General features: G+C 36.1%; 3 protein-coding genes across 5 annotated transcripts; all 3 read right to left on the bottom strand.

The window, feature by feature from the left end:
- Window positions 1–18,419: 18,419 nt before the first annotated feature.
- LOC121406894 (elongation of very long chain fatty acids protein 6-like) lies at window positions 18,420–19,331 on the bottom strand. Its single transcript, XM_041597765.1, has one exon. The coding sequence runs from the start codon at window positions 19,329–19,331 to the stop codon at window positions 18,420–18,422; it is 912 nt and encodes a 303-aa protein (XP_041453699.1).
- Window positions 19,332–29,457: 10,126 nt separating this feature from the next.
- On the bottom strand, window positions 29,458–51,756 carry LOC121408516 (TRAF-type zinc finger domain-containing protein 1-like). 3 transcript variants are annotated; one of them, XM_041600000.1, is made up of 15 exons: window positions 51,680–51,756; window positions 49,736–49,827; window positions 46,541–46,676; window positions 45,922–45,975; window positions 44,360–44,879; window positions 43,253–43,531; window positions 40,216–40,295; window positions 39,439–39,590; window positions 36,809–36,929; window positions 35,028–35,238; window positions 33,888–34,019; window positions 32,333–32,458; window positions 31,041–31,428; window positions 30,209–30,344; window positions 29,458–29,799 (listed from the first exon to the last, which is right to left on the bottom strand). In XM_041600000.1, exons 2-15 carry the CDS (start codon window positions 49,768–49,770, stop codon window positions 29,752–29,754), a joined length of 2,418 nt encoding a protein of 805 aa, XP_041455934.1. In that variant the 5' UTR covers window positions 49,771–49,827; window positions 51,680–51,756; the 3' UTR covers window positions 29,458–29,751. The 3 variants fall into 3 exon arrangements, with proteins under 3 accessions (XP_041455934.1, XP_041455933.1, XP_041455935.1); XM_041599999.1 differs by having other exon boundaries at window positions 49,736–49,826; window positions 51,674–51,741; XM_041600001.1 differs by having other exon boundaries at window positions 31,041–31,410; window positions 49,736–49,826; window positions 51,674–51,741.
- A 3,852-nt stretch (window positions 51,757–55,608) lies between these two features.
- On the bottom strand, window positions 55,609–62,051 carry LOC121409548 (glutathione S-transferase theta-1-like). The gene is made up of 5 exons (XM_041601462.1): window positions 61,722–62,051; window positions 59,660–59,747; window positions 58,633–58,789; window positions 56,847–57,020; window positions 55,609–55,925 (listed from the first exon to the last, which is right to left on the bottom strand). Exons 1-5 carry the CDS (start codon window positions 61,831–61,833, stop codon window positions 55,776–55,778), a joined length of 681 nt encoding a protein of 226 aa, XP_041457396.1. The 5' UTR covers window positions 61,834–62,051; the 3' UTR covers window positions 55,609–55,775.
- Between the last annotated feature and the right edge of the window lie 3,117 nt (window positions 62,052–65,168).

Below are 65,168 nucleotides of genomic sequence, written 5' to 3'. Positions count from 1 at the left end.
TATAATGTAAATTACTGAAAACGTATATTGAAATGGATTTTGATACAACCCTTGTAGGATTATGACATTGACATATGGTTTCATTCAGTGCAGTCATGCCTTAATTTTGGCGCAAACCAAAATTTACATCACTGCAAAGAATACCTCCTGGTCATCTTAGCATTAACACATACCACTTTAATATGGTATCAAATTATTCTGGAGAACATACTCTTTCGGGTCAAATATAACAATTATGTGTCCATGACATCATGGACCTATTTGTCAAGTTTTTTTTGGTAGTTGGCAACTTTTAACAATGCGTTTGCACATAGGTTATGTACGATTGTACGATTGTATAGGTTAGAATATGCGAGAGTATTACCTATTATGACTTCTTGACTTCGCCTTTTACATCTCGTCTTTCCACTTGATATTTGATTCCATTCTGCAATCCTAAGCTATCAGATTTATGGAGCTTTTTAAGAAACTTATGTACGTAATGAGTAGGCCTACTTGAGCAGAGGATTCAATTCGACAAAGGTTTCGTGTTTGTGTTTGCCTGGACAAAGGACTAGGGTATATGTATATATAATTAGTGAGCAGCAAAAAGTCTGTTTTACCAGTTTCTATTAAAATTGCATTCAGACCTCGACCATGAAGTGTTCTGGTCGTGTAGTAAATCTGAATGGTCCCAGTTTGTTTTCTACGAAGCCCCAAACCGGACATTTTTGACAACGAAAAAAAATAAATTTTTACGTACGTAGTATTATTACGTACGTACGTGATAATTATTACGTACGTACGTAGTATTATTACGTACGTACGTGATAATTATTACGTACGTACGTAGTATTATTACGTACGTACGCAGTATTATTACGTACGTACGTGATAATTATTACGTACGTACGTGATAATTATTACGTACGTACGTGATAATTATTACGTACGTACGTGATAATTATTACGTACGTACGTAGTATTATTACGTACGTACGTGATAATTATTACGTACGTACGTAGTATTATTACGTACGTACGCAGTATTATTACGTACGTACGTGATAATTATTACGTACGTACGTGATAATTATTACGTACGTACGTGATAATACTGCGTACGTAATAATACTGCGTACGTACGTAATAATTATCACGTACGTACGTAATAATACTACGTACGTACGTAATAATTTTTTTTTTCGTTGTCAAAAATGTCCGGTTTGGGGCTTCGTAGTTTTCACCAGTGGTGCATGAAACGCTGATATTTCAAATAAGGGGCAAAATGGGGGGGGGTGATATAATTTATGATTGCAATTTGTTTTTCCTACAATCTATGCGAGTGCGCTTCGTCACCATCAAGCAAGAAAGTTTTTCAAAGTTGGATATTGAAAGGTGGATTTTGGAGAACTTGCTTAACATATTAAATAAAATGCTTATGACAATATTTTGACCTACTTGTATGATTTAGGCCTTATTAATTTTTACTAAACATTATTTTTTTCAGTCTTCAAAAAAATTAGCGGGGGTCCCGTTTTCCTCTTGATTTTATCTTAATCACAAGCAGAATTAAGGATTAGGCCCTATTTTGATTTACATGTATATACTGAAATATCAAATTATCAAACTTAAACACCTTGTAGCATTATTACGAATTTGAACGTTGAAGAAAGGATGTAAGTGATAAGTAACGAAAAGTAGTACGAACGATTGATTAAAAAAAAAATTACAGATCATTACAGATCACAAAATTTAAAGGGCGAATATATGCTCACATTATGAATTGTTTAGGGAAATCTAGCTATTGTATCAAAATTATAAATACGAGAATAAGAAAGGAAAAGTAAAAAAATCCTGAATTTACTGCTTGAAATGTGAGGAACAAAAAACTGAATCAAATCAAATCACCCAACACCCCGTCCTTTCCTTTACCCCCCCCCCTCGCCTCTTATCTTTTATTCGATATGTTGGCTATCCTCTTTCCTCAGTTGTCAGTATTTTATCGAATGACTATCATAAATATGGAACCAAACCTATCATGATTGGTTTCTACGTTATTGAATGTATAAATTGATTAAATTCTGAACAGGAATATACCTATCCAGGATCAAAGTACTTTCGACATGATCATATGTTTCCATGATTTATATAAAATCATACAGTTTAGTTCACCAATACACACCTTCCTAAATGGGGACACAACAGTAATGCCCATTGCCCTCATACTGTATAATTTTCATAATTATATTTACTGTTTACCGTCAGCCGCATATTAATACGGCGTTGCCCTGTGTACCATAAATTAGAAAATTAGGCAAAATATTTTGTTTGAAGAGTGATTTGTGTGTGATAATGTCAAGTGCATGGGCGTTTTAAGCATTACTCGCTCTACACCCATTTTGTCTACACTCACAGGTCTGTACTTTCCTTTTGGTCTTTTTCGTCCACTCACCATTTTTGGTCTAATTATTTTGCCATTTAGCCTATTTTTTGCAATTGAGCGTATTCGCCATTCCCCCTATTTGGACCCCACAGGCCTATAACAATATGCCTATGTTAACCTTCTAAGGGGAACTACCTCGCGTTGAATTCCACGCGATCTCGAACAAATGTATTTATTAATACGCATACTCTTTTTCAGTACCATATCACTACAAAGCGCTTATTGTCAATGGTACAGGAAATCCATATTCATCATGATCGGGGGGAACTGGGACAACCTCTGAGCAAAAGAAATAAAGGAAAGGCAAATATTTACGAAAGGCTTCTCGACTCTAGCCCACGTACATAACAGAGGGCCGTTTTTTCATAAAAGAAGACCACTGTCAAATTAATGATAATTCAATTTTCTGTCTGTAGACATTATTTATTAATCATCTCTCCTTTTGTAACCATTTTGACTACTTTGCTTGAGCGGGTTCTGTTTTTTCGAAATCAAATCGAGGAGGGCGGCTCGGTGTACCCCCTTATTGTGGCGACACCGTGGTTAACATACCTGTTATTGGAGGTGTAATATACCGTAATCAAATACTGACCGCTCAATCGACCGGTGTGCGGTCACGTGCACCTGCAGCCATGCAGCGACGAGGAATGCTGATATTGGAGCGGTGTGTTTGTACCTTGCTTGTACATTTCCCGTGATCATTGTGATGTTGCCATCAGCAACCAATGTATAACAACTCAGGAGATAATAAGCCTTTTATTGATCATGGTTTTTTTTTAGAGATTTTTTACGATGGATTCATGTATAGGCCTATTTTATAGTTCTGAATACCCTTCCCCGCCGAAAAATGTCGAATGCAAATTGTGTCGCAGCACATTCCTTGTTATCATCATCATCATCGTAATCATCATAATCGTCCTCATCATCATCGTCATCATCATCATCGTCCTCATCGTCGTTCCTGTGGCGTCATCATCATCACCATTGCCCTTTCCATATTTAATCATCACTATCTTCATTATTATCATAATGAAAACTAATTTCATCGTTAATGCCACTGCCAACAGCAACCAACATAATTTATATGACCATCGATCACCATCAACGTCGCCATCATAACGTGATCGAAGTAATCATATCGTGATTGTTATCGCAACTTCCTCGTTCTCATTCTTGTGGCATTCAATTATTGATCGAACGTGGAACTAATAATATGATTCGCTCTTCAAAATCCCGGGTCAAAAGTGACCGTTATCGTCAGCTATCAAATATTAACGATTCTGACTTGAAAAAAAAATATGCATTTGGAATTAAAATGGTCCACTTACTTGTGTGTGTGTGCGTGAGTGTGATTATGTGTGGGTGTGTGTCTGCATTTGACTCTCGTGGTTTCATTGCTGTTTTACAAAACACTTTCGAATATATATATGAAGATAAATTGTTTCTTTTCGCACATTGATTTTGCTTTATCTCCTGTCTTCCCGGTCCACACCCTCCCCTCTCATACATCCCTCTCATACTCCGCACCTCCTCCTTCCATCTCCCCCTCTCTTAAAGGGATGCATGGGGCTGAGAATAATATGATTTAAACAGATAAGGAAAAATCAGACAAACAAAACACTGAAAATTTGATCAATATCGGACTAGGAATAACAAAGTTATGGCATTTTAAAGATTTTGCATTATGGCCGGTGGAAAACAGTTCTAGGCATGTCTTCATGAATATTGATTAGGTTGGCTGATGATGTCATATCCCACTCGTTCTTTTAAATTTCATTGTATGAAATTAGGTTTTTTCCAAAATTTTCTACCAAGAACTATAAAAATTGGATTGACAACTGATAGGGTGCATTAGTTATTCATATATTACCGCAGCTTATTTCATCATAATGGAGACACATCATTTACACATGAAAAAATGAAACATTTATGATTTATGCATGAAAAAAAATAACAAAAAGGAAAGTGGGGATGTGACATAATCAGTCCACCTAATGAATATTCATGATGATTTGCATATGACATTTTTCACAAATTATCGATTAATTTTAAAATTCAATAACTTCGTTATTTGTTATCCGATCTTGATGAAATTTTCAGCATTTTGCTATGTGAATTTTACTCCATTTATTTAGATATAAATATTTTCAGCCCGAACCATCCCTTGAAAGGGATGCTCCGGGATGAGAATAATATTATTTACACAGAAAAAGAAAAATCACACAAACAATCACACAAACAAAACACTGAAAATTTGATCAAAATCTGACTAGGAATAACAAAGTTATGGCATTTTAAAGATTTGCATTATGGACGGTGAAATAGTTCTAGGCATGTCTTCATGAATATTCAATGAGCAAATTGATCATGTCATATCTCCACTTGTTCTTTTGTATTTCATTATATGAAATTAGGTTTATTTAAATTTGTTCTACCAAGAACTAAAAAAGATTATTTAGTCCAATTAGATATTGATTACTGTAACTATTTGCTCATAAAGGAGACACATTCCCACATGTATGAAAAAAAGGAAAGGTTATGATTTCATGTAATGATGTAAGAAAAAAGGTGGGTATGTGACATCATCCCCCATAATGAATATTCATGATGACGTGCTTATAACAGTACACTCTAAAAATGAAGTGCTAATTTAGCTCTTAAAGAGCGTGTATAGTGACTGCACTTTGGAGTGCTGATTTATCTAGTTCAAATTTGAACTAAACAAATTAGCACTCTGAAGTGCAGTCACTATACACGCTCTTTAAGAGCTAAAATTAGCACTTCATTTTTTAGAGTGTATATTTTCACAAAATATTGCTAAGTTTCAAAATTCAATAACTTCATTATTTGTTATCCGATTTTGATGAAATTTTCAGGATTTTGCTTTGTGAATTTTATTCTATTTATTTAGATGTTAATATTTTCAGCCCGGAGAACCCCTTTAAAGCATGAATCACATGGAAAAATAAACACATCATCCACGAGCATTGCATGGAATGAATTGTATTGAAAGTTTGTTGACCCGATATCGTGTATATTTGAGCAATAAAACCATAAAAATAGTCGTGATGTTGACTTAATTAAAGCTCCGACTCACCACATGAACCTGCCTCACACTAATACCCTATATCATTCTCAGTGCATAACATTCAGGAGTGGTTTGGGGGCAAAAACCCCGGGCAAAAACTCATCAGTTAAAGGCCTATATGTTTATATAGGCCCTAAGACTAAAAATTACGTTGGCGGAATAGTCGATGATAAAAGAACATTACATAGGCCTATTTAAAAAGATGGCTGGAACTTAATAATCGCGGTTCATCCATTTTCAAAATTAAGTCATATGCCTACTCTTCCGATCAAAATAAGCCTACAGCAGCGGCCTCTTAAAAATACAAGTTATCAACATAAAGTTCAGGTTTACAAACATATATAATTTGGAATAAAGGCCATATCTTCAGCGTCACCGTCGCCAAGTGCTATATAATTACCCTGGCCATAAACCTCCGCCCACCGGCCCCACCCTTCCATGGCTCAGAACTTTTCCTTTCCTGTTGATATCCCTCGGTAATTTCCTTTCACGCACCCCCTCTTTTTTCTCTTTATGTTCTCTACTTCATAAAGAAAATCATCGGGAGGGGACGCCGACTGCCCCTTGTATTGCCACCCAGGCGTGCCCCTGCGTCTACAGCCATTTGATAAAATATCTAGTCCAATTCAAAGAAATTTTGACCATGACTGTCATTGGCAGTAAGACGTCGATGAGACCAAAGCAAGCACTCGGAGGCGAGTAGTCCCCTAACTGCAAAAAGGACAGTGAGCGATCGTGCAATGGAGTGCCGGGTGGCGTTAGTACCCTTTTTGCAGTAATTACAACAGCCATAGTTGTGAAGGGCAAAGAAATAAGTAAGTGTTCGTCAGGGCTGGAATGTCCTCGTCCAAACATCACCACCAGTCATTCCACTACCACCATAAGTTATCAACATCAGAGATCATCATTCATCGACGGAACAGCGTTCATCACTAATGAGTAACGAGCACCCAGTTGTTTATAACGCCCCCCCTCCCCATCAAAGGTTGGTAATATACGTTGTACCATGTCTGCAAATGGAACACCAAAACCAGAGGAGTGGATTTTGATAAAATGAATTACGTTTGATTGAAACTCCCTCAACAAAGGGACCCTTGGAAACTGTTTCACTAACATTTTTTTAAATTTTAAAATGCAAACACACACATGATCCCTACGTCTGACGCCAACTCCCTGCTCTGACCATGGATATTGTGTTACTCCATGGTCAGACAAGGGCTAGCAATGCAAATCACAATACAAACCACCATTAAGGCCTGGTCACACCGACTGAGTGTTGTTGGAGCGGTCGTGGAGCAATAAGGAGAGAGGGGGGTCGAATTTCGCTCACAAAATTGGGGAAAAAATCAAAAACGAAAATCGAAAAAAAACCAAAAAACAATCGAAATCGAAAATGGTGAACGGGAGCGAGCGGTGATGATTTTTTTCTCTCCGCTCCAACAACGCTCGGGTGGTGTGACCATGCCTTTACCACCACCATCATCATCATTGTCACCATCTTCATTAAAGTCAGCAACATAATTCCCTCTCCGTTATGCAAAATATACAGATACAGAACATGTACAACAGCACAGACACTTTTTCCCTTTACCATCTTTTTTTTATTGAGCATTTGATGAAAAACAAAAGGATGGTCGAGTCCTTTTCCCTAGAAAAAAATACAGTTTCACCAAGCTGCTTGACATATATTTTTTTTTATATATCATAGCAAATGTTTCTACCATGAATTCATAGTGTTCCATGCCAACTTCTGGAGAACATTATCACACTCATTTTTGGTAATTGCATGTACATTGCAAGTCATCTAAAACTGTAAAATAAGATCATATATATCATACCTTACATGTAAGTAAAGATCTATACATTCTTATCACAATCTTGATACAATAATATATTAGAAATGGTACACCAATGCAATTATAGGACACTGGAAATGATATTTAAAAAAACATTGCATATTATTTTCCAATGTCTCACCAAAGCAGAGGAGTGATTTCAAAAATTTAACGTCTCCTTCACAAACCAACTTCACAATGCATTGTATGGTACATGTACTTGGTTGATGTTAAACATGAGAACTGAAGTACATGTACTTTCTTAAAAATAATCTTCAAATTCTATAATCCATAAATTGCTTCTAACTAGTTATACACTTTAAAAACTGTGGTGTTAAAACTCACACCAATTGGTGTTAAAAGAGGACCACACCATGAGGTGTTAAAATTACACCATAAAGATTGAACATTACACCATAAAGATTGAACATAACACCAAAGAGTGTAAATGTAACAACCAAAGGTGTTGTAACAACACCTATAGGGGTAAAACTAACACCACCAATTTAACACCGGTGTAAAATAACTGGTGTGGTCCTCTATGTACACCGGTTATCACCACAGTTTTTGCTGTGTAGATGTCAATCTACATATACACAATAGTAAATTCATCAACAGTGTATCAATAATCCTGAGCTGAATCGTAGCATGATCTTCCATTCTTCATCATTGATATTTACACACAAATCTGTAAACAAAAATAAAACTAAAAAATATACTGAGATACATGATCATAAATCTAAAATCACAGAATTTTTTTCCATAAATATTAAAGAAAATGTAAAGAAAAGGACAAAAAAGAAGACTAGTAAATAACTTAACGCATTCACATGCCAGGTAAAGTAAAAATAACCACTGTTAAAAAGGTACATTCCTGGGAATGTTTCAGAAAGCCATTTTAAAAAATTAAGCAGATTGATCTGTGAATTTTACTTTATTTATTCATATATAAATATTTTCAGCCTGGAGCATCCCTTTAATGAAATGCTGACTTTGAGCCCACATGCATTCCCTTGGCCTGTGATACCAAAGCTATAGTGACGACTGATAATCATATAAATGTATTTTGTAAGCAACGATTGGTTGTACATCCTGGTCGGTGCAATTAATCGTAAGAAAATGGCAAAATAAATTTAATGATGAAACCCGATGTTTCAACTAAGTTATGACTATTCCTAATGATCTCATTGAAATTGTCAAATTAAGATTCGGCTATAAAAACTGTAATGGTTTAAATGTTGATGAATACAGTTATGCTTACATAATAGTCTTATTCCAGTTTGTAAGCTTGCTGAAAATGTCACCAAAACCTGATAACAAATAACAAAGTTATTAAATCTGAAAGTCTAGCAAAATATCGTGAAAACAGTGAAATAAATGTCTTCATGAATATTCATTAGATCATGGGCTGTCACATCTCCACTTTCCTTTGTATGTTGTTACATGTACATGAAATCATAATTGTTTTGTTTATCATACATGTGTAAATGATATGTCCCCCATATTATGAAATAAGTTCAGCAATGAATATCTATTGCACTTAATCAGTTGGGTTTTTTTTAAATATTTTTGGTTCTTGAAGGAAAAAAATTGAATAAACCTAATTTTATATAATAAAATACAAAAGAACAAGAAGGGGTATGACATCATCAGTTTGCTTATTGAATATTCATGCAGACATGCCTAGAACTGTTTCACCAGATAATGCAAATCATTAAAATGCCATAACTTTGTTATCCCTTGTCTGATTTCAATTATTTTTTTTTTTCTTGTTATGTTAAAATCATATTATTGTCAGCCTGGAGTACCCCTTTAATGTAGTATACTAGTATTACATAAATATTGTTTTAAGACAGACCATCATGTGTGCAGCAGAACACAAATGTTCACATGAAAACAGTTCTGACGGTTTTGAAGCAAATGCACATGTGACAATGATCTTGATTAGCGCTTGATTGACTGGACAATAAATGACTTGAAAGGCTATTCAATCAACCATTCAGGTAAAAGTAACTATAAAAATCATTCAATGAAATTATACAATCAATCATCTTCATTCTTGGAAAATCTTGCCCTTCGTATTCAAGTTAGTATGAAGTCATGCAAAACATCGTGGAAAGCTTTCTGAAACATCCCATTTCCATTCCTTTATTGACTCGATTTTGTAATGCCATATTCCAATTCAAACATACAAGTATCCATTTAAGTAAACTCAGTATAAAAATAATGAAACACAAATACAAAATAAATCTTGCTTTTGTCATAAATCTGCAACAGCTTTTGGAATGTATAATTCACAATCTCCTCATTATAAGCAGACTTCAAAGAGCAAGATCACATGCATTCAACAATACAAAGGAAAAATAAATATGAAAAAAAAAAATGATCTTAAAAGGCTACAATCTTACAGAATAAAGTAAGATGAGGAATCACTGTGAACTACAAAGTATTGAACATTTTCTTGCATAATCAATTCATTTGCACATTTTGTCAATATCAATAATAAATTTGCATGTACATAATAAATTCTGATTCACAATTTTTTTTAGGGTGAAAATACTGCCCCTGGCATCTTTTGGGGCAAGGCCAATCAAACTGCAAGATCAAACATTTAGTATAAAAATCTTTTAGAAAATCATTCAAAATAGCACAAATTTTGTAATATATTTTACATGTACATGAGAATCTAATTCTTGATTTTTTGTACATGTTTCACACTTGAATAGTACATGTAAGTATTTCATACTTAATCATTATGAATCAACACAGATATTTGTAGGAGAAAATGAAGTATAATACTTGTATATGAGGAAGAATGTGGTTTGACTTTGACACAGAAAACAATGCATACCTACATGTACTTACATTGTAACACACATATAAAGCAGTTACAGTGTACAATGAAACCGCCGATATAAAATATTTTGCACACTTCGATGCAGGCATTTCATTGGTTTATCCACATACATGTATTGTTACTGGATACAGAACAAGTAATACAAACCAGCTTTATTTGTCATTACGTATTTAATGACTCAACGCATGTTACCTTGGAATCCAAACATATTTTATCCCAATGTATCATGATTATCCAAACTTGGATAATCGTGATACATTCGGATGAAATACGCTTTCATGCCCACTAGACCACAATACGTGTAAATTATGATAACGTATTCAGGCCTTAAATACATGTACTTATTTCAATGATCACAACAGTACACCCACCTTAACCAGGTAAAAGTTCAGGACTGTACTGAGCAAACAAGACTCTCATGCATTCCTATATATATCACCATGCTCATTCTTTTTTGCTTCATATCATAACTTAGTTCTCAAAATCTGCCTTCACGATTCACGATGCCCCTGTACACGTATGTAAGCCCTATGTTAGCAGGAAATAGGAATGTTTATTAGGGGATTACAATAAATTTTCTTTCACATTGGTTTACCGGTATTAGTTTACAATCCAGGCACAAATTACCAATAAAAATACCAGGTAGCATTTCCGAACAAGAGTGAATGAAAGCATTGAAAGTGATTGGGGGGGGGGGGGGGGAGGAGGCCTTGGTGATCGGTTGGCCAGATTTGACTCCTCATTCCACTATATCATTCATAGATCCTACAAAATAACAATCATACCACTATAAAGGTCAGAATAACATCTATTACACATATTTTTTTGCAAGTCATGGTGATTAAAAGTTTATGAGGGAAATTGGCATATGGTGACCACTGATATCTTGGAGGTTATATGCTAGCAGTCAAGTCAAGGAAGTGTTGAAAAAAAAACAGGCCAAGTGATTTATGACCCACATCCTTGAGAAATGCGTAGCTTGCATTGCCTGGCGACACTGATAGAAATATTTATTTGTTGGAATATCCTAGCAAGCCACCCCTCAATGTTCATACCTCCTTTTTTATTTGTAACAGAATGTCTGCACCAAACCCTTCACTTTCAACCTTTAATTTGACAATGTACCAATTAAAAAAAAAAATCCACACATATTGTTGTTATGAGTAGTACAATTCATTATATAGTGAGCATGATCAACCATACTGTCAAAAGGATCTGATTTTATGCAAAAACAAAAAAAAATATTACCCTCGCCTATAAACCCCCAAAACATTGTGCTGATCTGGAGCATTACAGACTCCACCATTGTACATCACGAGTGTATGTCCTTAGTATGTCGCATCAGTTAGAGCAACGCGTGCAAATCTTTGGGGATTTTAATATGAAACAGTAAGCCCACTTGAATTATCATGAAATAATAATTTGTATTACAGTGTATATGCCGGCCAACTTGTATCTATAGACAAACCCTCTCACAAGTATCATTATCTTCAAATTATTGATAAACCAATGGCACTTGTGGCGTGATCTTCCATGAAGAGTTAATTTGCCAATCATATGATGCCCTTGGACTTGGTGGTATATTAACAGTGATGAGGTGATGTAGGATGAGTCTAGTAGTATTCAATTATTGATTTCTTTGCTGTGGATATATATGTATGCCCTTCATCTATCAACTCCTGCACAGCTTAACACCCAGTCAGGTTACATGTACAATATCAACTCAGTCTCATAACTTCATCTTCTTTTAGTCTAATACCGATCAATGTACTAACAAGGCACTGGGGCTATTGCAATTTACCCCAAATACATTACCCGAAATACATATCATAAGTTTCAAAGGCCCAATACATTGTGTCATTTGGTACATAATACTATATTAAGGAGCAGTGGGAAATTTGACCCCTTTTCTACACTGCAAGTACAGTGTTCAGTATATTTAACACATTAGGTGTTGAATTTAACACTTCCCATCATCATTTGTAGGACCACACTGATTGACACTACACCATGTTGTAGCACTCCTTGGTATTAAATGACACTGCAGCCGGTGATATTTCATCAGTGCTGGTTCTGTGAGCTCATGTATATTCATTTGATATAACTGGTGTTATTTTTATAGTTTCAACGGTTTGACAATGGCCTAGCACCTTGGTAAAAATGTGATCAAATTATTTCTCTCCATCATCGAGTCATATTAGTCTAATCAATAATTGAAATCAACAATAATTTGAACTAATTGACCCCCTAAATATCAAAGATTTAACATGATCCATAGCTTGCAATATAAAAGATTTGCACACCACTAAAGTATAGAACAAAATCACTGCCTTGACATGTAGATGGAACAACTAGACATAGGTTTGTTGAAAACCTTTTAAAAATCAATTGTTGTGTGACTTCGGAAGAAAAAAAATCTAAAGGCCTGGAGTGTATGCACAATATGCAGGCAGGTGTGGTTATTGTGATCAAACTCAATCTGTCCTGCTTCAAAATGAGTACATCCTGGAATATGAAAATTATCTTTTCCTTCTCTACCGGAATCTACCCCACATGCAATTATGAAATACAAAGTGAAACCATAGAGCTCCAACTCAAACGGACCATGAAAGGTATGCAAACACTCGGTTTCATGGAATTACATGTACAACACTTCTCTTCCTAAAAGTGTACATGTACTTGCCCTAAAGATATTATTTCAGATATAAAAAAACAGAAGCTCACAGATATTTGTGGAGTATGAGCTGCGCTTTGAAATTTTCGTATAAGATATCCTATCATAGTAATCTAGTGTGCATTTGAGACACACAGGTCTACACACATCGTGAAAAATAAAATGAAATGCATGCACATAACAAGAATGTTGGGGGACTAGTTACTGCGGCAGCCTGAAGACGTGTCGGGGTCCCCGGGGCAAGGGAACTAGGAGAAAACATTGGTTCCAGTGATTTATTCATTTTAAGACATACATAGGCCTACATGTACCACCCAAGGTACAACTAGGCCTACATAAATGCATCACTCAATTTATGAGTCAGTAGATAGATGATTTTATACAGTTTCAACATTTTTAATCACCAACAGAAAATAACTTTTGGAGTCTCTGATAAGAATTGCACTTTCTCGTACTATCATTGATCTGTTTGTCCAATTTTGTTCAACTGTGAACAAATCACAGCCAGTTTTGGAATCATCATCCAATGCACAGGCTACAGCATACAACCAATGGACCATGGAGCTATTCTGTTAATAGCTCTATGAATGGACAAGATCTCGAGTCTGAAGGTAATTTTCATCCCTGGTGCTGATCGCTACTGTGCATTCAACATGCCTAAATGTAGGCCCTACATAAATAAATGATCATGGATCCATGCAAAAAACCTCCACAGAAACCACAAGTGATTTTCCAGGATTGGGGAATCCCCCCAAGTCCCAATAGAGAATAAAGTCCTGTATGGATACAGGTCTTCATGTGTGCCTGCCATACTGCAGGGTCTATTGATCTATCAAGGATACCTGGTAGTGGTACATACAAAACGAAGATTATTCCAAATGTAACTTGCACTAGACATGGACTTTAAAACATCATAGACAAGACTACCACTACAAATCAACATGTCACTCAAAATGGGAAATTTGATCCTCACATAAAAGTTTCGGTATCTAAATATAGTCATGAGTAATGTAAAATCATGATACTGTACATCTATATCGTGGTTGTGCAGAATCACCTTTCCCAACGCATCTTTTCTGCCTTTCATGTTGAGCTTCGAATTTCAATAGACAAAATGAGCAAGTCAAAATTTGATCGAGGAAATTCATACCTCCTTGATTTGATTGAATGCAACCAGAGTTTGTTTACCGGTACTATGGTAAAGAACCAAGGAGTACCAGCACTTGGTATGTAGAACATATTTCTAGTGATTTTACTGCACTGACCCGACTCAACAGAAAAATAAGATCATTTTCCTCCTCTGCTATTCATACATACATCTGGTAATTCTACCCATACTTTTGCCAATAGTGTACACGTACATGTAGGTAAACGTCCTGGATTTACACAGTGAAATCAGTGAAGCGTTCAAGGGTTCCCTTTGACGGTGAATTAATGATAAATTGCGGAGCAGATTGCTTTATCCAGCCAAACATAACTGTGAGCAGGAATGGAATTCCGATCACTCAGCATTCTAAAGGAAAATAAACTGAATTACTTTACATACAGGCCTAGTCTGCAAGCACTGGCTCAAGTTTGACACTTTGACCATGGAGCTATACCATGTCTAGAGTAAAGACTAGATGCCTAGCTTTCCTTGGGAGAGCCAGCCACAGAATAGTGAAAGTAGTCTCACTATTTCAGACTCTGCATTATGCACTACTGTACAAAATGTGAATTGTGAAACCCAAGGGTCTGTGCCTGAAGACTAGTACATGTACATGTTCAAAGGCCTATGCGTGATACCATGTCCATAGCGATACAAACTGTATCTCTATGGTTCACGTAGGGAACAATCCTCTGGCCTATTTTGATAAGCTCAAAATTGTCCTAAAAAAGAAGAAAAAAACCTGAATACACACTATGTATTGCAGTCTGCAGGTGAGTTATAGGCTAATATGCTGCAGCCACTTTGAACAGTACCAGCTCAAGAGCCAAACTACACAAGTATAGTTCCAGCCAGGATCTTAAACCCATAGTTCCAGGATCATCTTAAACCCAGGTACTCAGGATGCAACATTTTGGTCACTTTGAATGGATCATTTATACAAACAAAGATACAATATTTGCCAAGAATTTATTAGAAATTGAATACATGTAATAACATCAACTGCAAGGTTCCAAAGTACACGCAGTCCTGTTCTTTAGAAAGAGATTTAATAGGGCGGGCATACCATCAGCGTTTTTAAAAATAATTTCACAATATATTTTGGATGGTTCAAGGTATTTATCGTAGAACATGTAGGGCCTCTGGCAGGATATTCACTAACTGATATACATCCTTGCAGTTCAGAAACCCTTGAAAGTGGAATTTTAAATTGGCAATGAAAAAATTGGAAGATATTTCTTTTAAAATTTCATTTGCCCTCTTTTTACAGCACAGAACTCATTTAACTTTGCACACAAGCCACACCACATGTCCATATGTACTGTTCGTAGATTGTGCTATCCAGTCATCAAGATATAATCTTAAGTGCTGTTTGGTTTTGTGCAAAGAATGACTCCCACCACCATACAGTTAACACATGGCCTAACTTAAAGGAAACCAAAACCCAAGAAGAGAAGCAATCACATTAGAAAGAGTAAAATGAGAGGAACAATTAAAACAAAGTTTTATCAAAATCGGTTACGAAATAAGTTATGGGAATTTGAAAACTCTTGTTGTACTTTCTATGGGCATCCTCAAATTGGCAAACATGCTTCAAAATGGCTGATATTTGTGGACAACTCTCCATTTGTTTTGTACACAAATTTTCAGATTTCCCTAATTATCTTTCAAATTGCATCTTGCCTCCTTCTAAGCACAACATATGTCATGGGAAAATATAATCCACACCATAGTATGTCAAGGTCAGGAGGAGATAATGTGAAATATGTAAAATAAAGCGGAAAATCTGAAAATATGTGTACAAAACAAATGGAGAGTTGTCCACAAGTCAGCCATTTTGAAGCACGTTTGCCAATTTGAGGATCCACATAGTAAGTACAACAAGACTTTTTAATCGTCCATAACTTGCTTATTTCATAACCGATTTTGATGAAACTTTTTTTAAATTCTTCCTCTCATTTTACTCTTTCCAATAAGATTGCTTCTCTTCTTGGGTTTTGGTTTCCTTTAACATACTACTTTACTTGCAGCATTGTCTATCCATATGGGTGCAGTTGACTCGTGCCATGTCAAATACTTGTGTAGATACGCACAAAAGGCAATTATGATGAGATAATGCTATCATAAAACCTACAATGGCGACGTAAGTAAGCAATGATTAATTTTGATAAGACAACACAGGATGTACAAGCCACAGTATTGAAGCCTTTGTCTCCTTTCCAGTTCTTTACCTAATGCTGGCTGGTTTCAGTACATGTATAGAATAATATGTAAGGTCACTATGGGTGTCTGTGAGGTTTTTTCTTGCAAATATTAGTTCAAGGTGTTATTCTTTCACTTGCTCTTTTGAAATCTTGAGACAAGAATTCAAAATACATATTCAGGCACAAGGTTGGGGAAAGGCCAATCTTTATAAATGTAACCCCCCCCACAAAAAAACCAATGAAATCTATATTTAGTAGAACTATGTGCAATTGTGCACATGTATAGACTCTGCATAACATGATTGTATAAAAATAATTTAGTATAACATTTTTTGCACATAATTTGATATTAAAATATGCTTGATTGGACATGGTTCAAGGTATGACATTGCTAGATTAAATTTGTCAAGAAAATATAAAACATATTCTTTATCTCATAGTAAGCCCTATTATGCTACACATCTAACTTAAAATCAAGCCAAGCAATGTTACAGATTATGACTGAGCTGTTTTTGTTTTGTTTTTTGCATTGAAAATAAAGAACAATGATCAAACTATGCAAAGACTCAGTCTGGCTTTTTGAAAATGGTTTACAAGTTGTAAACAGATCACATCATGAATTACATACATGATTGTACACTTTGTGTTTACGAATAAGGCTTGAGATGAACCATATGCAGCTGTAGCAGCTGTTACAACACATAAATGATTATAAAATATGGTTGGCCTGAATAAGCCTCATAAGTAGATCCCAACTTGCCTAGATGCAACAACTAAAATGATAATAATAATAAAAATGATGATGATGATAATTTTAAAAATAATAACATTTACTACATCTTAATAGAGTAGACACATGTTAACATGGCATAAATACATCAAATTGTCGATCCATCCAAAACATGTACATGTACATGGATCTCTGGAAGAAAAGTTCTTTTGGTTAATACCCCGGTACTGGGTACTTGAAGAATAAAGGTATGCATTTATATGGTTTTGTGTTTCGAGTGATATGGATATCTGCAGGCTCCTATACTCAAACATAATAGTAGATATCATTAAAATGTATTTCAATTTACTGCCAGAGAAAAGAGAAGTGCCAAGAGAAGCCAGCCCCACACAACCCTCCCAGTCTCCCACCCTCTATCATGTCTGAGACACTCATCCTATAAAAGTACAAGGAACTCAGGAACTGAAAGCATTTTGTCAGGAACATAATAAACACATGGCCCTTGCATGTGATCACAATCATCGCAAATCTTTTGTAAACATTCCCACTACCATAATGTTATTACTTAATGGTATATCAAGCTTTTCTCCAGAAAGGGGCTAATCAAAAATAAGTGTCCATAGAAAAGGACCATTTAGTGGCAACTTTGCACGTAACAGGAAGCCTTTAAGTTTAAGTGGTCTGGCAATTTTTCTCAACTTGACCCCCTTTGACAGGGATTATTTCCATACTCAATTGGCCTTCTTTGGTGTTGAGATTATAGGGTGGGTGTGTGCTATGGGATCTTCTCAATCTGAGTCAGCAAACTGCACATTCTTCCATCTACAGAACAGATTAATACTCATGTACTCCCATTTCATTGCTAATAGTGCATTCTCGGAGCTTCATCAAACCCTATATCAATAGGTTGGATTTTCAAAGAGCTTAAAACTATGTTTTTCATAGCTCAAGAAAGGTCCTGTCTAGCACAAATTCAGTATCCAACAGAACCCTCGCTTCTACGTGTACCTAAGGTGAGTCATTTGAGGCAATCATCACTGTTCTGAAAATCTAAAGATTCAACCAAAAGTACAAAATACCAGCTTCATTCTTTCAGATGGCTAAAATCTCTAAAATTTTAAGGCAAAGTGGAAACCTTTTACTCTCCCTACATGTACATTCACTACCATGTACATAGGTAGTCATATATTCAATAGTTGTGAACAGGTGTAAAAATTGTTTACATGCATACACTGTACACCTACATGTATACTCTCTACTGGTTTCTTTTCAAATTTGAGAACATTTTATTACCAGGCATCCTTAAAAATATTTTACATTTCAACTAGAAGCCATATATATGGTAATCAATAATCTCATAATATACTACGTAGTCTACACATGTATTATGGCACTAACATACATTTTGAAAGATCTCTGCAACAGTACATAGGAAGTCAACCAGTGGGTTGCATTTACTTTAATCCGTCTTGAGCGATGCTTTTCCATTGCTATAATGAGATTTGCCATTTTGATGTGCACCATTGATATGAACACCGTTTTGATGAACACCGTTCTGCACCTCCTTTTGCTTTCGGGGGGCCTTCTTCACAAAGTAGGTTTTATAGAAGTAATGAGCAAAGAGGATGAAATACGAAAAGTACATGAGTAACGACACCCTGATATTGTTGTCTGTCGTCGAGCAAAACTCCCCTTGCGATCTAAACTTCCACGCCAGGGTGTTGATGACGCATCCGACGACCATCTGGGAGGTTTGGATTAAAGTAAGGCAGACGTTGATTTGACGAGGTATACGAACAAGGCGAGATGCTTTGAGGGCATAGTAGGTATACATGAAGGCATGTACAAGGGCATTGAGATCAACGAAGTAGCGTCCGGGGGCCAACATGAGAGGATAGCTGTACCATGCATACACGAAAACGGTGATGTGGTGATACCAGTGGAGGAAAATGAGAGGTTGTTTGCGAAGAACGATAAAGAGCGTGTCACCAAGTTCCGGAAGCTTACTCCAAACGAATAACATAGACCAAAAGCCATTGACCCCATCCATGCCATATCGGTCATCACACATGGTTGCTTTCCATCCATAGTCCCGTGCATACATGACAAACTCCTGAGCGAGTCGGAAGGCACAGACGATGCTGAAGACGGAGAGGCTAGCGGACCATAGTATCAGGGGTCTGCGGAGATCGAAGGGAGGCCTGTCTCGCATGAAGCGCTGCAGCCCGAAGATGATCACCACATAGGCGATGCTGATGTACATTGACCAGTGCCAGTATTTTGCCATCCATGACGAGTACGGGCCGTGCTCAAAATCTTCTTCGAACCAGAAATAAGTCTGCTGAAACTTGGCTGGCAATCTGTCTAACATGACGGTATGGAAGAATAAAAAACGGAGCCAGATATTCAACGAAGTACAAAAATCGTTTGGTGGTAGTAGTGGTAGGCCGACTCCCCTCGAACTTGATACGCCCAACAACAGCGCTGCCCGCCTCTCTCACTTGTCTGGCTATGAGTATGAGTATGAAGAATGTCTATGAAGACACAATTTAACTACAAATTATTTAAGGATTGGCAGATGTAAGCGTTTATGTATCTTGATTGTAGTATCTTCTACCGGGTTGAATATAAAGCATTAGTTGCTACCGGATAAACACTGGTAAAATAATGTTCAACACGTTAGCCTATCGCGTACCAATTAGGCCCCCTAACTGAGAATATCCGCAGAAGTATCCGCATGCGATATATGCGGGAACTTGCAAAGGATCGAAAGCAAGCATGCCCCACCCATTCGTGTAAAATGTGTAGGAGTCCTGCCTGCCGTATATGGTATCGTTGAGGTTCGTCCATTCTTTAATAGGTAAATAAAAAAAAAATCAGCAAAAATATATATAAAATATCAAGCAAATACTATCATGGAAAATAATTGTAAGAAGTATTAGAGAGATATTATGAAAAAAATATTCATCAAAGTTTTATCATGCCTATTTTTTTATTTTTCAAAAGTACATAAAATTAAATTCCCCCTAAAATGTAAATGTAGGCGTCGGTTACTAATTGACCACAAAAACTCAAAACGGATACTTAGTAGAAGTGAGTTGGGAGAATATATCCACATGCATGAAAAGGTGGTCACATTAAAAGGCACCAATATTAAAATCTATTTTATTATAAATGACATGGTAATCAAGCTACATACTATTGTGGAACTTTTTATGGGGGAATAATTGCGTAAACATACACATATATCTTTATTAGCTGAAAATATTAATATACTGGCATGCCAAAAGTACACGTTTGCCCCGCCGTTTGCAATGATCGACTCTTGATTAGATTAATAAGTATATTTCTCGCCAATATTTCTCGCCAATAAAAATACAGTGAGTGTGAAGCTCGGGCTGAAAATTTCTTCTGCCATTTTTTTTCCTGCCATTTCTCGACCCGAAACTAGATACTCTGAGCACATTTACTTGTTGATGCGAAGCGCAAGCTGAAATTTTGATTTTTCGACCTGAAACCTGGACATTCGATCTAAGCACATCATGAACAATATGCGCATCTCACTAAAAAATCATGCAAGCCTTCTGAGGATGGAATTTTGTTAGTCTCTATAACAGGTTAATCACCTGATTTTTATCTCTCTGTTATTTAAATTCTTGTCTTTACTATGATATTAGTCTACAAATGTAGACCCACATCTGCAGTGCGTGTACCTCAGCTGATTCAACGAGTCTGCATAGCAGACTAGGTCTACTGAGGCTGCAGAAAAAGCAGACTCTGAAATGGCTCGCTTCGCTCGCAAACCAATCCCACCATACGAGCTATTCAGAGTCTGCATAGCAGACTACGTCGAGACTGTCTGTCCGGATTACATAATTATGTTTGCAACTACGAAATGCATCAGTGATTTCCTTTTAACGCCGGTGTATTGATGAAACAAGATGAAACAAACAAATCAATCGATAATAATGGTAGTCTGTTGAATGACCATAGTATGACCTCTCATCTCGTCCATCCAATCGCGAAAATTCAGTGCATGACGGGATGAAAGCGGAAGAAAAAATATAAGGAATACAAAGTCCATAAAATTTGTAACCCCTTTCATAAACCCAATTATGCGGCTAATAGCAGCATAATTTGGTCGTAAAATTGGAGGAGGACAAGAGTAATCCGCATTATTTTGATGCTGCTATTATCCGCATAATAGCAGCATCGGGACAAGATTTTGAGTTTATGAACGCATTTCCAAATAATGCGGATAATTGCCATGGTGCGGTCACAAGGTCACCCTTTTCCAACACAACCGCATCGGAGGGGCGTGTCCAGTTGTCATGACGATTATCCGCCTTTTTCAGGACGAGCGCTCGTAAAAATAATGCGGCTTATTTTCGGAGTTTGTGAACGCAATTTTTATTGAATTAGATAGGTTTATAAAAAGATTTCACAGGAAACCCCACTTTTGGTGTCCTGACCAAAAGCACAGGCCCTATAGATTTGGGGCTTGGGAGCCATGATCCCCAAGATTTTCAAAACCCCCCCCCCAAAAAAAAGGGGGATGCAAAAAGAATGAAAAGGGGATGATGTATGATCACACACTTTGATTTTTTTTATTGAAAATTAAGATCAACAATTTCATTCGTTCGCTGTGCTCGCACAGCTTTTAAGCAAATTTGCCCCTAAGCCATGCCTGGCCCCTCGATTTTTTTTTGCTCATTATGCTAGTGGTCTTGACAATGTACCACCACTACCACCTAATATCCAAAACCTAGTTTATTACTGAAAATTTTCACAACAAATCTTCTGCAGCTGACTCTACCTAAAACTGAAACTTCAATGTCCCGCCTGGCTGTACATAAGGTTTGGGCTCTTGTCCCATAATGAATTTAGCATTACTTCTGCTATCCTTTAAACCCTGTTGATATGTTTCTCACATTCCTACTTTTATAACTGAATGTTGCTACTTTAGTGAGTACTTCACGTCAGAGTAAGCTCTCCTTTTAACTTTTTTGTGACAAATTATTTCCAGACACTTCACAGCATGGATGACTTGTTCAAGTTCACAGAGTCAGCTTTGATATTGGAGCCTTATGGAGGTTGCCGCCCATGGGTTGACAAAACTGATACCACCATTGATACAGGACCATTCAGTTCTTTGGAAATAAAAAGCCAGATAAGCACAGAACAACGGGTTCAGTGAACATGGTGAATCAAATCTATTGTTCTGTGCTTTTGATAGCTTTGTCATAAACCAAAGAATGCTGGAACTGAAAGATACTTTGGTTCAAAATATGGTGATAAACAGTTTTTTGACCAATGCTACTTATGTCATAACACTATAAGAATATGCACTTTTCAAATTCGATCTCTTTTTTTTGTCAGAGCTGAATAAGACTTTTTATTGTTTCATTGGAATGATGGAAAGGATATGGTGAAAAGGAAGTAAAAACAATTTACGGAAAATAATCGAACTCTCATTATTAGAAATTTCATGAAGATAAAGTTGTTTTTTTGTTCATCATGTCCCCGAATTTTGAGATCTTTAAATAACCCCCAGTTGGCGGATTTCCTTCGAAATTGGTACATTTTTTTTAGAGAAGGGGCTCCTATGGATGTCTTGGGGGAAAAATCAGATGTTTTGATTTGCCAATCTTTGTGGTTCAAAGTAATATTTGTATTATGGTGAATGGTAGATAAAGATAATGTTTGTAAGGCATCAGATTTACAAGGTTCCCAGCTTTTCAAGAAAACAAAATTCCCTGATAAAGTGTAAAAATTCCCTGATAATTATTCAAACCCATTCCCAGTTTCGCATGTTTTCTAAGTTTTTGCAGTGAACTGCATGGTTTTCAGTATAAAAACAAATTTAACAATAATGTAAAAGTAATTAGTACTACCATAACCAGTCATTCAATGGATGATGCTTTGATGTGCAACAAAATATAACAGAGCTTTTGACTTTTGGGCCGCTCAAATTCCATGATTTTTCCCTCATTTGAGGCATTTCCCCTGATTTGAGGTATTTTTCAAAAATCGAATTTCCTGATATGTCCCTGACTGGAAGAAAGTAAAACAATTTTCCCTAAGTTCCCTGAAGGGCTGGGAACCCTGATTTACTTAACCCACATTTCCTGGACACAGGTGATTTGAAGAATTATTTTTAGATTTTGATGTCTCTTGTAAAGATAATAAATTCACGAATAATGACATGACGAGTAAGTATGACTGATTTTTTTTTTATGAATTTCAACATTTTGTTTCCTAATAACTCTAAAACATCAAAGTAAACTTCATGACAACTGTATAATTTGATTTCAGCAATTTATTTAATGTAGGTTGAAGTCATTCACACAAGCACTCTTCATAAAGTCATCTTTTCACTGTACAGCTATGAGTACAAGTAAAATTTTACATGAAAAAAATAGAAGTTTCAAACAATTTACAGCACATTTTGAAATCATTTTAACAAATCCAAAGAAAAATGGCATACTAGACAAAGAAATAAGTAATAAATCTGGCTACAATAGATTTTATAAGCAAAGTTCTTTTTGAATAGATTTTTTTTCTCTTTAAAGATCACAAATGCCCCTCCAAATTAAATGTTTTTAAGAGTTAAAAAGGTAATCTGAGTTCAAAGAAATGTTCTTCAGGGATTGTTTTTGTAAAGCTTAATACTAGAGCAAATCCTCTGCTATAGGATTACATAAATATATGGATACTCTTCATAAAGATAGAATTAAAACTTAGATTCTTAATAAGAGTTCTGCAGGCAATTTTTTTCACAGATTGAAATGAAAACTTCTGCATCCCTTGGCTAACAAGATACATGAAATGCAGTCAACTAAAAGTGGCAATTTCATTACGATCTTAAATACAGTTCCAGAGCTATCATGCATCTTGCGACAAACAAAGTTCATTCAAATTTAAGATCAGCTTAAAGCTTGGAAGCTGTACAATTTTAATAATTCATGTCATGATAATTACAGTACTGGAGATAGCTGCATCAGGACTGTCCTGAATTCCCGATGTCAGATTAAAGATTTTTCGCTTACGTTGAAGAGCACATAAAAGCACATCAAGTATAAAATGAACAGCTGGCATTTGAAAGTATTCTTTTTCTGTGTCTGCAAAATTGGCATCATTCCATCTAAATATATCTTTATTCAATCGATACACTGCTCCCTTACTTGCAGTGGTGCTAAAAAGATAGTGAACCCCACCAGAAAATGAACATGAAATGAAAATGAAATGTTCAAGTTCTGTCCGGTATTAGATATTTCATTGTGAAGTCAGGTGATGAGATATTACATCCAATCATGGGTGGAATTCCCAGGGGGGACATGTCCCCCTACTTAAAATAGTAGGGAGGACACAATATCAAATGTCCCCCCTACTATTTGTGATCTCTTATGATGGTAAGGAATTTATCACTCAAAATCCAAATAAAACATGTATTTTAGGACGAAATAACCTTTTTTTTTTGCTTGTGAAATTTATTTTCGTCGAAATGACCTGAAATTTGGGGTGATAACCTCTTTTTTTTGTGCTCGTCAAATTTTCCAGCCCCTTGTCCCCCCTACCTTATGGGAGAGATTTCCGTCCCTGCATCCAATGAAGGTTGTTTCTCTGGGCTCACCAAACACTGTAGTGTTGTTGTCTACAATCAACACTCATGCATGAAGGAGTGCATTTTGTGGAGGGGTTCACTCACTTTTGAGCATACCTGTATCAACCATTCCAATGCAGTGCGATTGCACATCTATTTTGCTCTACCAGCTACAATGTGATATCCATGATCAATCTACATGTATGACCTTACTAGTTTCTCTTTGTCAGGTTTACCATGACCTCCGCTGCTATCCCATATGTACACAAATATCAAGCACTTAAAGGTAAATGCTAGTTTTGGTAACGATATCAAAATGAGTTCATACAGAATCCAATGAAATGACCACCAAAGTGTCTGTTTGTATAAATAAAATGCATGTACCAAAGGATTCTGGAAGAAATTGTGTAATTGCTGAGAAATCAGCAAATAAGCACAGGATTCGGGTAGAGCGTCGGACGCTCTAAGCAATAATTATACATTGTCCCACGTGCGCTTATCTGTGTTGGGGATCTTCGGTGTGAACATTTTTCGGCGTAGATTTCAAGATTTCACAAAGTTCAGTTAATGTAACCGTACCAGATCTAGATCCTCGATGATATACTGACAATTAAGCCTTGTTTTACAGACTTTCTCATGAAATCAGTGTTTACTGCAACTACTGGAATTTCTCTTTAATCTCAAGCTCACTGACATGAAAGTGTGTTTCAGCACTTTGTTTACATACACTAAGCTTGTGAATTCTGTGCATTCCAAAGAAAATCACACTTTGGTCCTCTGTTTCCCTTTCCTCTTTTTGGATACCTTTTCTCACTTTCCTTTTCCTGTCGTATTTTCTAAAATTTGACAAATACTACATGTATTTGCTTCTCAACAGTTGACAGCTTAGCATCATTATAAATTAGTGAGTCAATAGATGAAGATCTCTAGATGACAAAAAGGTACTATCTCCACTTTTAACCAAATACTGTCATTGATATCAGACTGTATGCTTACGGTAGGAACAAGTCTTTAAACTGAAGTTTTAACCTCAGTTTAAAGAGCAACCAAGGAGGAAAAAAAACAGCTTTTAATATTACTTTCCAATTTTTCTACAATTTTTTTTTTACAATTTTTCTTCAGAAAATTAACAAGGACAGATAGTTTATGTTTCTGAATTAAGGGTCTTTGAATATGACTGAAGTCACACCATTACCAAGGTCCATGATTCTAATTGAATAAATACATGTAATTGTTTCTAATAGCTGACAGTCCAGGGCCCCATCTTACAAAGAGTTACAATTGATCCAATCAATCTCAACTGTATAGAAATCCATCAACATCATAATTTTTTCTACAGGAAATTTGCACAATCTCCTTAGTAAACAAAGAGAATCACACTGAATCTTTGAGAGAATGATGAATGTATGAATATACATCATTTCTAGAATATATTTCGAACAAATTTGCATTTCAGATGTTGACGTTGCTGGCCATCCATAGATGTGGTTGATTGGATCGATCGCAACTCTTTGTAAGATGGGGCCAAGTTTGAGTAGACAAAAGGAAGGCACCTTGTCTAAAGTCAAAGCTGTCTTTCCTGGAGGAATACTGAAAGCAGCTTTTAATTTCATCAGTTTTTTCACCAATTCTCACAATTCATCATTGACAACATAATTGGAAAGCAGAAAAGCTGCAATGAAAAGATGCATATATATGCTTTTCGCACTACACTTTTTTCCCGGGGTTAAGCTTAGCCTACTTCAATTTCACACTGCGTTTTAGCAAAGTGGGCAAGTACGGTAAATAGTATGGTACTATCTGGCCCTGCAAAAAGCAGGATTAGCCGGCTAATTGTGGTGCTAGCACCACAATTACAGTGCTAAGAGATGCAGTGTGAAACAGAACTGGGCTAAGGAAAAGTGAGGCTAAGCATTAGCCAATCACAGAAGTCGAAATTGCACATTAATCATGCTCTGTATGGTAAAATCATCAATACTTATAAGCTGTGCGATAGTCCGGGTTTAAGGCGATAACCCCAGCTAAGCAAATAGTATGGGGTTAAGAAAGATAGCGTGAAACAAAAAAAAGGGTTATATTAAAGATAATCCATGGTTACGGATAGTATGGGGTTTAGGAAATGCAGTGTGAAAAGCATAATAGAAACCTTAAAGCAAGATACAGCACAGACTTTGAACAAGTTGCCTGTACTTTAAAGGGGAAGTTCACCCTGACAAAAAGTTTATTGTAAAAATAGCAGAAAAAATAATGAAAATTATTGCCGAAGGTTTGAGAAAAATTCATCAAATAATTAAAAAGTTAATAGAATTTCAATTATTTGATTTGTGACGTCATATGCCAGCAGCATTCCTACATAGTGAATGGTAAAAAATCAATGAAATGTCATTTTCTCAGAAAATTGAAAATGGTTTTCACTGTACCTTTTGTATATCAATAGACAAATCATTTCACACCCGATCATGAATAGAAAACAAAATTAAGTCATCAGGAACCATATAAAATTTGAAATTCATGCGTTTTATATTACATAACACATGGGGCAGCTGCTCGTTTATGACGTCACAAATCCAAAACTTTGAACTCTAATAACTTTCTTACTCTTTAACATATTTTCCTCAAACCTTCACCAATATTTTTTACTATTTTTTCTGCTATTTTTACAACAAAGTCTTCTTCAGGGTGAACTTCCCCTTTAAGTACAGAATGAAAGGATCATAGAAATATACACAAGCATGTGAAATAAAATCAGATTTCTGGTATTCTTAGAATACCGTACCACATATCTAATATGAAATAAAGCAACAATGTGTTTCTTTCAATTACACTTGAAGCTTTAGGCATTGTCTTCATGAATCCAAATTGGTACAAGTTAGCCCAAAGAGCCATGGCCATTAAAGTTGTTAAGCAGCAAAAGTATTATTATTTTAATAGAACTTACAGGATGTGCTAAATATTTATTTCAAATACAGTAACAACTACTGACAATCTGCTTATGCAACATGATTACATCAGAACAGCATCTCAAGTGCTTTATGCATACAACACACTAGGGTGATTCCATGCTAGAAAAATCAGCCATTTTCGCAACATTTTCCAACCTACTGTCCAAACAAACGAAGAACTTCAGTTTGTTTTGTGGTAATAATAAAGTACTACTGGAAAGTCATATGAAAAAATGACAACCGACAAAAATATGTTGTCCATGGGTGAATTAGAGGTGAAAATGTTGCGTGTCGTACGGGACATTTCTGAGTCCCGTACGACACACAACATTTTCACCTTTAATTCACCCATAATCCAACATTTTGTGTTGGTAATCAGTTTTTTCAGATGACTACCTATACAATATAATAATTTTCTGTTGCTCAAGTGATCAACTAAGAGACTAGAAATTGTTTTTAAAATGTCCCGTACGACACGTATGGAATCGCCCACTATCACACTACCCCTGTCATTAGATACTGGTCTACCCATAGGAAATGATTACACCACTCTGAGAAAATATAAACTCTTTGCCTGCCACGGACAGACATTGGACTAGACCAAATAGAAAGTACACAAAGCAGTTGTAGACCAATTGCAGTCCACAATACGGTGCGCCATCTATCGGTTGCAGTGAACAGGCCAACTTTCGAACTTCGGGGTCGACGTCGCGCGCAGGCGCAGGCAGTGCGAAGTGCTAGTCACTGTATAATGTGACTGTGGTGCTTCAATGATGAAAACCATATTGCAAAAGCAGACGAAGACTTCCCTGAAATGGTGTAATTTCGCAAAGAATTTTCTCTCCCACCTCCTGGACCCTTGTTAAGGGCATCATTGTGAAAGCTGGTCAAGGCGCATCGGCCAGCACTGAATAATCCCATGCATGCATACACAATAGTACTAGCGTGCACAACAGATGCCAAATTTTTCCCATGAGGTACTGCGAATTTTAGCCTGTTCTCTGCAACCAATAGATGGCGCACAGTATTTTGAATTCACCAAATTGCAATATACCATTAAATTCAGAGCTATACTGCTACTACAAAAGTCTAAGTAGACAAATATCAAAACAAAACTGTCTTAATGTTCATCATATCCCTCAATAAAAATTGAAACACTAATCTATGCCTGACAAAAATTCCAGTTTTCCTCTCAAATGTTTGAAAAAAAAAAAAAACGTAATATGATTACCTCAAATCAACTACTGAGTGATAACTGAAATATGATACAGTTCAGGGGACTGATTGACCCTGAGCGTAACATAAGATTGGTGAACAATTGGATTGAGTTTGCCATTAAATAACCATATGCATTAGTATGTGTTCATAACAAGATTGATTTTCAGCCAAAAAGGGAAAATTTTATTATGAAGTATTAACTCAGGGATTGAAATTGATCCCTAAATTAGCATATATCAAATTAGCAATTGTAGTCGGTGAATCACCCAAGGCAGCATCTCAAAACATTCACAATAAGAGATTGAATCTTAAAGAAAGTTTTACAATATATGTTTTCAAAAGTACTTGTGAGTAATCCCATGAAAAGATCACATTTCAATAATAGATCATCACATCCTTCACATGGTGTGACCTTCCTGTGTTCCAATTTAAAGAACGACACAATTTTACACAAACACCATTAATATGCGTTTTTAAAATGGGAAAGTTTGTAAAATAATCCACATTTAAGCTTTTTCATCTTATATGTAAATCCTATGAAATTTCTAAGATTGTTGAAATACATGACAAATTGTGATAATCATATTTCTGATAATTTTCTAGGTTTTGATACTCAATTCTTCTACAATTGACCTGGGCCCTGCAACACAAAGGCTGCGATTAATCGCTACTACAATTTGAAAGAGCAATTCTGATTGGTTCCCGGTCAGTCTACTAAGCAACTCCGCAAGCAACTCCGCATGCAAAGATGATCTTGATAGGCCATACCACTTTAATAGCAATTGATCGTCAACGTTTGTATAATCGGCCCTGGATGCAAATCATAAAGAGATATAAAAGAGTACCATAAAGCGATATGGCCAATATTTATGATTGATTGTAACTTTGTGTACATGGTTTACCAATATAGTTGTGCTTGATTGAACAATCAATTGTATCTTTTAGCTTACTACAGATTTTGAAGAAAAAAATCTTACCAACATTTAGGATATTAATGACTAATCAATGGAAGTGGATTCAAGGTGCTTTCACGATGGGCCGCTGGGATGTCTTGTTACTTTTACTTTAGGTCTTGTCTGAAATCAGAAACAGGGAAATACATATTAGAATCAGGGAATGAATGTAATATATATATATATAATATAGTGTATTTATATTGCGCACATATCCACCTTGTTAGGTGCTCAAGGCGCTCCGATATTACCCGGCTAAGCTAGGCATTCATAGCGCACACAGCTTTTTAATGTACAGAAGAATCAGAGTGAGGGAGGAAGGGGAGCATAATATTAAATATCTCCTCCTTTTATAAGCTGTCAACACGCCTGTAAAAATATTCTGTAATAGTTTGGAGTGGGGGGGAGGGGGTTCTAATCTTTGAAGTCTAGAATCTAGATAGTACTTGTCAAAGGCAGCTCCATTGATATGGGTATCCTCATCCACCAACTCCCCCCCCACGGTTCCTATAATGCTAGAACATGATCTCACCTTGGATGAAGGCCTGTTGGTTGTACCTCTGGGCCTGGATGATATACCTGAAGAGATTGCTGGTTCAAGCCCCGCTCTGCTGCCACCAGGAACTCTCGTTACAGCATCGGTTGGCACAGTGAAATTTGCAGCAAGTCTGTTTCATAAGGCAGTGTAAAGTAAGGAGGAAGTAAATTCAAAGAGCCATAAGACACTATACCAAAACAGAAGCACCTAGAGATTTATATCATTATTTTTAGAATGTCAACAAGGACAATAAGGAGAGGAATGTACTAAAAAGTTTAAATTGTATGATATAGATGACATAGCAGCAATACATGTGGTCATGGTAGTGAAAAATGGTCAGCAGCGGGGCCCACAGGGGGGGAGGGGAGATAGGGTGATCAAAGTTACTCTCATGCTTGGTAATGTTGGTAATGATACTATCTAGTTAAAGATAGATATGAATTATTTTTTCATATTCAATCAGTTTGTACTTTTAAATTACAAGATTTCCAATTTTCAGTGTCAAAATACCTCTGTGGTTTTTATCCATTCCTTTCTGATCATTGAGGAATGAAAACCTTACAGTCTATATTGGGAGTCCGTAAAGAATTATAAATGCACATAACGATTAAAAACAAAAGATAATATCAGGTATATACTTCAGCGAATGATTTTTGTAGTATCACATCATGTTTTTGCTATGTTTTTTCAGACTGCAACACATTTCTTTCGTATAGCAAGTTTTTATATAGGACTGTACTGAAGGGCAATGTCATCTTTTCCTCCACTGACCCTGACGAGATATGTTAATCAAATTGATAAAACTAAGATTATTCCCTGTACTCACCTGACAGAACTTGGATTGGTAGTTTTCTTGTTCCTACTCGAATCGGTCCCAAAGCTTGGAACATATCCTGTTGCACCTGCAACCCTCTCCGTGTTATACGCTCCCTTGTTGGGAGTCTTTCTAGAGTTTGTCTTTTTTACACCGCTCCTTCCATCCCGGTCCTCTCTCATGAACACAGGATCATTGTCATATTGTGAAAGCAGCTCAGTAAAACTATCCTGCCTTTCGCTTCGTTTCTTCTGAATGTTATTCAGACCCCTACCAGCTGCGGTGTTGGATTTGGACGTTGCCTGGTGGAGGCGTTGGAACGATGTCGTGTCAGAGCTCAGGTTGTCGTTGGCATAGTCGCTGTTGGTGAATTTCTTTGATGCTGGTTTGGTTCCAGGTTCAGTAATAGGAAAGGAAAGAGTTGAACATACAAATATCAATTTTTGGTGCTTTTCAAACATAGGGTCATATCCAGGGGGGGGGGGACATAAAGGGCATGTGTCCCCTTTCTGGTTGTCTTTCTTAATCCCCCTTTTTCAGAAAAGTGCCCTCTTTTGAATGGAGTGATGCAAAGTTTGTTCTTTCTTCATAAGAACCTTTGCATTTTGTAGACTTTTCTGATTTTCTTTAAGAGGTGAATATATTAATTTTTGACTTAGCATCTAAAGAAATCAATTAACTTTCTTTGTCCTCCCTTTCAATAAACCCTGTACCCATCCTGTAATTAGGTGATATAATCATCCAATATAACAAGAACCTTTCCTTTTCCTTTTAGTATATGACAAAACATCATTTATACATACATGTACATAATTACTTATTTTCTGAATTATCCCCAGACTGTAACAGGTATTATTCAAACAGAGGGTCATGTGTTCGAATCCTAACCATGGCGTGTTTTCCTTCAGCAAGAAATTTATCCGCAATGTGCTGCACTCGACCCAGGTGAGGTGAATGGGTACCCGGCAGGATTAATTCCTTGCATGCACTGAGCGCCGGTGATGGCAGCTCGAGCTAAAGCCGGGGTAATAATAGCAGCGCTTTGTATCCTCAGGCAAAAGGCGCTTTATAAATACCGCTATTATTATTATTATTATTATTATTCATCTGAATTTCAAGACAATTAAAATTCCAGAACATTTATCTAAAACAGACCTTTGCAGACATCCTCTCTCCAATGATTTCTGTCAACCTGTCAACAAAATTAAAAGGGCAGGTGGGGGGAGGGGAATACAATCAAATAGAAATAGAAGGGGCAGATGGATGAAAAAAGTGGGGGTAAAGCAGAAGAAGGTGATACTTACTCCTTAGCTCTTTATTGCTAGATTTGAGTGGTAGGGTAGTCCCTGTATGATGCGATCCTACATAGCTGACATCATTTTTGGCTAGGTAGTCATCTACATCATTCTCCTTTACACCAACATTCTTACCTGATGAAATAAACAAAAATATAAAAATAAAAAAAATGCTAACTGGGCATAAACCACGGATTAAATTCAAGTGTTAAAATAATACAAGTATAGAAACATTCACAGTTTCTATTGCTCTACTAGACAGGATCTTTCGCGTATGTTGCTACACAAATGGAATGCCTCTGGCCATCTCACCTGTATCACGCGATTCAATATAGCAGCAGTGCTGACTTTGAAAACTATTATAACTCACACAAGTGTTCAGTGATATTTGGTTACTCTTATTTCCATGTTTTATGAATTAGACCAATACACTTACAGAGATAGGATGGTAATTCAACAAATACCCCAATGCGGCAAAAGTTTATTGATCTCACATGACCTTTGACCTTAATCATGTGACCTGAAAATTGCACAGGATATTCAGTGATACTTGATTACTCTTATGTGCAAATTTCAAAAGTCAGATCAATAAACTTGCAAAGTTATGATGGTAATTCAACAGACAAAAACTAAGATGTGCATGGGGATACGTAACATATACACAATGCAATGGTACTTGATTTTGGTGTACATACTCCTTGCACAGGTGACAACGCTGTAATGACTCCAAATGTCCTTTTTCTACTTTCTGTTCTCTTTTGGAGTCTCCATCTTTCGGCAACAATATTTGACAAAGCATGTTTACATTTGAGTTGATTAATGACTAGAACTTTACTGATAAATGCTGCAACACTGTTTTAATGTTCATAATGATATTCCAATAAATTAAGTTTTAACCTGATCTGGAAGTCTACTTCTTTTCTTTTTTTCCCCCGTAATCCCTCCATCCCTCTGCGCCTCAGAATAGTTTACTAGATAGCGCATAATAAATACTGTATCTATTATTATCATTATTATTGTTACTTCCAGCCAGTGCCACCCTGGCTAAGTGTGATTTTCACTGTTACATGATCACTTGCCTTCCTATTCCAATGTTTAATTTAAGCATCAGAAAATGTGTAAATTTTGCCAAAATGTCGGAATACAGATATAATCCTGAAGCTTTCAACTCTACTTTCTTACCTCATTTTGTCTCTTGATCATAGAATATGATTTACATTGAGGGAGGGATAATGAAAAACTAATTCTATTGCCGAAAAGAACTTTTGACGTCTATGTGGCTCGTGCACAAACGCGATAGTAAAGCAATGCAATGCAATCACACCATCTGAACAGATATAAAAGAGGAAAACCCTCAATGCAAACCTATCCAATGCCCAACAATCAACAATTTTAAAACTGATACCAAACATTATGTGGGTGTTGGCTTATTAGACATGAAATATTTTGCAAGGACTGTTCTATGCAATAGTGTAACATTGGCAACTGCAGAAAGTTTGTGGTATGGCATGACAGCATGACAATAGTCACAAGAGGGTCAGTACTGAAACTACAAAGGACTAACCTGAACGATTACTATTTTTATTCTTTGGAGGTCTACTGTACTGCGTTCTTCCTGATACATCGTCCGCTTGACCAAATGACCTCTTGACCTTAGATGAATGTCTATTATCTCCTTCATCAACTTCATCAAAGCCTGGTAAACAACAAAATGCAGCAATGGAAAAACATTTCAGATGAATAAAATGGTCATTTGCACGAACAAAGGCTACTGATTTCATTTCATTTCAGGTTTTCTGGGGCCCTGTTTGTTAAAAGTTACTATTATGGTACCTTTGCCATCCAGTGGTAACTTCTATCCAATCCTAGAGTTTGATCGGCTATTGAGCATCTTTACCATATGGTAGGTCATATACAATGTGGTTCTGACTATAAAGTAAAAACTCCAATTGACATCAAAGCCTGTTTAAAAAGCTTTGGTAATAGCTCAATAATGTGAAATACACTAAAGTATCAGCCATTAATTGTGCTAAAATTCAATATGCACATCACTTATTATGTTCTCTTCCATTTTTTTATACTAAGACTTTAAAAAAATATTCACTCAGTAATAATTATGCCAATTTATGGGCAAACATTTTTTTTCCCAAAACATAAATAATGAAGCTCCAAATATCCAAATTATGTTTCGGAACTACAAAATATTGCATTACTACTAAAGAAAACATATGGACATTACAAATTTGGTCTCAAAAGATGCATGAAATTCTACAGAAAAGAGTCCTGCAGCATTATAGTGACATCAAGTGGCGGACCGTGACCCGGAGGAGACAAAGCGTTGGAGGGGCACTGTATTGTTTGTGAACAATGCCGTGCCCCTCCAATGCTTTGTCTCCTCCGGGTCGTGGACCGCCACTGGTGACATCACACAAAACAAGTGGCTTTCTAAGGGTTTAGGATTTGAATATTTCTTTTTTATCTTCACCCATCTTATGCATTGAAAATGGGCACTGTTTGGGTAGCTTTTTTTTTCATATTTCCTCAAATGTGTTTTGTATGACTTACATCATTTCCACAATAGCAATATTCCATCAAACCCGAACGAAACTAAAAATGTGATCACTTTGCCATAAATCAGTTTTGAAGAAGGGTTGCTGACTGGCTGTCACATCGGCCAATGACCATCCAAAACGACAATTCCTACCTGATGCAGGGAACATGTTCCTCAGCATTGCATCCTCCTGTCTCCTCCTAGAACTCCTGCTCTTAGGAGGGCTCGATGTTCCCAACGTGTTCCTGGTTCTCCCTATGGATCTACTGACCAGGGTGGGACTAGGAGGAGTCTCTTCTAGATCCTGGAGGGCAGACTCGACTTCATGGTTTGACCTCGTGGGTCGACTCTCCCTGCAGTGAAACTGTGATAAAAAAATACAACAGGGATGTTGCAAAGTCAGTAGAGGGGAATTTTCAATAGCAAAGACGTAATCTGCAAAAGATCTCTTCAGTTTTCAAGTTATCAGCTTACAATGGCCTTATAGGTCAAAAGGTCATTTTCAGCAAAAACACGGAGGTCACCCTGAAAGTTGAGTACAAGGACATCCAGTACACTACTATTACAATGGGCATGTACACAATACATAAAGAGCAACTATTGTCGAGGGTTAAACCAACACAAAACATTCCAATGTACAGAGTATCATAGACAATGGTGCTGATGTGAATGTGCAAAGATCAACGCATATTTATTCATACCCAGTGGCATAAAGGTAATGCAGCATACACACTGCATCATACATCAAATACATTCATTGTGAAAAATAAAGAAGACAAAAACTAGCGATACCAACAACTATAGCTTGGTAATACATATTAAATTGGATTCAGAAGAAACAGGGACAATCATATATCAAAGTGCCATTTCTTAAAGTGAACATGTAATTTGTTACTTTTTTTTAAGCTGAGAAATACTCAATTTCTTTCTGTTTCTTGACAAAGCATTTAAATGCAATAATATTGGGCAAATTGCTATTAAACCTAGTATTTCAAAGACAAAAAAAATGTATGAAATTCATCATTGCAAATACTAATAATTTTTAAAAACTGGATACTTTGATAGCCTTCTCGCAATTCTGTAAAGTATGTCTAAAACTTCGTGCCAGATTGGGATAACCTTGTCAAGTTGCCACACTCACAAAATAAATGAACAAATGATTCATCTTTGTTATCACACAGTAAACAATTTGGAGAATCTCTCCTGTTAATTTAATGAAGAAACCCATTCAAAGTAATAGCCTTGTGGAAAATCTTAAAGTCAAATGGTCTCAATTTTGTATCAATAGTACAAAAGAGAGTATGAATTTTCTCCCAGTCCAAGGTTACAGGTACAGGAATATTATCACACCATTACGAACATTCTTGTCTGGCACATTGGAGCCATTGAGTATTATATGCAATTCTTGGGACTTTCTTTGTGGTTAAAAGCTTTTGAAGTATTGCTTCATGAATCTGCAAAAAATATAATCTTAATATTTCCTAGATCAATGTTCTCAAACAAAACTTGATCAGGCTATTGCAGCAGCATAGTAGAAACACCAAACAGATTAAAGAGAATGAAATATTGCATAATAGTGTCCAATCTAAACTGAACAAATGGACAAACACAGTCAAACGATAATTATTTTTGTTCATCCAATTCTTACTTCACTTCAAGAACTGCTTGCGCCGTGAAAAACTGTGAGCATCACATTCTTTCAAACATGAACAGAGCTGCCAAACTGAAAAAGCACATTTCAGTATTTTTAAAGTTGAAAATCAGTATTTTGGTGAGAAAATCAGTATTTTATAAAAATACCACAGGACAACACATAAAGCTGAAACTTCAGAAATCAGTATTTTTTTTCACTTTTCAGTACTAAATACTGAAAATCAGAACTACTTGGCAGCTCTGCATGAATGAACTAGAAATCTAAAAAAGGTACCACTGACCTGATGGTGAGGTAGGAACTCTGCGGGTAAAAGATCCCCACAGAACTCACAAGGTAACATGACAGACCCATCTTCTGATGAACCACTAAGATAATGGTGAAGGGGTTCAGGGCTTATTAACCTACATGAACAAAACCAGAGAGAGAGCAAGGAAAATGGCATCGATAAAGTTTCAATAATGTGAATTACATTTTACAAATGTTCTAAAATCCCAATCAAATAAAAAAGAAAAATTACCATTTATTATACTCTTTAATATCAAAGGCCCTTTGCTCCAGAAGAAAATCTGTATGTTGAACTTGAAACAGAAGTACCTTATTTCAAACTAGAATACTATTCCATACATGTAGTTCTATCCTTACTGTATTCTGAAGACATACATGTACATGTAAACACTATCACTTTATAACTATACCAATTAAAGTAGACAAACAAAAATTATAAAACCAATTTTCCAAGGATAATTTTGGTCTCAATCTAGTTGTGTTACAACATACAGCCATGATAAGTACATTCTCTATTGACAGGACACTGTAAATAGCATCAGAAAAATATAAGGTATGGAATACTACAAAATAAATGAACAAAGCTTTAGAGAAGAGGACAAAAAAATGAAGGTTGTGTTTTCTAAGAATTTGAAAGAGGATAAAAGTTAGAAGATTTGACTTTCTAAGATTTAGAAAGAAGAAAAACCTTGGAAAATCAAGCTTTATAGGATTTGGAAAGAGAACAGACCTTTTAAAAATTAAACTTTCTATGATTCGAATTTCAAGAGGATGAACCCTTGAAGACTGGGCTGTTAGAGATTTTGAAAGAGGACAAACCTTTAAAGATTGGGCTTATAAAGATTTGGAAAGAGGACAAACCTTTGAAGATTGGGCTTATAAAGATTTGGAAAGAGTACAAACCTTTGAAGGTTGGGTTTTCTAAGATTTGGTAAGAGGACACACCTTTGAAGATTGAGCTTTCGAAGATTTGGAAAGAGGGTAAACCCTTGAAGATTGGGTGTTCCAAGATTTGGAAAGAGGCCAAACCTTTGAAGATTGGGTGTTCCAAGATTTTGAAAGAGGACAAACCTTTGAAGGTTGGGTTTTCTAAGATTTGGTAAGAGGACACACCTTTGAAGATTGAGCTTTCGAAGTTTTGGTAAGAGGGTAAACCCTTGAAGATTGGGTGTTCCAAGATTTGGAAAGAGGACAAACCTTTGAAGATTGGGTGTTCCAAGATTAAGAAAGAGGCCAAACCTTTGAAGGTTGGGTTTTCTAAGATTTGGTAAGAGGACACACCTTTGAAGATTGAGCTTTCGAAGTTTTGGAAAGAGGGTAAACCCTTGAAGACTGGGCTGTTAGAGATTTTGAAAGAGGACAAACCTTTAAAGATTGGGCTTATAAAGATTTGGAAAGAGGACAAACCTTTGAAGATTGGGCTTATAAAGATTTGGAAAGAGTACAAACCTTTGAAGGTTGGGTTTTCTAAGATTTGGTAAGAGGACACACCTTTGAAGATTGAGCTTTGGAAGATTTGGTAAGAGGGTAAACCCTTGAAGATTGGGTGTTCCAAGATTTGGAAAGAGGACAAACCTTTGAAGATTGGGTGTTCCAAGATTAAGAAAGAGGCCAAACCTTTGAAGGTTGGGTTTTCTAAGATTTGGTAAGAGGACACACCTTTGAAGATTGAGCTTTCGAAGTTTTGGAAAGAGGGTAAACCCTTGAAGATTGGGTGTTCCAAGATTTGGAAAGAGGACAAACCTTTGAAAATTGGGTTTTCTAAGATTTGGTAAGAGGACACACCTTTGAAGATTGAGCTTTCGAAGATTTGGAAAGAGGGTAAACCCTTGAAGATTGGGTGTTCCAAGAATTGGAAAGAGGACAAACCTTTGAAGATTGGGTGTTCCAAGATTTGGAAAAAGGCCAAACCTTTGAAGGTTGGGTTTTCTATGATTTGGTTAGAGGACACACCTTTGAAGATTGAGCTTTCGAAGTTTTGGAAAGAGGGTAAATCCTTGAAGATTGGGTGTTCCAAGATTTGGAAAGAGGACAAACCTTTGAAAATTGGGTTTTCAAAGATTTTGAAAGAGGACAAACCTATGAAGATTGGGTTTTCTAAGATTTGGAAAGAGAACATACCTTTGAAGATTGGGAAAGACGACAAACCCTTGAAGAATGGGTGTTCTAACATTTTGAAAGAAGACGAACCATTGAAATTGAGTTTACTATTAAGATTAAGATCCAAATTTATCCACGTTGTGCTGCACTCGACCCAGGTGAGGTAAATGGGTACCCGGCAGGATTAATTCCTTGAATGCATGAGCGCTGAAAGGTAGCTCGAGCTAAAGCCGGGATAATAATAACAACGCGCCTCGGGATAGAATATTTCTAGACAGATGGCACTATATAAATGCCTATTATTATTATTATTATCAAGATTTGGAAAGAGACCAAACCATTAAAGATCGGGTGTTGTGTTCTAAGATTGGGAAAGAGGACAAACCTATTTGGAAACAGAACAAACCTTTGAAGATGGGGGGGGGGGGGGAGAGGACAAACCATTAAAAATCAGGCTTTCTAAGATTTGGAAAGAGGACAAACCTTTGACGATTGTGCTTTCTAAAATTTGGAAAGAGTACAAACCTCTGGAGATTGGGCTTTCTAAGATTATCTAGTACTGGTGTTTGCACTGCAGTTGAGCCTTGAGGAACCGTCTGATGCTGATTGTTAGAAGGCACTGATGTTATTTCACTAGGATCAAGTACCTGGTCTAGGGATTCCATCTGACAGCCAGTCTAAAGAAAGAAATAAGTTGTAAATTCATCAAAATGTATTCTTCAGTTGGGGTATGACCGGTTAAATAATACCGATGTTTGTGCCACAGCTGAGCCTTGGGGGGTACATTCCATCTTATCAAAAGGAGGAAATTATAGTATTTGCATGCTTTATATTATGTTCTAGGATGATCAGTGATTTGTGTGCTCTATGGGCCTTTCCACACATGAATTATGAATCATCATTGAAATGAACATTTCTATTGTTTCTAATCATGTTCTAGTTTGCTAAATATTCATCATTAGCCTCATTTTTCACTGGAATCATCATTCAAATTATGATTTTTTTTACCTTGTGAAAGGGTGGTATCATGCATACTAATAACATGCAACATTTATATAGTGATTACAATGTTTCTACAGAGCAAATTACCCAGCTGTCTTAAGAACAGCTATTAAACATGATTAGGTACTTGATCATTGATCATAAGTACTTGTTCATTCAAGGAATTCCTTCCTACTCTGGTCCACATTTACTACACCTGGGTACAAAAAGACACATGTATCTCTCTCAGTAGAACAAATAGAAAAAAAGAAGCAAAACATATACTAACTGGTACACATAAATGAAGAGTGAATAGCATACCTGATGTAGTATAAGATCATCCAGAGGAAATGCTTTATTACAGAATTCACAGGGTGCCATAACAACCTCTCCTGAAATACCTACATTAACAAATCAAATACATGAACTTATTACACAAGTACATGTAGCCTTGGATGCTAGGAACAAATACCATGCATTTAAAGGGGAAGTTCACCCTGACAAAAAGTTTATTGTAAAAATAGCAGAAAAAATAATAAAAAATATTGCCGAAGGTTTGAGAAAAATTCATCAAATAATTAAAAAGTAATTAGAATTTCAATTATTTGATTTGTGACGTCATATGCGAGCAGCATTCCTACATAGCGAATGGTAAAAAATCAATGAAATGTCATTTTCTCAGAAAATTGAAAATGGTTTTCACTGTACCTTTTGTATATCAATAGACAAATTACTTCACACCCGATCATGAATAGAAAACAAAATTAAGTCATCAGGAACTATACAGAATTTGAAATTCATGCATTTTATATTACATAACACATGGGGCAGCTGCTCGTTTATGACGTCACAAATCCCAAACTTTGAACTCTAATAACTTTCTTACTCTTTAACGGATTTTCCTCAAACCTTCATCAATATTTTTCAATATTTTTTCTGCTATTTTTACAACAAAGTTTTCTTCAGGGTGAACTTCCCCTTTAAAGATAAATACCAGTTCTGGTAACAATCTCAAATACCCTTTTTAGACAGGCTAAAATTTCCTTAACCCCGTACTATTGGTGGGGCTAAATGGCAATTTAGCCCCACCTATAGTACGGGGTTAACCCTTTGAACCCTGAATTATTTGGGGCGGTCGTGACATACACCCTGAATTATTTGCACATAAACATGATAAATGACTTCTCGAATCTCGACCACATTCATACAATCTCCCATGATTCGAGACCCAACGACACCTTCCCCCCACTAGTACCCGGCCCGAGCCGGCTGAAGTTGTTTGGCTTTTCGTAGACCTAGTCTACAATCAGAAATATCAAATTTAGTGTCTGTTTTGGGCTCAAAATCACTGTTTTCACCAAAGTGAGATATACCAATTGCTTCCCCATAGTAAGCACGTGACTCGCCACGTATTACCGCACCTACGACACGAGCAATCACAAAAAAGTGGCATATTTTGGCCATTTTTGAAGCTAAATCCTTCCGAAATCATTGCCGACACTGACTGAAATTATCGACTAAATATTCCTACACGTACGAGAAAGATGACGTCATTTTAGAAGATCACCTGACATTTAGAATCCATGCTTTTGAAATCACATGGCTGGAGGCCGGTATTCCGGCATATCGGGTATTTTCATGTTTTCTGGCAGGCCGGTATTCCGGCCTATCGGGTTCAAAGGGTTAAGCTTAGCCCACTTTCGTTTTACACAGCGTTTTTGCAAAGTGGGCTAACCCCACCTATAGTACGGGATTATTTGGCCCTGCAAAAAAGCAGGGTTATCCCACCAATTGCGGTGCTAAGAGCAATAGTACGGGGTTAAGATCGCATGTGTAAAACGAAAGTGGGCTAAGCTTACCCCGTACTATAGGTGGGGCTAAATGGCAATTTGGCCCTACCTATAGTACGGGGGTTAAGGAAATTGTAGCGTGTGTAAAAAGTGTACGAGTGAAGCACTTGTACTACGAATGATCGACAAAAACCACTAGTCCGGGTTAGCGAGTTTCGTGTGTTAAAAGCAAGCATTTCTTATCCGGGGTTAGCAATAACAATTTGGCATGTGTGAAAAGGGAAAAAAAATAGTACGGGGTTAAGGATAGTACGGGGTTAGCGATAGTCCGGGGTTAAGAAAATCCTGTGTAAAAAGGGCAAAAAATGAGTTCGAACAGAATCCAATAAACTAATTACCACCCAAGTGGCTCTGGAAGAAAATGCGTACATGTACATGTAATTGATGAGAAATCAACAAAATAAGCACGGAATTCCATCAAATGTCAGGTATTTTTCCGAGCAATATTAATACATTGTCCCACATGTGCTTTTCTGTGTTAGTGATCATCAGAATTATTTTTTAGCTAAGATTTCATGACTTCCCAAAGATAAGTTTACTTTAATGTACCAGATCTAGATATATGATGACATTTTGACAATTAACCTTGATTTCAAAGACTTTCTACATGAAATAATTGTTTGCTGCAACTACAATCTTTTACCTTTAAATCCCTTTATTTGATTGTGTTCAATATTCTTAGCCCTTTACTTTTGTGTGCATGTGTTGCGTCCCTCTCCTGACCTAGAATTTTAGTTCAATGCCATCAGAATATTGCACTCTGTTCAATATTCAACTGAACCATATTGAATGAAAGAGGAAAGAGCAAAAGTTGCCTGTGCATTCATTGTGATCTACACAAGTAGATGTAATCATATCTTTAAAATGTTTTTTATACTCATCTTTTCAAGTGTTTTAATTTGAATTTCAGTTACTACATATCAGTACCCAGTGAAATAATAACATAAGTACTTTTGTTTTGGTTGGTTTCAAAAATAATATGTGTTGTTCTATCAGGCAATGAATTTATTGAATTCAGTTCCATGAATATTGTACTTGTTGTGGTGTAAAGCAGAATGTATTATAAACCACTCAAGGGCAGTCAATGTTTCATATTATTATCATATTGGCAAAGCATGGTAAAGTTATGCCATGTTAGGTACAGTACAGCTGGTGGGCCCTTCTTTTGCTGGAAAACCAAAATTTTTCTGTTTTGATAAAAAGGACTGCATTTTCATATCTCTTCAATTTCATGAAGGTCCCAAATGTAAGGGGTCTGACATACATATTTATCGAATTACCCTTGTGCTTAAAGCTTTACTTGTTAGTCTGGGACATGTCTTTCAGTAGAATCAAGCTCTCATCTTACCTTCTACTCCTTTTTCAGCACACACAAAGCAATGGAAGATACTGGAAAGCTGCAGCGAGAGATGCTGATCAGAAACCCTGCAACAAGACGCAGCATATACATTGGGTACACTGCCTTGAGTAATAATTATAAAAACCAGTAACATCTGTTATAAGCTTACCATTTTCATCTAATGCACTCCATAACGATGGCTGAGATGTTCGGCTAGCCAGTCGTCTTCTTGACGGCGAACCGGCATCTCTATCATTCTCCCACTGATCCAGCTCACTGTCATCAAAATCCCTGTTCCCATGGTTGCTAGGTTGGACACTGCCAAGGAGGGCATCAAAGCTGTTGTCCAGACCAAAGACCTGGTCATCCTCGTTCGAGATGCTGAGAGCCAGAAGGCGGTCAGCTTCCATCTGATCAGCTGCTTGTGTGTTAGACTGCTTTGTAGAATCTGGAAAACACAATGAATCATGGATAACTTTACTTCTCAAATATAATTTCCAGTTTGGGCTGTAGGACAAATACTTCAACAAACTTCTGCGCAGCAATATTTAAAACCTCATTTTGTGTGAAACAAAAAATGAATAGCAATTATGATGTAATGCCCCCCAAAAATTATTCCCTGATAGTGGTGGTCCATTATAATAATGTGGAATGTGACGCATCTGCTTATCAATAAGAATTGTCATCGATTCTTAACTAAAATTGATATTGATCTCTACTTTCATACTAACACACTACAAAATGGACCAGTAGCATCCTTGAAGCAAACAAGTAATTTTAATTTTAAGATTATAAGGAATTTTCTCCCCAATTTCACTTTTATCATCAAGATTTGATGCAAGAAGTCAAGATGATAGGCGAGAAGCGCAACATAATTGGTATATCAATAATATAAGTATTCTCCTCCTGAACCCAGTTTGAGCTCAATTTAGTAGCCTTGTTCATCCTCTAAACACCAACATTCAACTTGAAATAACACAAAAATATGATTATCCAACTGCGCTGGACACACTGAGGCAAACAAATTAGCAAGCTGATTTGATGCCCCAGATGTTAAATGAATGACTTAAGTTAACTCATACTTTTGAACTATATCATTTTTTAAGATTGCAACCTGATCAAAGATTCAAAAGATTCCTTTGATGACATCATCATTTATGTTCCTTCAGTTGATGAACAAGCCAATTCTTTAGTGATTTTCTTGATTGTGTTGCCGCTTCAATGTCCAGCAATGGCAATATGCATATTGAGAAGTGGATATTATGGACTAAATTACCTTTCTTCTTGCTTGCTACAGGTTTTCTTTGGTTTGTATTCTTATAAATATTCTGCACTCTATCCTGATTCTTCCTCTGTCTCCTGTTGCGTCCTCCAGGATTTGCATCCTGCGCACTACTTCGATTGTCCTTGCTTCCCCCGTAGAACTGTGAGCTGCTCACGTTAACACTCCTCACTGACGGCCTTGTCATATTGTCGTCTAGATCATTGGGGTCAACGTACTCTGGAAACGCAAATCGATTTGTCACAGCATGATAGGTAGTCTCATCATAGTCTTCAAGGTTATCAAATAGCGATTCCACGGGGGGTGGCTGCCGTGGGATGGAAGGTTTCTGGTCAGGGAATGCGCAGTCTGTGATGTCGTGCTGATCCCGGTCACGGTTCTGGATGTAGCGTTGGCACTTCGGGCAACATTCCGTGCGGCTTCCACAGTAGTTCAGGTGCTCAGCCATCTGAATGAAGGGGAGTTCTAGTTCACAGTATTCACAGTGTTTGATTCTCTGTGCACACTCGTTCTTCTGCAAGGTGAGGATACATGCAAAAAAAGGTTAGATATCAAACTACACTTACATAAAAAGTTAAAGCAATGACCAATGAAAGTATGGTTGGAACTACCCCTTATCGACCACCTAATTTTCTAAGCATTGTATCTGCGAAAATATTTATCAGTTTTACCCAGTTTTGTCTCATTAGTGCAGAAAATTGAGCAGATCAGAATCCCATGTTTCAATCAGTGACTCCGATTCAATCCGCGTAAATATCAGCGAACAACGAATACGACGATTTTACATTTGCACCCTTCTTTTGAAACCGACCACCTGTGATACACTAAGTTTAAAGCCGATTCTTGTCGCGGTGGCTCAAATATTTTGACTCTTCCAAATCAGTTCTATGATGTCAAAATGCTAAATGATCCTCTCACTACTTCCACTGCGAGCTCCTGAACATGATTTGACAGACGGATATTTGTTCTAAAGCCGTTTCCTATCGAATTACTTGGTATTAACAACTGTTTTTTTGGCAGGGTTCAGGTCTAGTCAAAACAATTTTGAAAAATTCTACTAAATTTGTATCTTTTCCCCCTTCTTTTTCTCTCATTAAATCGTTCCTATGGACACTGTCTCTACTCTCCTTCGCGTATCGTTTGCAATACGCAATAATTGTAATGTGCGCAAAGTGGTCGATTTCAAAAGAGGTGGTCGATATGTGGTGGTCTCACTATACTTTTAAAAAAGCAGTAAATAAATCAAACAAGATAATGACACTATACATGCTTAATTGTTAAGTGTTAATCGGGTTTAGGTTAGCTTTTAAATGTTTAAATCAAAACATGTATCTTGCCTACATTGAAATCATCCATATCAGACCATAGAAATCCATGTATTAACTTCACAGGGCCATCAAATTTCATGGGGTGATGGTAGTGGTAGGAGATATGGCCTTCAGAAATGATTTGTACATGTTCTCTGCTGAATGGTTCTGTAGCTTACAAACAGCTTTATGGAACAACCCTTTGGTACACAATTTATACTGTATCTTGTCAACATCAAACGGCCCTACCTCATGTTCTTCCACTTTGCATTTTTCCACTGTTTCTCCACACTTGCAGGTAATCTAAAAAGAGAAATGAAACAATTACTGGTACAGACTTTGTTCATTCACAGTAACTATTTTTTAACCAGTCCAATGAACTAGTTCAGCGATTCTGTATGCTTTATTGCCCAGCAGAGCAACAACTACTTGTTTGTTCTCAAGGAAAGTTTTGGAGAGTGTTCAAATGATTGCATTCATTTGAAAACTGTACATTTTCGTAAACAATACATATATAATTTTAGGTGAAGATCATTTCTTGGTATGGTTTCTGTTAAGTCACTCCTAATCTTGTCTGAAAAACAAAGGAATCCAGAAGGCTTTTACTATGTGGTGTTTCTTCTACATGTAGATTGGTTAAGGAATATGACAAGAATCTTTATAGCGGGCACATGCTACATAATTCACTGACCCCGTATTGGTTGGTTCCTCTAAGTAATCAAACATGTATGTCTAGTAGAAGAATGTCTCCAAAACAAAAACAACCTTACCTGATATCATACAAAAATTCAGGGCAAGAAAACAATTTAAACTAAAATTCTGACGGATACTAAGTTAAATTTGAATTTAACTTGAAATTTGTACTTACTGGCTTGTGGTATTCCTCAAAGTGCTCTTCCATTTCTGATCTTGGAACAGGTTCTTGGCAGTCTTTGCACAAGGTGATGTTCCTCCTGCAATGAACTTCATGCATGATGAAGTTACCTTCTGCAATATCCTCCTTGCTGAAAGATAAGAAGTCAATAATATGCTGGATTAATAGATCATACTATTTTCAATGAAAATGATAGATAGATAGATGATATTTATTATAATAGAATTGAATTTGCAGCCAAAGGCAGAATTTTATGAATTTGTTCAGAAACTTTTAGTATACATATATACAGTATATACAAAAATATATAAATAAATAGGGAAGGGGGTAATAAGAGAAATGTATAAAAAAAGAAGAAGTAATATCATAAAGAATATGAAGAAATTAGGGGTAGACTACAGTTATATATAGCATTTAATGGCATGGTCACACCGCCCGAGCGTTGTTGGAGCGGTCGAGGAGCGGAGAGAAAGAAATCATCACCGCTCGCTACCGTTTACCATTTTCGATTTCGATTGTTTTTTTTTTTTCCTGATTTTTTCCCCCTATTTTGTGAGCGAAATTCGACCCTCTTTCCCTACTGCTCCACGACCGCTCCAACAACGCTCGGGCGGTGTGACCAGGCCTTAAAAAAATAATAAACATTTTTAATATAAATAATAATATAGTTCTGATGGTAAATACATGTAGGGAATAATTGTACTTCTCAAATTTGATTAGCATTTCGGGTTGGAAGAGAATGTAAGCTTTCAAAAATGTTCTGTAGGACTTCCTATGCTATTACCATGTACAAAAAAAATAATTTCATGTAGGGCAACTAACAAAAAATATGAAACAAATTGCAATGTAATACCAGGAAAATTACTTCCTGGTAAAGGCTATTATAATGTAAATGCTTTGCACACTGCATTTCCTTAACCCTGGACTATACTTATATCTTTTTTTTTTGGTTTCACACTGTCTTTCTCTACCCCATAATTGCTTAGCCAGGGTTAACACCTTAACCCTTGACAATTGCACAGCTCATGGATATTGATGATTTTGCAACACAGAACATGATTTAAGTGCAATTGCAACTTATGTGATTGGCTAATGCTTACATGTAGCCCCACTTTTCCTTAGCCTGGTTTTGTTTCACACTGCATCTCTTAGCACCGCAATTGTGGTACTAGCACTGCAATTAACCGGCTAACTCTGCTTTTTTGCAGGGCCATATAGTACCGTACTATTTACCGTACTAGCCCACTTTACTTAAACGTAGTGTGAAAACGAAGTGGGCGAAGCTTAACCCCAAGAAGTTGGTGGGGCTAAGACTGCTGCTTAGCCCTATCAATTACCTGGGGTTAATGAAAATATGTGCAGTGTGAAAAGCTAGACAAAAAGGGTTATGGACCCAGAGAACTAAGGTAATACCAAGGAGATATCACCTCTAACATATCTCCTTGGTAATACTGACACTTTTACAGTACCGTACATGTACATGTAGCATTAAATCATCCACATTTGATGTATTGAAAGGAAATCCAAATTTCATGATTAAATGTGAGAACACTAAATGTATCAAACTGATAAGTAAGCAAATGACATAACGATTTAGGGAAATAATTGTCATTTAGAGGCTATTTCTCCCCCATAATGGGGCGATCACCAATTATTGCACATTGATTAGGCAAATTATGAGTGTGTGAATATGAAAGATTGCAATTTACGTATTTGCTTTTAATAACCAACAATGCTTCAAAAAAAGAGAGTTGATTATTAAAACTGGAAACAGATTGTAAGACAGGAAGAAGCAGTGATAATTTCTTATTGCTATTCTTATCATTTTTTTTATTGTTCATTGTGTCCAATTTATTAAAGCACCCATCAGGTGTGGACCAAATGCATGTTCTGCATGATAGTTGTAGACTTTACACAGTGTCAGGATCACCATATTTACCCTACAGTTCCCCTTATACAAAATTTCCAACAATGAGTTGGGAAATCCCAACTGAACATTAGTCTATGTATTTAGACCCTAGATCCTTTTTTCTTGCATAATAGACCAAAATATGAATGACAGATGCAATTGTCATTAGTGTTATTCAGTTTTGCTATTCATTATTAGTGATTTCCTTCCCCAATTTTTTTCACCAGTCACTGAATACAAAACCAGCTTGGAATATGAAAGAATAAAACTTTTTCTAAAATTAAAATAGGCAAAAAGAGATCCAAGATGCAGATCTTTGCCAGACGATCAAAGGCGTTATCCAAACCCTTGGCCTCTGGGTATTCCCAGTGTTTCATCATACATTGCAGGGCTGATCTATTATTATAACAACTATTGCGAAATGCCATTTCATTCCAAAGAGACCCTTGGCCCCTGGGTATTCCCAGCCCATTACTTATCACCAATACTTGTTTTTTATAACTACTATTGCCAAATGCCATTTCAGTCGACAAATTCGAACACTACTATTGCACTGTAAACATGTACCAATGTACAATCAAATCACAAACATTGATCCAAAGTCCAATGACTTATGATACACATTGTAAAAATGCATTATTTGAAAAGAAACGGACAACAATACATACAGTGTATAATTTTAAATTGATTCGTGCAACGGCCCATTTATTTTCAGTGAACAATAAGAGAAAACCATCATTTTCTAACATTTTAACACAAGACCTGTAAAAATGCAAGAGTTTTATCATTTCAGATATTTATCGATTTCATTAATATGTTTTAAAGATTTTCAAACTAATGTAAAAGCAGATCAGTGGCAGGCCTAATGTGTTGTGTCTCATATACCTGTATAAACGAAGAAAATCATTGAATTGATTACAATGTCCAATCATGTTTTCAAGTCCCATGGTGAAAATTCCAATATAACAAATTAGGAAGTGATTTTCTTTTACAATACATTTTCTGCATTTTTACAATCCGAACGTGGAGACATCTCTAAAAAAATATGCTTCATTTCAAAACAGACCATTGGCAAAAATTTGTTTCTGAAGAATATTTTTTGTGTCACTTTACTTAATTACATCATACATTCTGTACACTGTAACTGATGCAATGTACATGTATTTGCTTGGTTCCTTTAATCACTACAAGAACTATATTTGAAAAATAACTTAATCCAAAGTGGACAAGATGTCTTACTACAGATGGAGAGAAAGAGAAAAGTGAAGAGATATACTCACCAGTTGGTACAATACTTTGTGGATCCTGACTCCATGATTACTTGGAAATGGGCTGTCCTCCCCTTTTAACTTCTTTGAATAAAGTAGTTTCCTGTGGAATATTAATTATAAAGTTATGAAAATCAAACATGAAACAAACTTCACATTTTGTTAATCACAAAGCATCGAGTCAAAATGGTTCAATTGGTAAATAATTTACCCAACCAAAACATGGCTAAATCTAAACCAAAAGCTTCAGTCTACATGTACATGTATATGTATTAAAGGTCAAGTCCACCCAAGAAATAGTTGATTTTAATCGATAGAGAAAAATAAAACAAGTATAATGCTGAAAATTTCATCAAAGTCGGATGTAAAGTAAGAAAGTTACAATTTAAGTTTCGCTTATTTTTACGAAACAGTTATATGCACAACTCAGTGACATGCAAATGAGAGTCAATGATGTCCCTCACCCACTATTTTTTTTATTGTGTGCTTAATAAACATTGTAATTTTTACAGATCTGACAATAAAGACAAACTTGATTGAACCATGAAAAAAAATGGTGGTTATACCACGTGGTAAAAGAGGAATGAGACTTTGTTTCACAGGAAAACAGGGAGAAAATTTGAATATTTCATATAATAAAAAAAAAAGAAAAGAAATAGTAAGTGATGTGAATGATATATAATGTGAAATTAAAGGAAACTTTAAAATGTCATAACTTTCTTATCCAATTTTGATGAAGTTTTCAGTGTTATTCATGTAGGATTTTTCTCTTTTTATTCCAATCAACTTTTTGCTGGGATGACTTGTGGACATATAGTTATTAGTTGTTCCGCCAAACTAAATGGCTCCAATAGACCCTAAATATCAGAAATTGTTAAACAAATCCCCAAGGCCTAGATCGAGTCAGAGACCTGTCTAACATTAAGCCAAATCTGGTTTTGTCTTTTGATATTTATCTAATCTCTAAAAAATAATCCTATTTATTCCTTCAGCTGCCATTCATACTTGTTCCTAGACCATTTAACAAAGCTTCAGTCTATGTTATATTGGTTGTTCTGCTGAACTCCGTTGGCTCCACTCCCCAATTACAGAGACAGAAGTTCTAACTCGATCTGTACAGGAACTCAATGGCCATACATGTCTGTTAAGTTTGGATAAACCAGGGAAGTGGGAGTTGCGCGAACTCAATGGCCATACATGTCTGTTAAGTTTGGATAAACCAGGGAAGTGGGAGTTGCGCGACAGCCAAAGTAAGCTCACTGTTTTCTATTAATATGCAAGTTTATTTTTCCGTTTTGGTGCATTTCAGGCCAAAAAGGAATTTCAACTTTGGTCCAGTACTTTATATATTTTCATGAAATAAAGACATATCGATGAGCCCCGTTGGAGAGAATTTGCACTGTTCATCCACTAATTACATAATGGCGGCTGCACAATCGCTAGCCGTCTGTCACTCTTGTGTATGACTCATGAGGAGAAATAAAAAAACTTAAAATGTTTTAAAAACTCCTCGAAACAGACGGCTGCCAGCTGTCTACCTTCCTTGTTCCTTACCAAATATACATTTTCACCACAGCAATTAGTAATGTTTGTGATAAGGCCTCAATAATACTAGGGCATCTTGATTGTGTTTGGTTTCCAGAAACGGGTGGACTCTGCCAACTAACTAAATAGGCCTACACCTACACGTCGCGTCGCTTTTCACACGGAGCCTGGTCGGGCTCAACAGGCAAGACAGTGCCGCACTGGCAGTGAATAGCAGCTTAGCCTACACTGTACAGTACAGCGGAATGTCGACTATCGTCGATCAAGTTAACAGTTAAACATAACACGATTATAACTTTCATTTCATACATTAAAACAAAAATAGGAAACATAGATTCTGACAAAAGTGTAAGCCTATTGCATTATTTCACCCCGATATGAGATTATATCATGAAATTATCTTACCAGCAGCGGTGCGAAACAGTTCAGCTCTAATTCAGCAGATCATTGTTGTTGTGGTATGGTCGCCCTCTATCGTCTCGATCGAGCGTAGGCCTCGGATGGATGACATGACCCGACCTGAGATAAACTTCAGTCATCTCCTTGGTGATGTGAAATTGACATGCTACTCCATTTTAGTTCATTTCTTTCTTTTTATGCCCCATTTGTAGCAGTATGCCTACTTCTAGTTGAGGCACTAGGCGATACTGTCATCTGTGTTGCCCCGTGTGTTGCACATTAAAAACACCACTTTCTTGGGTACTGCTCTCTTGTTCCAGGTCCTATAATGATTGCGCTATTTTTGTGGATTCTACACTTCAAAAGAGATCACCTAGAACCCACTCCAGCAGTCTATACCCGGAGTGAAGCTTTTAAAGTTTACAGACTTTGTCGCTTTCTTATATACGAGCAGCTGCCCCATATAAAGAGCTCACTTGCAAAAGGGTTAGGTCAATTTTTCATCAAATTTAATTTTTATGTCTCAATGTATATATACATATTTAGGAGCTTTATATAAGATGATACCAAAGAACAATTGAAATTCTTATTAAAATATGAACTAAAATGACAAAGAAAAACCACTTTTTTTAAAAAGGGGTCAGGTCCATTTCAGTTTAGTTGCAAAAGGTGTTAGGTCGACCACACAGATTTTTTGGAAAAGAATATCATAAAAAAATATGAGGACAGCTAGATTTCTTTTATACCCAATTTCATGTTCACATGGAAGGGTATCATGAAAATTCAGTTTCGCACAAGAACATTGCAATATTGGGAGAATTAAAAACGTGCTTTTTCTCGGAATGGTCCAAAGTGGACCTAACTCCTTTTTGCAACTAAACTCTTCATATGTTACGTAATATGGAATGCATGATGTCTAAATATATTTCAGGAGTGAGTGTTACATGATTCGTCTCTTGATATATTGACGGTACAATAAAAATCATTTTATTTTTTTTTGTCACATGAAATTTCAATGATTTTTTTTAATTGAAGCTGCTCGCATTTGACGTGACAAATCAAAACTATGAAATTTTGATAACTTTTTAAATCTTTGATGGATTTTCTTCCAATCTTTACCAATATTTTTAATCATGCTTATGTCAGGGTGGTTTTCCCTTTAATCGCCAAAGTGGGGACGTTTGTTTGCGTCGATCTTGTTATTATCATTAATTTAGTCCTCTTACCGGGCCCATTTTCAGATAGGCCTATACGTGAATAATTCACCTACCGCACCGACGATAATGCTATATTTTGACACACACAACGTGAATTAAAATGGCCGGACGGGCATTTTTGCAAATTATAAGTTTAGGAATAGAGTTCATGTCATGTTGTAAGAAATCCGCTCCGGTTGATGGGTAAAATACAAAAGAAGTGTCCCAAGGAAGTAGGTAATTCACCAAAACGCGCACACCGTCGGATCCAGGGGGGGGGGACGGCCGGCCCGTGCCCCCCCCCCTCCTTTAAAAGGCACAACTAAAAAAAAATTGGTAATGTATATATATGCCGTTAAAACAGAAGTGTGCACCCACCCCCCTTCGAAAGTGAAGACATTTTTTTTGCTTGTCAATTTTTTTTTTTTTGCGGACGAAAATCCCTTAATTTTTGCCTGAAACCCATATGGGGAGGGGGGGCTTGTCAAATTTTCCTTGGGAAAATGTGTACCCCACATCCACTCACATACGCACACATTTGCACGTCTTACCCTCATTCATTATTAAGAGTGAGGCAATTCAAATTCAAAATTGTTCCTACCGTCTCTATTTCTCATTAAAAAACACAATATACCTCGAGAATCAGATCAATCCAAACTCGCGAATAATTCAAATTACAATGACAATTGCAAATTTTTAGCAGAATAACAAAATTCATGTAATGGAATATGTAAAAGAGTAGCAAACAGTCATTGGCCTGGCTATTCCCTAATCAACATTCAGTATAAGGATGATAAAATAAAAAATGTTCCACACAAGTTTTGAGGATGCAAGAAACGAAAATCTAAAAAATCAACCAAATCATCTATAGTAAAAATGAAAATAAGTTCGTATTGTAAAGGAGGAAATAAGTACATAAAAAATCTGTTGCAGTAGTAGCTGTACGTATTAACTTTTTTATTGATAATGAAAATACCGAAAGCAGTACACTGAGCTATAAAATCACGAATGATTGCATAGCATTTAACCATGAAAGAGGACTCCATGCATGCTTCGTATATATAGACATCATATAAAATAACGCGTTTATAATTGATTTTACGAGCTTGGGCATGATTATGAATATGAACGCCCACAGTTTTTCCAAGAGTTATAAACATATCATAATCATAGCGATATAGAGTTCAACATCAACATCACTTTGCAACTTTTCTATGCTCATTCTCCAGGTGGGATGTGTGATAATAAAAGTTATGCTACCGATTTTACCAACCTTAGCAATTTGAACATGGACCTATTCCAAAATAGGTCCATGATTTGAATGAGCAGCCAAAAAGTTCTTTTTGAGTTTAATTTGACTGATGAGTACAACAAAGATGAGACAATTCTTGACAAATCGAGATTATAAGTTTGAACATCACTTTAAGCGCTACGCTATGCTCAACATCGGAATCTTGACGGCTGAATGAAATCCAAAGTATGAAAAATTAGATTATAAAACAGATCATCTTCATCAATATCATGAGAATAGAGGGCTGCATACTCGTGCATACTCCACAGCACCCATATATAGGAATGAAGAAATGTGTTCGTCTCATTTCATGGAGATGATATCGGTAAATGAGCAGCTGACTAGCTGCTTATATATAATATTTTAATATTTTAATAATTAGGATGATATGACTCCAAGCTCCGCTTTTAAGCGCTATATATGCTATGCTCAACATCGGAATCTTGACGGCTAAATGAAATCCAAAGTATGAAAAAGTAGATTATAAAACAGATCATCTTCATCAATATCATGAGAATAGAGGGCTGCATACTCGTGCATACTCCACAGCACCCATAGGCATGAAGAAATGTGTTCGTCTCATTTCATGGAGATGATATCAGTAAATGAGCAGCAGACTAGCTGCTTATATAATATTTTAATAATTAGGATGATATGACTCCAAGCTCCGCTTTTAAGCAGCCCCCTCTATTTCCAGCCAGATATTTTGCTGTAATTCGCTTATATCATTAAGAACCAAGCATTATTTTGTAATTGTTGGTACTAACACTCAGCAGAGTCTTAAGAACATCTGTAATCTTATCAGATTGCGAAATCTTGCATTATATCATGTAAAATTGCAGGAAATTGGTATTCGGTGTATAGAACCTTACAAATTTCTTTTAGGCCATTTTCCCTTTTTAAACAGACCTGTTTTGTTAAATTGCAGAAAAATTCCTGTTTTATGAATTTGCAGAATGATTCTGTTATTGCTTTCTGCAAAATCTTCTTTTTTTTCTGTAAAAACAGATTTTTTAACAGTGTATAATAGAAATGTTTATACTAAAAAATACACTGACTCCCAAATTTAACTTTAGCAGCCTCCCCCATTCCCAACCTGATATTTCATGCATCATTGATTTTATTGCATTTATCAAGTACCAATCATTACATTCTAATTGTTGAAAATGGAAATATACGACATATAAAACACCTTTTCCCAAATCTTGTCCAACTTAAAAAAAATATACCCAGTGTTGAATATGACCATTGAAATAAAAATAGGGAAATTTGACCCAAAAAATGATAATAAACTGTTTGAGCATTGACATGATTGAGGTAGGAAAAAGAAGTTTACAGTTCGCTCTCACTAATAACAAGCTCATCAGAAATTACTGCATAAGGGTTAAACCAGGGTGCAGCAGTTAATCTAGCAATGTTTGGCTATTTCCTGGACACAATCACTGTAACTATAATCATGATAATATAGTAAAATACATGACATGTATCAATTGCTCTGAACAGACCAAAGATAAATTCACTTTTTAGAGTTCACGTTGAAGACGTTAAATCCGATATTCATTGACTCATTAGAACATTTTAACAATTATGATGGGTGCAGGAATGTTATGATAATTGGCATCTATTTCTTATAGTTAGCCCTAAATTCGTACAATACTGCGTGAGTTTCGTCAAATGTTGGATTGAGGCGAGTTTTCACACGATCAACAAAAGCCCTGAGTTTAGGTCGACCCTCTGTTACATCGCGCCCATTAATGGTATTCTGCATTATCTGTATTAAACAAGTGAGAGAAAAATAGAAGGAATCATGGGAAAAAACAGTCTCAGTATCAAGGTAGGTTTGACTTTCGATAACATTGGTAACATCACCCTTAACACACTTGAGATCTTTTGACAGAAGTACCCAAGATTTGTCGAACACCGACTGATATTTTATTTCAACTGGTTCGCAATTATCTAGCCACCGGATGATGGATATTTCGCCATGCATGTTTATTAAAATTTACGTTTGCTATTCCGAACGTCGACAGCCACAATATATGCACTATATTTGTAAACGATTACAGGTATATACACTGATATACTGTTAAAATATTGATTATGAATATACCTGTTAAAAATGATGAAAATAGTCGCCAATAAATATTACCCCCCCCCCAAAAAAAAAAAAAAAAAAAAAACTACTGTCATAGTCTTTTACACAATAATATTGCAACAGAGAACAATTTTTTTTTAAATTGGAGTGGACTTGACCCCTTTTCCAACCAAACTCTTCTGAAAAGCTCATTTGTCAAAAGGGGTTAGGTACATTTTTAATAAATTTTATTGTTTTCTTTCTCAAAACCGATAGATTTTTAGTCGCTCTGATGTTGATACCAAAGAAAAATTAAAATTTACTTTAAAACGTGGATAACAGTGGCAAAGAAAAATCACTTTTTTACTCAAAAGAGATTTGATTAATTTCAGTTTGCTTGCAAAAGGCGTTAGGTCCACGGGTGATATTTTAAACAAATATAAAGAACAAAACTGAAGACGGGTGGATTTCTTTTTATACCCAATTTTATGTTCACATGATAGGGCAATTAAGTTTCTTATAAGAATATTGCAATACGTGAGAATAAAAACGTGATTTTTCTCGGAATGATCCAAAGTGGACCTAACCCCTTTTGCAACCAAACTCTTCAATTCTTACCTCAGAAACGGCCAGCACATCAGCAACTGAGATGTCATCCCCGGCCAGCCAAGCATTGTCCTGTAAGAAAGCATGCTCCAGCTTATCAAGCTGCTTGGTAAGATTTTCTTCGTCATTCTTCAATTTTTCCTCCGATGCATGCTCCTTTCCTCCAGATAGCATTGGGATAACGATCTGTATTATATAAAAAAAAGATGTAGTACATTAGGAGGCAATTGTTCCTGCTACAAATTAAAGAAAACATCCTGCCCCCGTGTGGAAGCTGCTGGAGAACCTCGTGAATATTCAAATTCATGAATTTTAAATTGTGAGAAATTGACCGTTTTCTATAAAAAAAATAATCATACGGTTTGTTTTTGTTATGGGGTTTAACAGAATACTATCTGGAAATAGTACGCATTTTGGATAATGATAACATTTCTTTCGCGTATGAGAAATTATATACTTGCTGAAATAAGAAGTACTCCAGGCCGAAAATAGTATGATTTAAACAGACAAAGGAAAATCAGACAAACAAAACAATGAAAATTTGATCAAAATCAGACAAGGAATAACACAATTATGGCATTTTAAATATTTGAATTATTCTGGTGAAACATTTCCATACATGTCTTTAAAAATATTCAATGAACAAACTGATGATGTCATACCCCCACTTGTTTTTTGTATGAAATTAGGTTAATTTAAAAAATCTCGAAGAACTAAACAAATTGGATTCACAACTGAATTAGTGCATTATGTATTATAATTCGTTTCTGCAACTTCATTACAAGGGAGACATATTATTCACAGATATATGGAAAAAAATCATGTAATACCACCAGAAAAAAGAAAGTGGGGATGTGAAATCATCAGCCCACCTAGTGCATATTCATGACGATGTACATAGATTATAATTGATTTCACAAATTTGCTGAAATTAAATTCAATAACTTTGTTTATCTAACTTTGATGAAATTTTCAGCATTTTGATCTGGGAATTCTACGCTTTAAAACATTTTCATCCCGGAGTACCCCTTTCGTATTCGTCAGCATGCCCTTAAATTGTTCACATCGTGTTAACATAATGGAATTTGTGGAGAATTTTATTCAAACTGCTCAAATTTAGGTATGTGAACTTGATCCAACAGTAGGAGTACAGCATAAACAGAGCCCACTATGGGTTACATTGTTTCTTCGTTTTCTAATGAATATTTGAAATCACAGTTATTCAAGAGATCTGGCTATTTACTTAATATTTATTTATTCATTTATTTATTTGTGTACTTATTCATTCATTGCTTTATTATTCATTTCTTAATTCATTAATATATCTGTATCTATTTATCTATCTATCCATCCATCTATCTACACACAAACATGGAGCGTTGTGGCCCAGTGGATAAGTCTTCTGACTTTGAAACAGAGGGTCGTGGGTTCGAATCCCAGCCATGGCGTAATTTCCTTCAGCAAGAAATTTATCCACACTGTGCTGCACTCGACCCAGGTGAGGTGAATGGGTACCCGGCAGGATTAATTCCTTGAATGCATGAGCACTAAGAGGCAACTCGAGCTAAAGCCGGGGTAATAATAATAACAACGCGCCTCGGAATAGAATAATTCTAGATAGATGGCGCTATATAAATGCCTATTATTATTATTATTATCTATCCATTCATCTTTCTATTTATCTGTTTATTAATTAGTTAATTTATTCATTTATTTATGTGTTTATTTATTTATTTATTCATTTATTTATTATTTTCAAACAGACAAAATATCTCGACAGGGAAAAGTTAAGACTCGCCTCACTGTAAAAGATACGACCACATCCCCCTCTTGTTCCTGTATGATGAAAGGCCATGTATTCATCAACTCTGGCTCTTTTCTCTAGATCCTTCGGGTACCAATGGTCAGGGACTAGGTCTGAATACTTCGTCGCCAAATACCTAATGATTGCCATGCTGTTTAAAACATTAAAAAAATGAATTGAAAAGATAAGATATCGATATTTGAACACGGGTTTTTCATCTTACATATTCCAGACCTTTATGAAGTTGATTTGAATAAAAATAGGCATAGATAAAAATCAAAGAGTCAGAAGACTGAAAATGTCATGATCGATTTCTGATATAAGAAAAGAAGAGGAGGTGCCGTGGCCAAGTGGTCTAAGGCGCCTGGCTATACATGAAAAATTCCGGGGGTTCGATTCCCGGCCGCGGCAGCTATGTCCGTGAGCAAGGCATTTAATCTACAATGCTCTTTTATCCTGCTTTCAAATAAATGGAAATGCTATAAGCATTATTGATAACTAGGTGTGAACTTGCTTTAAAAAAAGATAAGAAAGAGATCATGATATTAAAATGATTTTCAAAAACCCATCATGGGCGGTTTGCAAATTGGGGATCCGATGCATCGCAATGCCACCTCACACTCAGCATTTTTCTTTAATTTCACTGTAACCCCCCCCCCCCCGATTTTTCCAGTTTTTCTCCAAAATGTAAAACTTCGTTTGATTTTTCATGTAACAAGTTTACTGTGGTATGGCAGATACCCCTTTCTCGTTGAATCTAAGACCATTTTTTTAATCAATATAATAAAAGTAAAATGGGTAAAATAAATCATGGAAATACTTGTAGTGACTGTGTGACATCTAAGAATGCATCATACTGACACGAATTACATGTATCTGTTTTTTTAATATATATATATATTTAAATATATATATATAGAGAGAGAGAGAGAGAGAGGAAGAGAGGGAGAGAGAGAGGAAGAAAGAGTGAGAGGGAGAAGGGAAAACCTGGAAATTATAATACAGAAATGTGTTAGCTTACGTTTCCCCCATACTAAAGTCTCCATCTTGAATAGCTGGTACAGTGCACAGAGGTGTAATTTTCTTGTATTCTGGTTTCATATGACTACCTGAGAAGAGGAAATTGATTAGTTGAGGTACAAATTGAAAATATCAGGATAACGATAAACAATTGAACTGATTTCCTACTAATTAAGGAATATTACAAAGTTATACCTAAGGTTTTTTTTTACCTGACTGCTAAGAAAGCACGAATGCCTGTGAGCAAGCAACCAGGTGACCAACGGCTTAAGGTCCTCTCCGAGGGACCCGGTAACGAGGATAAATGCCTTACCAAAGGGCACTAGCGCACCACTTGGGAATCGAACCCGGGTCACCGGAATCTTGCATCTCTTTCAATTGATATTCAGAACCAAGACTGTAAACCGAAAAAAATTTGGAAATTTGTATGAGTACTATGAAGCACCTTCCTTTAAAATTGTGCATCACTGAGGGTTTTGCTCAATGGTGTAATGAGCCCACAAATTCGAGGGGTTAGATATTGCTTAGCGGGCAAAATCTATTTCTTTAAAGTGAGCGAGCGAATGAAGCGAACGAGCAAAAATGTTGACACTTTGTATAAGATTTTGACGCAATTTTCAGAAAATAATATCATATTTCACTCTTCTGTCTTTCCTTTCTTTATATTTTCTTGTTCGTAATTTTTTTCTGGGGGGGGGGGCAACCCTTCCCCTTAAGGCCTCTCATCTGTACTCCACTGGTTTGGCTTCTGCTATTTTCGTGCTAAAGGTGAAATCATTTATCATTTTTAAAATGCAAATTCACGAAAAGATATCGCTACTTCACCTTATCCTTTGATTATACACCTGAATCGCATTACCAAGAGGTGATATTGTCAAATATCAAGTCCTACAAGTGCTATCTTTAGTTGAATATTAATGAAAAACAAACGGAACTGCCGATATCTAATATTTGTTAAACTGGTCAAAATGATCGTTAAATATTTGAAGAAGGAATGAAAATTATTATGGAGGCAAACGTCCCATGATGGTCAAGACTTGTGCTGACTTGACTTTAAGACCCTCGATATGAGGATTTCTTTCCTTGAACTTTCCTCCATATTGCGAAATCGATATATTGATTGTTTCTACGTGAAATCATCAAAATAAATAATGATAGTTACATTATAGCGCTTAATAAGCTTTGTTTCTCAGCGCTTTATATTGCAATTATTATACTATTACCCGCGGACATCGGATCCTGGCATGCCCGCATAAAAATAATGCACGATCTTCCTCCACTCCCTGGGCAGCATTCCAACAAGAGTTCCAATACTCAATTTCTAGGTATACTACATAAACTTTCGCATCCTATTTGATAGCCATTTAACACCTGGATAGAGTGTGAAAAAATATGGCTTGACGCCTTGCAAAAGGACGTTAGGCCACGCTGGGATTCGAACTAACGACCTTCAGATTACCGGGGGAGTGGCAGAACTGCTACACCACGAGGCTTCAAGCCAATTACATCTGAATGTAAACGCTATCTTGTCTGGTTTGTTAATCATGACACTGGGAAACGGGGTGCATCACCCCCAAAATTTTTCCTTGGGCGTGCTGCGGGTATTATTCTTCATAGGCAGCACCCCCAGGACAGATATTCTGGAAGATGTGCAAAATTGGAAAAATAATGACACCAAATGACCTTCATTTTGTAGTGAATCCTTTTTTTTTTGCTTTTTGCTTTTTGAATTTCTCTCGATCAAGTTTGTACAACGCTGGCTACTATTTGAACTCCACAGTAGTCGTTGAATTTTAAAAGAGTGTTTGAAAACTAAAACAACACAGTTAATTTTTTATTCAATCTTCAATAAATTACACATGGTTGTTTAGACATGTTAAACTGTTTAACAACTTCTGTGAGGTTCATGTATTATTGAGAGATTTGAAGGTACCCTTTCGATAGCGGTAATCAGATGAATGAATATGATAAAGATGATAGTCCTACAGATAAAGAAATTTTATTGATAACGAACAATAACAAATCCTAAATCCTACATTGCAAAATGATAAAAAAAGTATTACCATCTCGGAGGTTGACCGTTACCAATTCGAACGGAATCTTTGTGTTCTTGAGGAAGATGATGAGCGATCGGCAAGGCTGGGATAGCATATCAATGTAAATCTTGACAACCATGATGAATAATTTTTCCTCGTCAGACGTGGATTCGAAGAAATTGTGTGTTCTTTGACGATGATAATCAAGCAAGATCTCCTATTCAGTACAGACGTATCGGTCGTGTAGGTAATATAAAGATCTAAGTGGTCACATGACTGGCCGAACTTTGAGATTGTGGAATAAATATTGAGTTCAACAAAAGACTATTATTGCAAATCGAAGCGGGAGTTCTTTTGAGGTTTTGAACTGAAAACGGTACTATTCACCTAAGTATTTAATCATGAACATAATGGGTGTTTTTGCTACAGAAATGATGCGAGCGCGAAGCGCGAGCTAAAAATATTTATATTCCAATCTGAAAAGCGGAAAATTTGAGCACGATTTTAAATAAAGAACGAGTTGTGTATCTCAATCTCGCTTGCTGTATAACATTAAAATCTTATTTTATTTTTGCACATGCAGAATTATTGAGGAGGGGGCAAAACGATATGTTTGTCCCCCCAATATTTTCACTGGTGTGGCGATCGCCCCCTGTCCCCCCAGGATCGACGCCTCTGTAAGTGTGTATATAATAAAAATGTCGGTTCTCAGCCTTCTTCAGTATATGAAAAAAATGAAACGAATAATGCAAAATAATAAGCAACTTGTCAAAACGAAATTAACGAAATAAGCTAAATATAATAGAACAGCATGAAAAAATAAGAATGAGGAAACATTATCGAAAAGGTCAAGTTCCATAAAAGGAAAAACGAAAAATCAGACAACCAGAAAGTGATTGAGCACGAGAAGGAACAGTGGCAGAGAATGCAACTACCTCATTTTTTATTTATTCATTCAAAAACATTTTCTATCTTTCCTTTCACAAAATATCATTTTCAGTATAAAATATACTAATCTTTTGTTATAAAAGGGTATACAAAACCAATACGAGAAAGGAATAAAAACGCATCGCCCATTTCAAGCACAACTTAAAGAAACGTGTATCCCTTTGATTGAAACGTTTATCTTGACAAGCTGCTAATGCTAAACCCTGTTAACATGTACTTCATCTTGGTAGAAAGGTTACACTAATTTAGTTCTGGGTCCCGTAACACAAAAGTTAGCGATTAATCGTAACACAAAGGTTAGCGAGTAAATATACATTATAGTTAATGCAATCAATCGTAGAAAAATGTTCTACGATCATAAGCTTTATTCAAAGTTTATGTTCAAAATATCTCCAACGATACTGTGATCAGACCCAAAATTTTGAGAAAGCTTTATATGGCGTTTCGGGCTAAAATTCTTTTTTTTTAAGTTGCGAGCGAGCAAAGCGCGTGAGTAAAACTTTCGACATTTTTATTTTAAAATCAATTTTTGTGATAGATTTTGACATATTATTCAGAAAATGATATCATAACTCACCGTTCTGTATTTGCTTTGCTTTTCTTTTCTTCCCTTTTTCTTTTTTTTTCTTGGTCGTAACAAATTGGGGGGGGGGGGGCACCAAGGCCTTTCATCCGTTCGCCACTCACTGTGATCAGGAGATAGCTGCAGGAAGTCTTGCGAATGAAATGATATCGAACCCAACATGATCAGAAGCTCGCATTTCGAAATTTACTTTGATTTTCCTCTCTTTCTATCTCTTAGCGTCTCTTTCCGCAACGGGCAACCTAAACTCTTGCAAATTGGATAAAACCAAGAATATAATGTTTTAGACTGAAAAAAATAAAAAATTATGATTTTTCTCTTTCCTTATCAGATTTTTCATGAAAGTTTTACTCAGTTTTGTCTCTTCGTTGATAAGCCTTTACACTTGAAAAGAGCTTTGGAAGATGCTTGAATCTGTCGGAATTAAGTTTTTGCATATGGCTTTCGTTTTTTATTACCATGACCATGCAATTTACCTTGGGTAATTCGTACAACTACAGCGAAACCTGTATTCTAATTGATAGCTACATGTCTTCAGAGAGGATAATTTATCCAGTCTGAAAATTATATGATTTGAATCAATAGTGTAAAATAAGGCAAACAGAACACTTAATAATTTATCAAAATGGAATAACAAAGTTACCAAGTATATGACAGTTCATTTTGTGCATTAATTCGTTGAAACAGTTCTATAACATGGCCTCAATATTGTGCAATGAGCAGGTGATGCCACCTCACGACTCTTTCTTTTGTATTCCATGATAAGAAATTATTTCTTTTCAAAGTTTGTCCTCAAAGAATGTAAAAAAAAATAGATCGACTACTGAATTATTGCTTAAGCCAATCGTATAGCTGAAACTTATTTGGTTACAAGGGAGATGTTCAAGCATATAGGCCTATGAAAAAAGTAAAGAAATAGTTTGATTTCAAAATTATAAAAAAGTATATAAGTGGGGATATATGACATCATCAGCCCACATATTGCATATTCATGTAGGCATGCACGTCTTTCACAAATTATTGCTGAACTTTAAAATTCAGTAAGTTTATTGTCTGCTCCTTGAATTTTAATATCTATGTATTTCGATATTATTATTGATTTACTCATGGGCGCGGGGGGGGGGGGACGTGTCCCCCTACTATTTTAAGTAGGAGGGCAGAATATCACATGTCCCCCTACTATTTTTAGTCTTTTATGATGTTAAAAAATGCATCATTCAATATCGAAATAAAGCATGTGTTTTTGGACGAGATTACTTTTTTTTTGCTTGTCAAATTTATTTTCGTCGAAAATGACCTTAAATTTGGGGTGATAACTTTTTTTTTGCTTGACACATTTTCTAGACCTTTGGAAACACACCGTCCATGTAGCAAAAGAATTGTGAACTTTTATAGGTAGGCAGGAACGTGTTTCAGACAAGAATTGCGCGTATGATCTGTTGCTGCATGCATTGCTGATAAATGTAAACTTCTCATGAATTTATCAAATACAACTGTTTTAAAGATTCGCCAACCCAGATGATATACACTTGATTTTTTTATAGTCCCGAGTGATGAACAAAGTACTTATTCGCTGAATTTTCCAATAGTTAATGCAAAATAACACTGGTTCTCGATTAAATGATGCAAGCATTTTTTGTTTGATTAATTTTTCAAAGAAAAAATATCTTACGTTGTGCGATTTTGATGAAAGTAATAAAATAATGGAAAATAACTTTTGCATTGTTCGATTTTATCTACATTTCGCTCTTAACATCTACACTATAAAAACTGTGTTAAATATTACACCAGTTGATCTTAATAGAGGACCACACCCTGAGCTGTTAAAATTACACCCAATAGATTTAACATAACACCAAAGAACCAAAGGTGTTGTAATAACACCTATATAGGTGTTAATCTAACACTGTCAATCTAACACCGGTGTAAAATGACTGGCGTGG

The sequence above is a fragment of the Lytechinus variegatus genome, chromosome 2 (assembly GCF_018143015.1).
Source record: "Lytechinus variegatus isolate NC3 chromosome 2, Lvar_3.0, whole genome shotgun sequence".
NCBI classification, from domain to species: domain Eukaryota; kingdom Metazoa; phylum Echinodermata; class Echinoidea; order Temnopleuroida; family Toxopneustidae; genus Lytechinus; species Lytechinus variegatus.
The sequence above is the reverse complement of the archived record's forward strand: the minus strand, read 5'-3'. Positions and strand labels throughout refer to the sequence as shown.

Coding starts and splice junctions, on each gene's coding strand:
- LOC121406894 (XM_041597765.1), bottom strand. CDS start 19,331: ATGTTAGACAGATTGCCAGCCAAGTTTCAGCAGACTTATTTCTGGTTC.
- LOC121408516 (XM_041600000.1), bottom strand. CDS start 49,770: ATGGAGTCAGGATCCACAAAGTATTGTACCAACTG. Junction 32,459..33,887: donor TAAAAATAGTAATCGTTCAG/GTTAGTCCTTTG, acceptor TTATTTCATCAG/GTAAGAATGTTGGTGTAAAG. Junction 30,345..31,040: donor ACCAATCCAAGTTCTGTCAG/GTGAGTACAGGG, acceptor CTTATGAAACAG/ACTTGCTGCAAATTTCACTG.
- LOC121409548 (XM_041601462.1), bottom strand. CDS start 61,833: ATGGTTGTCAAGATTTACATTGATATGCTATCCCAGCCTTGCCGATCG. Junction 59,748..61,721: donor AACGGTCAACCTCCGAGATG/GTAATACTTTTT, acceptor TCCTCTTCTCAG/GTAGTCATATGAAACCAGAA. Junction 58,790..59,659: donor GACTTTAGTATGGGGGAAAC/GTAAGCTAACAC, acceptor TGTTTTAAACAG/CATGGCAATCATTAGGTATT.